Here is a 72089-nt window from a genome sequence, read left to right on the forward strand (position 1 = left end):
TAGGACTTTAAAATTATGTATGTTTTCGCTTTTTAGTTTGTAATGGATGGATGTTCTAAAAAAAGGTGGTGTTTGTAACATGGTGGAATAGTGTGACAACTAAGAAAAAGAGACCCCATGCACGTAGATCAGAGCCTCCCACTTCAAAAACTGCAAAGCAGACTCTACAGCACAGGGCCGTGCCCACCAAGCACGCCCCTGTGTCCAGATGTCTAGTGTAAAATTTCTCTACAGAGAAGGTGGCACGGGCCGTACCCACCAAGCACGCTCCCGTGTCTACCATACTATAAGTTTTCTGTTAAGCTTGTTACTGGCACTTTGGCCACAGGGCCGAGTCCACCGGGCACGCCCCCGTGCCCGCTGGCCAGTAACCAAAAAAATTGTTATTTTTACCCCACTTTTTGCACATTTAATACAAACAAATTCTATTTGGGACACATTGAGGACAATGTGTAATTTATGTGTGGGGGATGTTAAAACCTTGAATCTTGGTCTTAAAAACAAGTCTTACACAAAACTCGCCTTGGAAAACCGTTAATCACCCCAAACTTTTTGTTAATTTTTTTATTTCTTTACTATCTTGGTTTAGTTGGGAAAAATAAGTTCTAAAGATTATGTTTTTACTAATTTACACCTGATACCGTCGTGATAAAAAGAACCAATTAAGAAAATTATAAAAACGGGCATAAGCATTCTTTATAAAATCTTTATATATACCATTTTACAATATACCCTTTTTCCCACAAAAGTGAGTTTGGAGCCTTTACCTAGCATACAAATACATATCTACAATAATTGCTCAATTTTTTGTTTCTTGTGTGGATAGCCCATTTGGTTCTTACAAATCTAGAACTTGCCAAAACAATATGATCCCAATCCTTACCGACATAAATCCAAGTAAGTAAATGATAGAGACATTAGGACTATCACCCATTTTTTATTCTAAACCTTTGGTTTTCTTTTCATCCCTTACCTAAAATATCCCCTTAATTAAACCCCTTTGAGCGTTAACCCTTTCGTTTCTAAATCTACAAAAATATAAACTTTTGCAAAAACAACCACCCACATCCAAATTTTTTTTTATTTACACAATTTATTTTTGTAAAAAGTTCGGTTATAAAAATTGCAAGTATAGCTTAGTTTCAACTTTGGTTAAAAAAACATTGGCTAAAGTTTTTTTTTTTCTAAGCAACAAAGCAAGATTCCTCGAAAAACCGAGACTTTTTACGCTTTTCACCATTTTACCTAAAAACACCTACCCTAGCGAAAACCTACCATTTTAAAAGACCTCTTTATATTTACGGGGATTAAACGTCAAAAAGGAGGAGGTTTGATTGTTTGTCAAGCCTATAGTAGGACTAAGCTCCACACCGGGTCTGAGTGCTTTCACTTAAACATCTTCGGCCGAGTGTTGGGTGACCACTTGCGAGGTGTGTAAATTTGTATATAACTAAATAGAATTTTAGAAAGGCATGTTATGCCCAAAACAAATAATTTTTATTAAAATGTGTTTTTATATAAATCATGACGAATAAGATTGTAAATAAAATAAAAACAAAATTAATTTAAAACTTGGATTTCCGACACTCTAAAGATAAACCCAAAAAACTTCTCTTCTACCAATTTCGTTTGGGTTTGTAAGCCACATTATAGAGATTTGCTTGAGGACAAGAAAAGATTCAAGTGTGTGGGTATTTGATGTGCGCAAAATGCAACATATATATAAATTACATCAAACAAGGCATAAAATCAAGAGTAAATTTCAAAGTTCGTCCTTTATGTATGTCTAATATATCAAAGTATGTCCTTTATCTTTAATAACCTCAGAAAACATCCTTAATGTTTGAAAAATCAATCAGGTTATGTCCTTTACCCTAAACCTTGTTTGTTTTCCCAGTTAAATCAGGTCATGTGAGAAGCACATGAGGGTATATTGGTCTTTACCTTAATACTAGAGAAATAAAATTATAAAAAATTCAAATATTCTTTCTCTTAACTATAAGCTTCATAATCTGCACATTATATCTTCAAAACTTCAAACAAAACCCAGATCTTCAAAACACAAAGAAAAAAATATTCAAAACTTCAAAACCCAGATATTCAAAACTTCAAAACCCGGATATTCAAAACTTCAAAACCCAGATTATCATCAACATTATCATCAATAACCCATGAACAAAAAAACCCCAATTTCTTTCAACTCATCAAAATTAGGGCAACAAAGTGGTTTATTGAGATCTAACAATCCTACCACCACCACAACCTACCTGCCGCCACCACCACCACCACGACCCACCTGCCCAAATCCATAACCGCGTTACCAGGAACCATATTTAACAAAGCAGGAGTTATCATATCCTGTGGGGCCGCTTTACACTTGGACGACGGGAAAGTTGCAACACTTCACTGCTCGTTTCTCGCAAATCTAACAATGACCATTGTCGCTTCAGGAACAAAAGGTAGTTTGCATCTAAATGACTTTGTTATCCCTTTTGAAGAGAAGCAGGGTACGTTCACGACCGCAACCGAATCGGGGTTCACTGAGTTGGTGACTGGGTGGGCCCCTCTACCAAGTCAGCATACTGTCATGACTGATCTTGCACAGGAAGTTCGTATAGTTACTGAGTTTGCGAGGCTGGTCAAAAGTGTTAAGAATGATGGTGCGGCTGTTGAGAAACTGTGGCCAACGTTGAGTAAAAGAGGTGAAGATGACGAGTTGGATACTGCTGTGACTCGAGAGGGTCGCTGGAACCACCGCCGCCGTAGACGACGGCACCGGCTGCGCCGGTTCTCTCTCTCTTTCCTGCCTCCTCTTCTGCTCGATCTCTCTCTCTCTCTTGAATATGCCAGGTTGTGGTGGTGGTAGGATTGTTAGATAGAGAGAAGAAGGGGGTATGTTGATGTGTAGGTGATTGAAAGATGGAGAAGATGATGGTGGAGTTTAGGGTTTTTATTAAGGTAAAGACCAATATACCCTCATGTGCTTCTCACATGACCTGATTTAACTGGGAAAACAAACAAGGTTTAGGGTAAAGGACATAACCTGATTGGTTTTTCAAACATTAAGGATGTTTTCTGAGGTTATTAAAGATAAAGGACATACTTTGATATATTAGACATACATAAAGGACGAACTTTGAAATTTACTCTAAAATCAACCCTTCTTCGTTACTAATGTTGGAAAAAGCATGTTTCTTTTTTTACTTTTAATTAACAGGATCAAAAGATCTTAAACGAATAAAAGGAACAAATTAACAGCAGAAGCCAACACAAATATAAAGAAGAAGGAGTGACACAACTTGCCGAACCCCCATCCACATCCAAAACAACAAAATAACAAAAACAGAAGCTTAGGCACGGGGCCGTGCCCACCAGGCATTGGGCCGTGCTAAGTCAAGATTCCCTGCAGAAAAAAGACAACATCAAAAGACAAACTAACACGGGGCCGTGCCAACTCAACATGGGACGTGGTCAACTCTAAGATTCATAGAATCTATGATAGTACATCAAGTACATTCACCACGGGGCCTTGCTATAACACCACAGGGCGTGTTAGTACAAGACCTGACGTCTGCAGTTAATGATGGGAGAAAGAGAAGACCACAAGGCCGTGACAGGTGGGCACGGGGCCGTGTTTGCCCTCTGTTTTCAGCTATAAATAGGGGTGCTTGGTTCAAGAGAAAGGCATCCCTTGGCAAACCACTTCTCTCACACTTGCCATCAGTCCACCACCACTACAACACCAACACCCACCACCATCATCCATCTTTCATCTTTTAGAGTGTGTAATAGTCTCGGGATCCAAGATCGATTGTAAGAGTTCTTGTCAATCAAAGGCCATCTTTGGATAAACTCTTACATCACTTGGTGAAGACAAATCTTTTATTTATTACTTTTGATTTCCAATCTTTGGCAACTTTTTAATTGGGTATGTATTAATGACTTTTATAACTAGTTTTTTATATTGAAAGTGAACTTTATTTAAACATTTCTTCATGCTTCGTTGATTAACTCATTCGTGTCTTTACGGTCTATATAAAGCACGTTAACTGCCTTGAAGGGGGTTAGAAGGGTGTTTGGGTAAAGTTCTTGCATCATTCAGTGTATAGATCTTCCAAGGTCTTGGTTCAAGCTTATTAGGACTTCCCTTGAGGCAGATAGCATCAAATCGGGGGAAGTAAGGACGGATTGAACCCCTTATAAATAAACTACTATTAAAACTTTATCCGGCCTTGCTGGACTTTATCCCTGCTGACTCGGACCAATATAGCCGAGGGTAACGTCGCTTTCACAAGAGGGGCCTACCATTTTTTCGCATTAATAACTTATTTAATTATCTTTCAATAATCCGACCTTGCAGGACTCTAACCCTGCTGACTCAGACCAATATGGTTGAGGGTAGCGTCGCCGTCACAAGCGGGGCATGCCAATATAACTAAGATAATCTCTTAAAAAGCCCAAAGTGCGGAAATCATCAAAGGATACATAAAAGAGGAGTTGGAACCAAGTGATTCCTTCTTGTCTATTTGTTTTTCCTTTCATTTACGTTTTTCATTTCCAGTTTTATTTTTTAAAACTTTCAAAACTTCTATCAAAATTTGGTTAGATTAGATGTGAACGATAAGCCGATATTAAAAGCTCTTGTGTCCTTGGACGACCTCGGCATCTTACCATCACTATACTACGTCTACGATGGGTGCACTTGCCCTAACGTGTGTAGAGTGGTAGAATTTTATCATGTTCTATAAATTTAAAGCTTGATTCACGAATAAAGAGTGCTTAAAATAATCTAAAATTTATACCCACACTCGCGCACGCCAAGCGACTAGGGTTCTGGCGCAACCCCGATTGTGCCGGAGATAGAAGTCGTTATGGTGGAAGAGTTTGATGTTGAACCTGGCAGAAGCAGATTCCGGTGAAGCTCTGTTGAAAGCAATCTTCATCCGCATGGCTCTTTTTCAGTTAGATCTGCCACACCAAAGACCGCGAACATGACGTTCGAGTGACGATGTCTCGAGTTTAAACGGAATCCCGACCCCGAAAGTTGTTTTGGTAACAAAGGGTGTTCACCGGTGTCATTAAAAGTATTAAGTGCTACAGTTTTGAAGTTACCACGATTGATGATGGGCTCAGGCTCGGCTCGTCAAAAGCTCGGGCCAACTCGTGGCTCATTGAGCCGGCTCGTTTGTTTAAAAAATATACTTTTGTATTTTTTTTACACACAATGATGTACATATAACCAAAAAACAATAAATAGAACATTATTTAAGCTAATAGAATAGTAATTTTGTGGAAACTATAAATGAAACGGACAAAAAAAGAATATGTGTTACTTACCCTAATATATATATTTTTTAAATCAATATTACTAATTAAGACTATAGTTTAACAATCTATCTCTTTCGATAAAAAAAGCCATGTTACTAATTAAACATTTCTTAAATATATTAGAATACACAAACATATATAATTTGGGGTTTAATTTAAACGAGCTAAACAAGCGAGCTAACGAACCAACTATCGAGCGGGCCACGAATCGAACCTACCTTGGCTCGGGCTCGGCTCATTTACAAATCGAGCCGAGCCGAGCCAACTCGTTTAAAACCGAGCTGACTTCGAACCGAGCTTTTTTCGAACTTTTTTCGAGCGAAATTCGAGCGAGCCACGAGCGTTTTGAACAGCCCTAGCGATGAGATGAACATGGAACTCTGTTTGATTGATAGGAAAAGGGTGTAAGAACAATGCAGTATGTAATTTGAGTGAAGAAATAGAAAGTATTTAAAATTAGTGATGGACATTGTATACTAACTTAAAACACAAAGTCGGTGGCAACAGCCACCGACATCACACCTCAAATTACAATTTTGTCCTTTGATATAATTTTCATTTTGGCTCCCTCAGTATTTTCTATTTTGGTTCCCTCATTTTTTTAACTAATTTGTTTTCCTCCTAAAATTTACACAATAACAAATCTATCGTCTAAATTTCTAACTTTTCACTTTACTTCCTTGGTTTTTAATTTTTTTTCTTTTTTTCCCTTTGTGTTTTTAGTTTATATCACATTTACATGTTGCTACAAATTCGAAACGTGTAGTTGGTTCGTCACAACTTAATACATTTCATTTAATCGTACCGTATCTTTATATGTTTCATTCGTGTGCTTAAACACGTTAATGTCACTGTGCCAACGCGCTTAACGAACGATAATGTGCCCTTAAATGTCACGCCACAACGCGCGGACACCTTATTTTCATTCTTTAACTTAAAAAAAATATTTCCTCACGTGCTTATTTTTATGGACATTTCGGTACATATTCAAGTATCGGCATTGAACGTAAACAATACACATTTATGTTTCGACCTAAAGTTTTCCTAAAAATGAGTCGGGTCTAATATAATTCGTTTTCATGCCTATTTTTATGTATGTTTTAGGTTGTTATAGGTTTTGATGTAAACACTTTATTTTCTCACATGCTCATTTTTATATGTACATGTCAATATAAATTCATGTTAATGAACATGGTCAAATATAATACGTTTTCGTGCTTATTTTTATGTACGTTTTTAGTTGGTTTATGATTTGACATACGAGTCACTATACGTATTGAAGCCACTAAGTCTTAATGAAAATATAAGGGTTATGTAGTAATTAGGCGGAACCCCACTAAATGAACCAACCTGGTTTCGATTTTGTTATTTGGTTTAAATGCTTATGTGAATTACATTGATTTATATCGGATACGTCAAAACACACGTTTTTATATGGTTAACACATTACATAACGCTTGCGCTAACTTATTTGATGTTTGCGATGTACCGGCGCCGCAGCGCGTGTGGCCTTATTACTAGTTCCATTAAAACGTCAGTAGAAATTTTATAATTTTTTTTGTGTAAACACCATAAGGATGTTTAGTCTACATGTTTAACAACTGATTTGAGTTAAAGACTGGTTTTTTATAAACGTTTCAATATTGATTTTTTTTAACGGCCAACAAAAATATTATTATTTCAACTAGCAAGAAGCTAGACACCAAATTTACAAGACAAGACACCAAATACACCAAACTACCAACACCAAAAACAGTACTAAACACAATACAATACTACATTACTATATCAAGTTAAAGCTTTGCCAATCGCTCCAAGACCAATGCGGAGACCTCGACCGATTCTTAACCCAGTGATAGGCCATTGTTTTGGATTCCTCCACAACCTTCGAAACACTCGGAACGGCTCGTTTCTCATCTTCCATAAACACCAAATTACTACCTGAGAAATAGCACGGAAGACTCTCTTTCTCGTAGCATTACCTTGCACCATCATATGGGAATCCAGGATATCCTTTAAACTAAAGGCTATCACAGGGGGAGTTTTGCACCATTGGGCCACAACTAACCATACTGATTGAGCGAAATGGCAGGAAACAAACAGGTGCTCACTGGTCTCGTCGAAATCACCGCACAGAAGACACCTTGAGTCACTGATGAAAATATTCCTAGCTGCTAGTGCTACTCTAGTCGGTAACCGATCCAATACAGCTCGCCATGAAACGATCCCAACTTTCTTGGGAAGGAATTTATTCCATACAAACTGATAGTCAGGAACGGATCGTGAATTAGCAGCCGATATTTGTTTAATACTCGCAACCGAGAAAGCGTCCGAGTTATCCAACCTCCATATCCACTTATCCGGGCCAGTAGAGGAAACGAATTCGCACAGCATGAGCGACAATTCCAGCAGTTCATCCTTTTCATTATCAGCCAAGGCCGGCCGCTTCCAGCGCTAAGACAGATTGATTGCTTCAGACCCCATACAACTCGGTCAGATACTTTGCAAAGTTTCTCCTTTTCAAGAGCGAAAAGGAGGGGCAACTCGCTAAATAGAGGCTGACCACCTATCCAAGCGTCTAACCAAAAGGCCGTTGTTGATCCGCAGCCCACTTTACACCATAACAAATCAGGAAGATTAATACCAAGACGATTCAGATAGTGAGTGACATTACCTGATAATGACCAAAGATCTTCTGTGTTGCGTAGGAAAAACATGACCACACTCCCGCGGTGAAGCGTGGAGGGAAAAACTAGTTGATATAGCCTCTTTATTAGACTAAAGGGTGTAGGGGCATGGGTTAGGTCATTAATGCCAAATAAGATCATTAATGGATTGCTACATCACCCCCTTGCCTCATCTACCATGGTTTGTATGGATTAAACCAAGGAAACCATGAGCCTCCTTTACTTTTTCAATATTTTATTTTCCTTTTCACAAAAATAAATTAAAATAAGAAAATAGTGGGTTGGGTCATGAACACACCCTTAGGGTAGTGGTTTTGGATGATGGATTAAAAGTGGGTGACATGACGCTAATGTGGAGGGTCATGGTAACCATGGAGGTCATGACCACACCCTATAGCCTTAGTAACTTTAGTTGGTAACGGTTTATGATTTATATTAAAGCCCCTTTGGGGGCGTTATGCGACAAGTGGCATGTCACGTCATAGAGGGGTTTTATGGGGCGTTATATCACTAGAGCCCGTAGTCATAAAGCCCCTACCTTATCATTACTCAATAAATTAATTTTCAAATTTTTATAATTAATTTCTAACTTTTAAAATTAAAAACCATTTCATTAAATTAAAAACATTACACTAAAATAAAAAAAAGATCACAACAAATTAAAAATCCATTACACTAAAATAAAATAAAAAACTCAAAGGTTATATTTTTTCAATTCGCTTCTTTTGTGCCAACGCCATCTTCAACGCTTTTCCGGTTAGGTGGTCGTGCGGTTTCGAGTAGAATTCAAAGTCATGAGCCCATTGTCTATCCTGCATAATCTCGGACACTTCGTGGTTCTCTTCCATACGTTTAGTCTCTAGTTCGGTATTATGTTGATTAAAATCGACAAACCGGATCCGTATGGGGTGGGTCGAGTGGGAACCAGAGACACGGGACGGGTAGGATTGCTACTTTAGTTTGGGTCCGCACTCGAACGGAGAGGAATAAAACCGCGGTTGAAGGGTTGCATTCTATAAAAATTCTAGATTTAAAAATAAAAGGTAGAGAGAAAAAGGGTTTGAAAGTGTATTGGATTTTATAAAAAATAGGGGAGATGGGGTATATTTATATGAGAGATGGTAACTTAATTGAATTATTATTTTTTTTTTTTTTTACTTTTATGACCGTTTGCAATTGTCAGAATTTTGAATTCCAACTTTGAAACGCCGCGAAGCACATAATGGGAACAACATTTTTAATCCCCATAACGCCCCCTGTTTTGGTCTTGGGCGGCGCTATGGGACGCCATGGTTCAATACCCCGTGATAAAGTGCCTCATTACATATAGACTTATTTGTAACTTTAGTGGTAACGGTTTACGTTTAGTTGTTACTTGTTTATAGTAATTTACTTTGCTTGGCATCTATGTAAGTTGAGAAAGTAATAATCCATTTCATGAAAAAATCCCAATTTTAAAATTTGTTTTAATCTTTATAAAGGTTGAGTTGTTGTGTGTAAATCTTTAATGCACCTGTTTTCTATTTGCTTTTAGGTGACTTGGGAGCCTATGAGAAAGAAAGTAAGTAAAAATATTGGAAGAAGGTGTTTGTCCTCACGGATTCCCTTGCATGGTATATGTGATGAAGAAAAGAGGGATTGAAATGAGACAACGTAAAATGCATTGTTTTTAGTTAATTATGAGGGAGTACTTTTCCTATTGGTTAAATTAACCATTGGTGAATATTCGAACTCATTGTGGAAATTGTTTACATCTGCATGCGCGAATATTTTTTTTTCAAACCAAAATCACCATTACTATCTAAATCAATCAAGGCTGATATAAATCACCATTACTATCTAAATTAATCAAGGATGATATTACAATGACAAATAGAGATAAACTCGAATGACCAGTCCAACCAATCCAAGAATGAAAAAAGCATAATGTCATCACCTGGTGTGTTTTATCTTGGTGTATCCTTTTTCCTAAATATCCAAAGAACAAATATAGAGCATTAGTGGGTGACATTTGAATAGTATAATAAATATAGAGCATCAGTTGGTTTATGTTAGAATACATGGTCTGACATATAATAATTTCCTTGTACCCAAGGCTAACAACAAAACATGACCAATTTGAATAGTATAAAATTCTGGAACTTTTTGTTGTATAAAAATTGAACATGAAAAAGACATCCAATCATGATCTATGTTTACATCTATCTACATGGATATAAGGGCTGAAGACTAGGCTTTCTTTAACTAACAATATTAATTACACAACTGAACCTTAACATGTGTAAACTAAGGGGTTGTTTGTTTACATTTTAATGAGACTTTTAATGATTCAGACCTGTTACTCCTCTTACTGGTTCATCACTTAATGGTTCAGACTGTTTGTTTCACGAGCAGATGTCTGAATGGTTCAGACATTTGCCTCTGAATGGTTAAGACTTATACAGAGTCTGAATAGTTAAGACCTCTAATTTGAATTGGTTAGATATTTACCTTTGAACGGTTAAACATTATACAAGTTCTTAATGGTTCAGGCCTCTTATTTGTTCAACACTTACTGGTTCAGACCTCTTACTGGTTCAGCACTTAACCATTCAGATGTTGCCAAACAGCCCCTAATATTGGTCATTCATTCATAAAGAATACCACCAAGATTCCTACCCGATGGTCAATCAGTTGCTTCCGCTTGTGGCCTTCTTCGAGTGCCTTGACACCTTAATATCTACCCCCCCCCCCCTCCACAGGTAGGGGGCTCAAAGAAGAGTCGAGTCACGCAAGGACATGGGGTTAGCAGAAAGGTTCTCCCTTTAGGACCGACTACAACAAGCTCAAAGACTCTAATAGAAAGAAGGCCCCTTGTGGGGCTTCTTTTTGAAGGGGGGGGGGGTGAAGGCTTTCCAGGCCTTCTCCAAGCATGCTCGATCTTGGCTTCTAGATCCATATCCTAAATCCAGTTGACTTTAACATCGGTACAGATTTGCACACGATTGTAATTAATTTTGGAAGGATTTTGGTAGTTTTAGTTGAAATCATGTGGCACTTGATTTTTGGTTGGTAGTTTTGGTTTATTAATGGTGCCCCTTTCACTCTTAGGCTAAATCGCACATCCCTCCATTCTTCATCACCACGTCATCATCTCTTTCATCATTCAAGACGTTCACCTTCATCCTTCAACGTATGTTATATCCGTCCTCAATCTGTCGACCTCTTTTTATATATATTTTTAACATTGAATAGAGAGAGAGAGAGAGAGAGAGAGATGAGGAAGAAAGAGAGAGACACGTCACATGATAAAGCCGGTACAACCCTCCATCGTCACAAATTTTATTTGACAAAGAGAGTGTCATGAGCCTAACAGACCGGTCCAACCAGCCCAATAGCAGCAGAACACAAACAAATGGCCCAGCCCAGTTAAGAAGTGAAAGAGTAACAAATCAGCCAACGAAATACCGTGACTTCATCATGAGTGCCACCTCAGGTAGTGCATAACAGAATTGGTTACTTGCCTATTTAAGTAATTATTTTATTATTATGAGGCATAAAAAGTTTGTTAGATCTCTGTGATCATTCTATCTCTCTCATCCCCATTCTTGTATTCTCTTCCCACCTGGAATGTCTAATATTTCAATGAAAATTACTATTTCCTGCTCTTATTGTCTTAATTGCAATTGTCAGTAGTTAATTCATTACAATTTGGTGCTTTCTATTGAGCCTCTGATTAGATGGCAGAGGGAACTCATTCTCTTGTGATGGAAGAAATGGTGAAGAATGTTCAAAATGATCAGCAAGCTATGAGGCAAGAGCTAGACGGTGTGGTGACCCCCACCGCATCGTTGCAACACTCCATCAACGAATTGATCAAGCGTTTTGGTGCTGGATCGAATAGTTTGAAGAAACCGTGGGGTGCTAAGCGTTGTATGATCCGGATGAAGAAGGATCTAGCATTTTGGGCCCCCATAAACCAGCTCCGATCTATTTAGCCAGATTCAACGGTGAAAATCTGGAACGATGGCTTGCTCACGCGGGTCGTTATTCTGAGTTCTACGTGATTCTGGTACTCGACCGACTCACTGTTTCTTCATTTTACCTTGATGATGCCGCTGCCAATTGGTACAACTGGTTATGTTGTCATCATCGGATTACAGATTGGGAGGCGTTTGTTGCGGCTCTGTTAAAGCGGTTTTGTTAGATTGAATTTGAAGAAACAGAAGGGTTACTCGCTAAATTGTATCAATCTTCCACTGTCGCTGATTACCGTTCTAGATTCAAGGCTATTTCCAATCGTACTATGCCATTGCCAGAAGAATTCTTAATTAGCTGCTCGATATCCGGTCTCCAGTCCGATATCAAGCAGTCGGTCATTTGCCATGGGTCTGTTACTCTGGATGATGCGATGGAAAGGCCCATTTACATGAAAGACGGGTCCAATTTGAAAAGGGCTTGGGCCGGGTCTCTCTTGGATCTTCTAAACCCTTACTACCTACTCCCAAATCGATGTCGCTGACCACTCAGATGACTCAATTTCCAGCTAAGCCATCTCCTCCTTCTTCCTCCAAAGTGGGTTTTCGTCATCTATCTTCAGCTGAAATAGCTCAAAAGCGTTCCCAAGGCCTGTGTTTTTGTTGTGACGAGAAATATACTTGGGACTATAATTGTAAATCGGCTCCTCAGCTCCTCTTTTTCGATAATGATCCTCCTGATGCGATTGATTCACCGGCTTCTCCATCTTCCGAAGGTAATGATTATGTCTTAGCTGAAAAGTTATAACTCGGTGAGGTTAAAAAGCAGTCTGCGATTTCTTATAATGCGTTATCGGGTGGTTGTTCGTCTACCACGTTACAGTTTACTAGGTTAATTCAGGGAAAAGAGGTTCAGATTTTGTTAGATGGGGGAGCACCCATTGTTTCGGGCAAACCCGAATTGCGAAATTCCTGAATCTGACTATTGAATCAATTGCTCCATTCTCTGTTTGGTTGGTAATGGTGAAAGGTTACCATGTTCGGGGTCGACTAAGAATATCGAAGTGGTTATCCAGGGTCATACTATTGATGCCGATTATTAGGTTATACCGTTGCAAGGTTGGGATATTGTTTTGGGGGTTTCTTGGTTGGCAACCCTCGGGCCAGTTTTCACTGATTCTTCAAAATCCATTTTTGAGTTTACTTTAAATGGCCGACAAGTACAGTGGCAAGGTGATGTTACTCAAGCTCAAGAAATACAATTCCATGGGTTTAGCCATCTTATGCACTCTGATGGCATTAGGCAACTATACCATTAGAGCCTTTTTCCTCAAGATACCACACCACCTACCTACCCTCCCGATTCACAGGATGTTTTAACCAAGTTTACCCCTGTTTTCCACCCACCTAATGGATTACCACACCCTAGATCTCATGACCACCACATTGACTTATTACCATCCAGCAAACGAGTTTTGGTGCGTCCATACCATTACCCTCGTTTTCAGAAACAAGAGATCGAGCGTTTGGTTCGTGACATGCTCCAACAAGGTATTATTCGGCCAAGAACAAGTGCTTTTTCATCGCCAGTTTTATTGGTTCGGAAGAAAGGCGAGACATGGAGATTTTGTGTGGATTATCGCGCGTTGAACGCGATAACGGTGCGGGATCGTTTTCCTATTCCATCGGTGGATGAATTGTTTGATGAGTTACATGGTGCTCACTACTTCTCTAAGCTTGATCTATTTGCCGGTTACCATCAAATTCCAATTGCCAACGGTGATGCTATGAAGACCGCTTTCCGTACACACGATGGTCATTACGAGTTTTTGGTGATGCCCTTTGGGCTTACCAATGCGCCATCCACCTTTCAACGGCTTATGAATGATGTTTCTCGACCGTTTCTCTGCCGCTTTATATTGGTATTTTTTGACGACATTTTAATCTATAGCAAATCGTGGCAAGAACACTTACAACATCTCATTGTTACACTGCAATTATTACTTGATAATCAGCTAGTTGCTAAGCTATCCAAATTTGTTTTGGGGCAATCTCAATTGGCATATTTAGCCCATGTCGTTTCGTCCCAGGGTGTTGTTGTGGACCCAGACAAAATCGGATCCATTCAACATTGGCCAGTCCCTAAAACTGTGAGATAGGTCCGCGGACTTTTGGGACTTACGGGGTACTACCGCAGATTTATTAAGAACTATGCTTCTGTTGTCGGTCCACTAACGGACCTCCTCCAAAAGGACTCCTTTTATTGGAACACCAACCTTCAAGCCTTCACCAAACTTAAAGATCTTTTGAGTTCCACCCCAATTTTGGGTCTACTAGACTTCTCTAAACCATTTACCATAGAAATGGATGCTTCGGGTACCGGTGTCGGGACCGTATTGTCCCAAGAAAAACACCCATTGGCTTACTTTAGCAAGAAGCTTTGCCCTTGAATGCTTCCACTTATCATCGAGAAATGTATGCTATCACCCAAGTCGTTTCGAAATGGAGACAATATCTCTTGCGTCACTGCTTCACTATTGTCACCGATCAATAATCTCTTAAACGTTTACAAGATCAAGTTATTCAGACTCCTGAACAACAGAAGTGGTTGGGTAAGCTTTTGGAATTTGATGTTGACATTGTGTACCGACCCAGTTCACAAAACGGCGCTGCAAATGCTTTATCACATGTTCCTGTTGGCCATCTTTTAGCCATTTCTGCACTGGTTCCCACTTTGTTACAGGAATTACATTCAGCTTGCCATTCGGACCCTGAAATCACTTCCTTTCTACAAAAGTATTCTGCTGACCAAGCTTTATTTCCAGATGATACACTCCAAAATGGGCTACTGTTTTAAAGGACGTTTCTTGGTTCCCAACAACTCGGCTTTACGACACCAACTTCTTTTGGAGTTCCATTCTTCGGCTTTCGGGGGTCATTCAGGTGTTACATGAACTTTTCAACGTTTGGCTGCCACTCTTTATTGGAAGAATATGAAAACCGATGTCAAAGAATTCATCTCCCAATGCCAAATTTTTCAACAGATAAAGCTTTCCTTTTTGTCCCAGGTGGATTACTCCAACCCCTTCCCATTCCACAAGCGGTGTTCGAAGATATTGCGTTGGATTTTATTACTTGCCTATCTAATTCTCTAGGTAAGACGGTCATTTTGGTAGTGGTGAACCGATTCTCTAAATACGGTCATTTTATTGCTCTGCCACCATCATTCACTAGCTTTACGGTTGCTACTTCCTTTATTAATGAAATTAACCGGCTACATGGTATTTCACTTTCAATTGTGACTGACCATGACAACCATTTCATGACTGAATTTTGGAAAGAATTGCATCGCATGAACGGTACTACCCTCACGTTTAGTACCACCTACCACCCCCAAACCGACGGCCAAACCGAGGCTCTTAACCGATGTTTAGAAATGTACCTTCGGTGCTATGTGGCAGATCATCCTCAACGGTGGTTATAGTTCTTACTGGGGGCTGAGTTTTGGTATAATACTTCATTCCGAACTTCGTCTCAAATGACACCGTTTGAGGTTTTGTATGGGAGGAAGCCTCCATCTCTTACTCGTTACTTACGAGGTTCAACCCCTAATGTCACATTGGAAGAACAATTGCTTGAACGCGACAATGTCTTGGCTTTATTGAAAATGAATCTATCAAAGGCTCAATTCCGAATGAAACTGGCAGTTGATAAACACCTTCGAGACGTGCAGTTCGAGATTGATGATTGGGTGTTCGTTAAATTACAATCATATCGGCAAGGCTCAGCCCGGTTAGAACGACATCTTAAGCTGGGTCATCACTATTTTGGGCCCTATAAGGTTCTTTCAAAAATTGGATCGGTTGCGTATAAACTTGATTTACCCACCACTGCTAAGATTCACCCGATATTTCACGTTTCCTTGTTACGTAAATGCCTTGGTAAGCCAATTCATCAGATTACCCCTTTGCATCTTGTTGATTCTATGTCCACTATTATCCTACAACCTCAGGCTATTCGTCAGAAGCGCTCGGTTTTAAAAGGTACTCAACTAGTTTCTCAAAGCTTGGTTTAGTGGTATGGTTTGCCTCCGGAAGATGCCACCTGGGAGGATGATTATCAGCTAGCCTAACAGTATCCTAATTTTTCAGTTGAGGACAAGGTGGGTCTTAATGGGGGCGGTATTGTCATGAGCCCAACAGAACGGTCCAACCAGCCCAACAGCAGTGGAACACAAACAAATGGCCCAACCCAGTTAAGAAGAAGTGAAAGAGTAACAAATCAGCCAACGAAATACCATGACTTCATCATAAGTGCCACCTCAGCTAGTGCATAACTGAATTGGTTACTCACCTATTTAAGTAATTATTTTATTATTATAAGGCAGGAAAGTTTGTTAGATCTATGTGATCATTCTATCTCTCTCACCCTGGCCCATTCTTGTATTCTCTTCCCACCTGGAATTTCTAATCTTTCAATGAAAATTACTATTTCCTTCTCTTATTGTCTCAATTGAAATTGTCACTAGTTAATTCATTACAGAGAGAAGGTGCGGTGATCCCTTTCTACCTGCCCGATGATGTGACAGCCCCATCAACTCTCTCGAGACCATAACACACAATACCATTACACCAAAAAGAAATCTAAGCAATCAAACAGATAATAATTTTCGGTAAGATGTGATGATAGATTTTGGAGAGGAAAACACATGAATACACAATTGTAGTCTTCAGTCGTGCACTTCCGGCTTTTTACTGAAAATATTAAAGAGATTTGAAATCAAGTGCAAAATATATTTTGACTACAAAAACGTAAAACGACAAAATCAAATAAGTAAAAACCCCACAGAATCGGTTGCAGACGACCATCAATCTACTAAAGGGTGCTAGGGACAAATGTCACCTATTCCATATTTCTGAAAACATGGCCCTCTCATTGTACAAAAGAGTAGAGCAACTTGTGGGTGACAAATATGATTTTATATATACACACCATGACACCAACGAAAATTCTTTTTTAATCAAAAGAAGCTATCAATGATTCTTAGATTAAATGGTTTGAAAAGAGGTATTTTATGGCATTTAATGTGGATGTCATAACTTGAACTCTCATGTGGTGAATATTTTCTAGTTAATTGGGTCTGAGATTTTATCACATGAGACTTTTGGGTGATGAGTTTCTTGTGAAATGATGGACGAGTTTGGTCACCATGTTTGTGTTCTTAGAGCGTAGGTGACTTTTCGATAATAGATTTGCCCGGATGACTTGTATTGTATTCCTTGTCCGTTCAAGAAAAAATATATCAAAAGAAGCTCTTTAGTTTTTTACTTTAGAAAATAAAGAAGCTCTAGTATTTTTTTATATCGTAGTATATAGCGAGTGTCAGTACCGTACCAGTACCATAACAACGGATCAAAGTGATACACCCATCGATACCATTATTAGTACTATTACGACTTTTATGGTTTTCGATCGATATAAAACACGTGTTGGTATCTTTTTAAGCATAAAATGACTTTTTTTTAAAGTTTTCTTTGGTTGTTATATCGAGTGTATTGGTGCCGTAATAAACTAAACAGATACCGATATAAACCACATTCCCAACGCATCGCGCGAGGGAATCCTGCCAATATGTAACTAAGTTAAGTTCCATGAGAAAAAATACACACAAAACTTGTATCATCTTAAAAACCAAATAAAATATTTAACGATTTTAATTTAAACAGTATAGCATTAAAATAGTCGCCAGAATTGTTCCAATATTCTGAGCCAAATAAAATTCATTATGTGTTAGATTTAGTTGTACTACTCCCATTATGGGCACGTGAAGGGGTATGGTCCCAAAAAGTCGCGCAAACCTCATAACAGGTTGCACGTGAGACCATACTCCTTAGCATAACAACTTGATAAAAACAACCTCGCGCAGCTTACGTCACATTATGACTTACCCCCGCGCGAGTAAGAGCACATAATAAAGTCAGATAGCAACACTTAGCATAAAAACAATGGTATAAGTGAGCACACTATCCCCGCGCGGGTTAGTTGCCACCAAACAAAATCCTCTCCGTAAGAAGACGCGCTGTTACCTACAGAGGTACACAGGGTACAAGTGGCAGCAAAAAGAACCAATGAGCGTCCAGCAGGCTCTGTTCAATCGTGCGCCACGATCTTCTGACGATAAGTACACAAGGACGCCTACATGGCACCAATCAAGAGACGGGGACAACTGTCCCACGATCTCCACTTGTCTGCTGATGACAGAAGGGACAACAAGGCCGACAACAATGACACGTGGCTCCAATCAAGGTGCGCCAGCACCGACGAGCATCTAGAAGCCACTAAGCAGTCGAGGCCAGCAAGGCAAAGAGCATATTCGTTGTTGTCCGTTTCTGGCCCAAGGCCCATCAGCCCACAACCTCTTACACCTCTTCGGCTATAAATAGAGACCTTCATTCCTCAGGTTATTCATTCTATTCTCTCGGCTCTTACTCTTAGCTACTTAATTACTCTCAAAGCAGTCGCTTATTCTCACGCCGGAGCCCGGTTAAGAGGGAAACCCCCACATTCCCCTCTTAACGAGTAACGGTGTTCTGTTTTGCAGGTTGATTTACCAGTCGGAGCTCAAATACCTCAAAGAAGATTAACCATTATGATAGGAACATAAACCCCTCTAATTAATACCTTAATTAGATCACTGTTTCTTCATTGGCGCCCACCGATTTTTTCTATAACCACCCTCATCTTCTTTATTTGAGCCTTTGACATCTTTTCATCCTTCGACTATGACTGGTCAAGGAATCTTTCCAGAGTTCGGCTTCGGAGCCAACTCCAACACGGCCTTGGGTGAAGGAGTCCAAAACCTCCAAGCCCAAATCGAAGAGATAGGTGAAGTTGAGATCACCAACACGGGGGGTCAGCGCGGGAGCGTTACCCGTATCACACAAATGGCTACCCCAGGTAACAACGGCGAAGGACCGTCCAACCCAGTGCCACCTCAAAATGTATCTGCATTACTTGGCTTACCAGAGGGCGAAACCCCAGCCTCGTGGTATGCCAAGAACATCGCCACTATCAATGCAGCATACCAATCGCTCATCGCGCAGCAGGCAGTGTTGACGGCAGAACCGTCCTTGGTCACTCCTCCCAGTCAGGGGGTGCGCCAAATGCCACCACCAGCCAATCTTCAAGGCAGAACCAACAGGCCTCCCCCTACAAGACGTTTAAGCGTACAAGACACGCGCGATACAAGAGGGGAAACGGATAGTCACTATGAATATCCGTCGAACCTTCAACGAGGCCCTGTTCACAGCCGGCTCACGCCGCGCAACATGAACAATGAATGGGAAGAAACCGACCCATATGATCCTACATGGGAAGGTGATGAAGAGTCGTCAGTCTTCAATCGTTTACCAAAAAACCACGAGTACTATAAGCCAAGACAACACATTGGCTATACAGAAGAGGCTGAAAGAGATTTCCGCCTGGCTTACAGGCCAGCGGAAGCTGCGGAACACTCCAAGTTTATCCCGAAAATCGCACTCGCACCACTCTCACGAGAGAAGCTACCCCCAACCGTTGGGAAATTCAATGGGTTGACTGACCCAGACGACCACGTCAGAACATTCACGAGTGTGGGCTGCATGGGAGGTTGGAACATGCCCATGTGGTGCCACCTGTTCATTCAAACGCTGACCGGAGCGGCTCGCGCCTGGTTTGACAGCCTTCCGCCCGGAAAAATTAAGTCATGGACAGACTTCAAGACACAATTCTTAAGCTATTTTAGCCAACAACGTCGCTATCAGCGTGATACGGCGGAAGTAGAAGATATATGGCGAAGGGATGGTGAAGGTCTGGAAGACTTCATCACGCGTTTCAACAAAGAATGTTTAGAGATTGGCGGAGTCAGTGAGCAACTCATGCGCTGCCACTTCAAGAAGGCTATACGCTGTGATAGCCTCATTAGAACCATCACAGGCAAAGATGGGATGCCAAAAGAGTGGGATAAACTGATGGAAGCAGCAAAGATCGTCGCGCAAACCGAGGAGTCCCTTGCTGGTGGAAAGGGTTATTACTCCGAAGATCGATTCTCAAGAGCAAACGAGAGGCCGCGCGACAACAACAACAAGCGCAACAAGTACAAGAGTCATGACTGGAAGTCTGAGAGACCCAGAGGCCGCGACGACAGGCCACGTTACAGAGAAGATGCGCGAGATACGATTGACCGAATCGGTTACAAGAAAGCAGTCAGAGACGACAACCGTGACAAACACTGGACTCCGCTCACAAAAACTCCAAAGGAGGTATTGATGACGGAGAATGTCGATTTCAAGGCGCCAAGGCCGATGACAAACAAGAAAGGGCAAGACCCTAACTTATACTGCGATTTTCACAAAGACTCGGGGCACTTGACCGATGACTGCTACAGTTTGCGCCAGGAAATCGAAAGAGCGCTCAAAAGCGGCAAGCTAAGCCATTTAGTGAAGAATGTGCGCAAGGACACCCGTCAGCTCCAGCGTCACGATGAAGGCAACCACAAAAAGGTGAGACGGCTAGAGACTCACATGGTCAACGGACCAAGATACACCGCGAGAGAAAAAGGCAAACGGCCCTATGAGCCTTCTTGGCAAGAACAGCAAGTCATATTCCCAGTAGTGCGCGGCGGTCCTCGCGCTACACGACCCGTCGTCATTACTGGTATAATTGGTCACTATGAAACAGAGTACATCTTCGTCGACCCAGGAAGCACAGCCGACATCATCTACGAACAATGTTTCAATCAATTCGATGAAGAAGACAAAGCGAGACTCGAGCCAGTCGATTATCCTTTGTCCGGCTTTTGCAACGAAATGGTCTTCCCTCTCGGCCAAATCAGTTTCCCTGTCACACTCTCTGACGGGAAACATTCAAGAACAACAAATGTGAACTTTATGGTAATGCCAGTGAAATCAAGGCATGATGTGCTTCTTGGAAGGGAAACACAAGGCGAACTAAACATGGTGACTTCAACACCTCATTCTGCCATAGGTTTTCCTACCAAGACAGGCGTCGCAATCATATACGCCAAGAAAGAAGTGATGTCAACTGAAGAGCTGCGCCCAACAAAAGCGGCGAAGGTCTCTACGACCGAGCCAGAAAAATGGGTCCTAAACCGCAAGTACCCAGAGCAGACAGTGACAATTGGCCACGCCATTTCGTCAGACATCAGAAAACATTTAAAGCAACTGCTGTTCCGCAACATGGATATTTTTGCCTGGACCCCGTCAGACATGACCGGCGTCCCGCGCAACATAACTGAGCATTGCTTAAACACGTACCCTTCTGTAGAACCAAAAGCCCAGCGAAGGCGCAGCCTAGGCGCGGATAAGACAAAAGCGATGAATGAGCAAGTATGTGAGTTGCTCAAGGCTGGAATCCTGAGAGAGGTAAGATACCAAAGCTGGGTCGCGAACCCTGTGATGGTAGAAAAATCAAATGGCGGATGGCGCATGTGCGTAGATTACACTGATCTCAACAAGGCGTGCCCAAAGGATTGCTATTCCTTGCCTGAGATCGATAAAAAAATTGATTCTCTCGCGCCATACCGATGGAAGTGCTTTCTGGATTGCTATAAAGGATACCATCAAGTGCAGATGAAGCTAGAAGATGAAGACAAGACAGCCTTCAGGACTGATCTTGGAATATTCTGCTACACCAAAATGCCTTTTGGTTTAAAAAATGCAGGCGCGACTTATCAACGCTTGATGGACAAAACCTTCGCAGGTGACATCGGAAAGCACATTGAGGTTTATATCGATGATCTAGTGGTGAAAAGTCCCGAGGAGGACCAAATGTTAAAAGACATCGAAAAAACGTTCAACTCATTGCGCAGCGTAAATATGAAGCTAAATCCAGCCAAGTGTTCCTTTGGCATGGAAGAAGGAAAGTTTCTGGGCTTCATTGTCACAAACGGCGGTTTCAAGGTGAACCCCGAGAAGGTCCAAGCTATAGAACGAATGCCTTCACCAAGAAACATCAAGGAAATGCAACGACTAGCCGGCCGGCTGGCCGCGCTAAATCGTTTTCTCTCCAATCACGCCGCAAAGTCGTATCCCTTCATTAGCACGTTGCGCAATTGCGTAAAGAAGCAAGAGTTCAAATGGACCCCGGAAGCCGAAACAGCTTTTCAACAAATGAAAGCGTGTCTGATCGAACTCCCTACGCTGACGGCACCGTTTGAAAAAGAGCCCCTTGTGCTGTACTTGTCCTCCTCGGATAAGGCAGTAGGGTCAGTATTGTTGGTAGACAGGAATGGCGTGCAAACCCCGATCTATTACGTCAGCAGGGTACTCACAGACCCGGAAACAAGATATTCCACAATGGAAAAGCTGGTTCTTGCACTACTACACGCCTCCCGAAGATTGCGCCGATACTTCACAGGCCATGTGATAACTGTGCTTACCAACTTCCACATTGGCACTATACTTCAGAAGCCTGAGACATCAGGCAGGTTGGCGAAATGGGCCATTGAACTGGGCGGCCATAACATCTTGTATAGGCCGCGCCCAGCCATTAAGGGGCAGGTCCTCGCCGACTTCATCACGGAAGTGCCGGCTGATAAAATCAAAGAATGCGAGATGATAGAGACGCCCAAGGAAAACACAGCAGAAGAAACTTGGATGCTTTACACTGACGGGGCATCAAATGAAGATGGCGCGGGAGCAGGTTTACGTCTAGTAAGCCCAGAAAAGCACGAGTTTACTTACGCCATTAAGCTCGACTTCAAAAACACCAACAATGAAGCTGAGTACGAAGCTTTTCTGGCAGGCTTACGTCTCGCCATCAAGATGGGAGCAAAAAGCTTGCGCGCACATGTTGACTCACTCCTGATCGCAAGTCAAGTAAACGGCATATACGACGCGAAGGGAGAAGTCATGGCCTTGTATCTGGAACAAGCGAAGGAATTGCTACAGCAATTCAAATCCCACAAAGTTATACACATTAATCGCTCAGAAAACAAGCCTGCCGATGCTTTGAGCAAGCTCGCCTCGACTTCCTTTCAACATCTCGCCAAGGATGTAAGGATAGAGGTACTCAAGAACCCATCGGTTTTATTGCGCCAAGTTAACGTAATCGAAACAGGGCAGACATCATGGATGACCCCCATCATCCAATACCTGCAAGAGGGGGTGCTTCCCGAGAACAAAGCGGAAGCAAGAAAGATCCAAAACAAAGCCCTACAGTACGAAATGAACAGCGGTATCTTATACCGAAAATCCTTCCTGGGACCACTACTGCGCTGTGTGGACCCCCAGGACGCGAATTATTTGATAAGGGAAATCCACGAAGGGATTTGCGGCATCCACTCCGGACCAAGGATGGTTGTCGCGAAGATCATGAGCGCCGGTTACTACTGGCCTGGTATGCATGTTGACGCAATGAAGGAGATCCGCAAGTGTGACTCTTGCCAGAGGCACGCTCCAAAAACGTTGCGGCCTAAAAATGATCTTATCCCCGTGTCCACTGCATGGCCCTTTCAGCAATGGGGAATTGACATGGTGGGACCTTTCCCGGATGCCCCCGGCGCCGTGAAGTTCATCATAGTAGCTGTCGACTACTTCACGAAGTGGGTAGAAGCCAAAGCCCTTGCATCCACCACGGCTATGATTGTGCGCAAGTTCATATGGGAGCACATCATATGCAGATTCGGCCTCCCGCTCAAGATCGTGACAGACAACGGCACCAACTTTGCTTCAGACGATCTTAAGAACTGGATGAAGGAGATGAACATTGAACACACTTTCACCTCCGTTGCGCACCCACAAGGCAACGGACAAGTGGAAAGTGTGAACAAATGCATCGTCGAAGGGATAAAGGCCAGATTAGGAACAAGGCGGCGCGGATGGGTCGATGAGCTCCCAAGCATTTTATGGGCTCATCGGACCATGCCAAAGACGAGTACCGGCGAGACCCCTTTCAGCCTGGTCTATGGCTCAGAGGCGGTAATCCCGGCAGAGATTGGCCTACCCTCGCCACGAATGACAACGGTCAACACGGTTGACAATGAAGCGGAAAGGCGTCTAGACTTAGACTTGTTAGAAGAAAGACGCGAAATCGCAAGAATCAGAGAGGCCAAATACAAAACCCAGCTGGAAAGGTACTACAACACAAGGGTTCGCATTTGTACCTTCAATCCAGGGGAGTACGTCTTTCGCGACAACGAAGCATCAAATGCGGAACGCCCAGGGAAATTGGCACCTAAATGGGAAGGCCCATATCTGATTCATGAGGTCCTGGGCAAAGGGGCCTACAAATTGCGCACCTTAGATGGCCACATCTTACCAAGAACTTGGAATGCGCAACAATTGCGCAAATGCTATATGTAATCTTTTCGGCCTTGCGCCATTTTTCAATTTCGCTACGCCGGCTACGAGCCATTGGCAAATATGTATGAAGGCCTAAGAGCCAACTCCTGACTTGAATGAAAACATACGACATGTTTTATTACATTGTTTTTTCGTTACAAATGCATGTTAAACTTCTGATTAGCGCGAAAACACTCCAGCATTTTGAGATGGTTCAAACCACCTCCAAGGTCCGCCGCAAACAAGGCGCGAGACCGGGTGGCCACCTTATACTTAGAAAACGCTTCCATTTATTCGAGCTAATTTAGCATAAGTTTTTATAACAATGCAGTAATTGCAACAAAAAAAAAAAAAAAAAAAAAAAAAAAAACAACAAAAGGTTCCATTAACATCTTGCGCAACTGCGCAGCATCATACATAAGACTAGCAAAGAAATTACAAAGGCACCAATGCCTATCCACTATCTACTCAACAAACTATCCTATTCTTCGCGACCATCATCACCATCATCTCCGTCGTCTTCACCATCATCATCATTGCCATCATCGCCATCATCACCAGCTGGCTCTTCGTCGGACAACTCGACGGTGACCGGTGGATCGAGGATTGCCTTAAGACGCTGGCACCAGTCGTCTTTCTTTAACGATTCGACAACCAACTCCATGATAGGCAAGGAGAGGTTGTCATAGGAATTTTCAGCATTTGCCAGCGCAGCATCGGCACGATCTGTTACTGAGCAGTGGCTTGTGTCAAATTCTTGCCCGAGCATTTGCTCAACATGATCAGCACACTCCAAGTAACCTCCTCGGTGACCCACCGCACGCGCCGCATCTGTCAGAGCCGCCACAGCGCGATCTAGCTCGTTCGCATTCAAGATGGAGTTGGCAACCTTCAACAAAAGATAAGCATTAAAGAAAAAACTCTTCAAGTCAACTTAAGAAAAAAGCACAAGGCACTTACCATCACTACTCCACGAGTGCGCATCCACTCCGCTTCTGAGACAAGTGTATCGACGATACCTTGAGCCTCAGAGTAGTTGGTTTGAGCCACATTCAGCGCGGCAGTGCTCACAGCACGCGCCTCCTCAGCATCAGCAGCTTTGACCTTCTCAGCCTCAAGGTCAATCTCCAAAGACTCGCATCTGTCGATTTGCTCATTCAAGCGACGCTTGAGTTCCGCTATCTCAACGTCCTTGGCATGGAGATCCTTGTCCTTGTTAGACAATTGCACCTTGGCTTCAGTCAGCTCAACCTAAAAATTGACAAACACCTTGAGAATTGACTTAGAGAGATTTCGTAAACAAAAAGGAAGAACGAGAATCAGTAGAACTAACCTCCATCTGCTGCTTGGCAGTTTTTTCACCCTGCGCCTCCTCCACCTTTGAGGTCAAGTCCGCAACTGTAGCCTCAAGACCAACGATCTTCTGTCGTAGAGCATAAGTACGCTCGTTGTCTTGGGCGCATATACGCTTAAACTCGGCCTTCTCCTTGGCCAGTTGCTCCTCAGCATTGTGGAGTTTTTTCTGCAGCCCCTCGCGGCCCCACTCCTCTGCCTTCTTATCAGCCTCAAACTTGGCTCTTTCTTCGTCGAGCGCAGCCTTCGACTTCTCAAACTCCGCAATTCGCTTCAGAGTACGCTCGCGGTAACCCTCCCAATCGGCACGTTCTCTGACCATCGTCCGCCATTCGCGAACGATCTGATGGTTGGCAGAGCGGGCATTGGCCTCCCCAAGAATATAAGTACGATATAACATCTCATGGGTTTTTGCCCTTTGCCGATTGACCTCACCAGGGGGGAAGGAATTCAAAAACCATTCACGAGAAGCGCTAAACTCAGCAAATGTATCCTTCTGTTTTAAGCTCCAGGGGGCATGATGGAGGGCATCACCGCGCTCTTCTTCAGTATATGTCTTGTAGTAGATATCTCCAACGGTATCTTTCGCCCCTACCACATTGGGGTTATAACCCCCAGCTCCACCAGAGCTCGCGCCACTTGAGGAAAAGCGGCTAGAAGCCTTGGAAGTAGTAACAGGACCGGTGTTAGGTGGCTTGGTGACCTCAGGGCCTGGAGGTTTAAGAGGCTGATCCATAGCCTTTTTCGCCGCCATCTCCTTCTCCAAGGCCTGCTTCTTAGCCACCTCAGCCAGCCTCTCCTGCTCCGCCCTCCGCTTCCTATCCTCCTCCTCCTTCTTCTTCCTATCCTCCTCCTCCTTCTTCTTCCTCTCCTCCTCCTTTTTCTTTCTCTCCTCCTCTATCTTCTTCTCTTCTTCTTTCTTTCTCCTCTCCTCTTCTTTCTTACGCGCCTCCTCCACCTTTCGCTGCGCCTCAGCCGCCTTCGCGGCGTCCTGAGCTGCAGCGTCAGTGGACTTGACGGTTATCTTGGGCCTTTTCGCCCCCGCCTCAACGAATGTAACCGCCTTTTCAGGGGTCTTCTTCTTGATCTCTACAAAACAAGGCAAGTATAAGCAAAGAAGTTCTTTAGAAAAAAAAAGAGAAGATAGAAACATACCAGGAGAAAATTGATACAACGAGCGCAGCCTGCTCGTCTTCCCTATCGCAGGGATCACAACAGATTGAGGCGCGGAAGCCACACCAGTTGTAGCCTCGCTCCTACCCCTCTTTCGCCCAATAAGTTGAGCAGCAGCATCTTCCTCTTCCACTTCTTCGTCCTCTGGGAAAGACGGAGTCGCGCCAGCTTCAGGGTTGCGAGAACCCGCGCTCCCAGAACTCTTTGACCCACCAGCACCAGCTTTCCCCTTAGCTGCATGTGATAAACCTTCATATGAGTCACTGATGATCACATAATCATCCAAGTCACGTTGACGAAGGCGAAGAGTACCTTTGCCAGCAGCAGCTGTTGCGCGACTAGGGCCAGTGCCCTTGCTGGTCACCTCCGGCTCCGCTTTCTTCTTCTTCTTCACCGGTTTCTTCTTCTTCTCCTCTGGGTCAATCCCCAGGTCGCGCAACACACCTGCAAATATTTTAGACCAAGAGCTTAGCTCGCCGTTGGAAGATCCTACGGACTCCTCGCTGGAAAGATAGAAAGTTTCTTTCCCAGCGAGAGTCACAGAGCGCAATGGACGAGGTTTTGGGTATTGCGCACCTTCAGTAGCGGTCGGCGGCGAAGCGAAAGCATCAGCAGCTGGAAACATGAAGTTCCCTTTAATCTGGTCATACCAGCTCTCTTCATCATCGCGCACTGCGCGAACACCCATGGAGCCACCAAAGGTAGTGAAGGCAGCTTGGTAGAGTTGCGCTTCTATAAATAAAAAAGTGTAAGAAGCATTTGCAGCAAATTTACTTAGAAAAAAAACAAACAAAGGACTAACCTTGATCGCCAAGCTTTAGCACAGGAACCTCCCTGCTGCTAGGTGACCACTGGTCACTCATCTTGGCTGCAACTAAAACATTTTCTTCAAACACCCGGTTAGGGGTTGGGGTCAGCTGTTGATACCACAAAGCCGTCTTCGGGATCGGCAGATCTTCCTTGGGTATGGCCTCAGTCCATTCCCTAAAGGTCATAGCGACCGGCACGACTTCTTCCCTGATGAAGAAGAACTTGGGTTTCCAGTCATGGAAACTCTTCGGTGGATTCAACAAGATCTTCTTCGCCGCACCTCGGCTTGCAAACAAAAAGAACCCCATCGTCCTTTGGAGTTGATAGAATGATCGAAATTTGTCGACAGTTGGCTCGATGCCATGAGACTGGCATAAGAACTCGAAGTGTCTCACCCTCACCATCCCAGGTGGACTCATCTGAGATATGTGGAACTGGTAGTAAGAGAGGATGCTACCCAGAAAATTGGTCGCCGGCAGCCGGAAGTTACCCTGAAGAAAGAAATCTTCATAAAGGGTAATATAGCCGGGTGGGGCATCAGCCGCGGTTTGGCCCTGAGCCGGATACCGGGCGTCCCACTCCGGTGGAAACCTAAAACTTCGAACAATCTGTTCGAAGAGACCTAAATCCCACCTGAGGACAGGAACTGGTCCCTCCTCACTAACAGGAGCCTCTCGATGTTCTTCACTCATATTCGTAAGAAAATCTGGAAAAAGGCTCGAAGAAGTTTTGAAGATTTGAAGAAATCTTGAAGAAAATGAAGAACACTTTGAAGATTCAAAGAGTTTTGAGAGGAAATCGGAGAAGAAACGAAGAGAAAGTGAATCTTTCACCTTTCTCTTCGGATATTTATACCCATCGCATTTAATGCGATGGGTAACCGTGCCGCACTAGCCGCAAGGGCAACCAACGAGAGGTTGCCACGTCGAGCGGGAAAACAGGGACGACGGTTATCACGCGCGCGTGGCACCCACTCTCCTGACATGAAGTGCAACCGCCGCAGGCGGCATGATGACACCCGTGCCAGGGGTCAACTCAAACGTCGCCCTCAGCGACTTATCTCACCAACCTGTCAGAGGTTCAAATTTCGAAGTTTCCCGCCATACAACGTGCAAGTAACTTCATGCAGAAGTCACATGAGTCGCGCCAGACATACGTAAACTACTAATACCTCGCGCGATTAAAAGGACAAACAAGATATCACTCGACACCTGCCTAGTACCTGCGCATCGAAAACAACAGTTTTCTACATGCGCCTTACAAGTCAAGACCGAAAGGACAACTTCCCCTTCTCTTATTTTTATCAAGTCCAGAGCTCCAACCACTTGCGTTGCGCATGGTGCAGCACTGGACTGGGGGGACTTGAAGGGGTATGGTCCCAAAAAGTCGCGCAAACCTCATAACAGGTTGCACGTGAGACCATACTCCTTAGCATAACAACTTGATAAAAACAACCTCGCGCAGCTTACGTCACATTATGACTTACCCCCGCGCGAGGAAGAGCACATAATAAAGTCAGATAGCAACACTTAGCATAAAAACAATGGTATAAGTGAGCACACTATCCCCGCGCGGGTTAGTTGCCACCAAACAAAATCCTCTCCGTAAGAAGACGCGCTGTTACCTACAGAGGTACACAGGGTACAAGTGGCAGCAAAAAGAACCAATGAGCGTCCAGCAGGCTCTGTTCAATCGTGCGCCACGATCTTCTGACGATAAGTACACAAGGACGCCTACATGGCACCAATCAAGAGACGGGGACAACTGTCCCACGATCTCCACTTGTCTGCTGATGACAGAAGGGACAACAAGGCCGACAACAATGACACGTGGCTCCAATCAAGGTGCGCCAGCACCGACGAGCATCTAGAAGCCACTAAGCAGTCGAGGCCAGCAAGGCAAAGAGCATATTCGTTGTTGTCCGTTTCTGGCCCAAGGCCCATCAGCCCACAACCTCTTACACCTCTTCGGCTATAAATAGAGACCTTCATTCCTCAGGTTATTCATTCTATTCTCTCGGCTCTTACTCTTAGCTACTTAATTACTCTCAAAGCAGTCGCTTATTCTCACGCCGGAGCCCGGTTAAGAGGGAAACCCCCACATTCCCCTCTTAACGAGTAACGGTGTTCTGTTTTGCAGGTTGATTTACCAGTCGGAGCTCAAATACCTCAAAGAAGATTAACCATTATGATAGGAACATAAACCCCTCTAATTAATACCTTAATTAGATCACTGTTTCTTCAGCACGGGTTTCAATAAATATTGCTAGTTGTCTGGTAATTCTTTTTTTCTATATATTTTAGAGTGCCTTTTTGGTTTTCTCAAAAGTATAAATATTATCTTCAATATATTTATAGATTCATTTAAACGTCGCTTTGATAACTTTAGAAAACTAACTATTTAATTGTTAGCATAATCGTTTTGTTTTAGTAATTACTTTTATATTTATTATAAACATCAAGTCATTATATAACCAATTTCATGTAAATTTTTTTATGAATGGCAAACAATTTCATGTAAATAACTATCACTCATTACATTATATAAAATACATTCAAATGATGTTAACCTAGTTTCTATTTAAATAAGTTTTGTAATGAACCTTAATATTACACACATATGTAAACACACACGTACTTCAAGTATTAGTTACATTCAAATTTGTAATCTATCTTAAAATGATGACAACAGGTTGTATAAATTGTGTTTTATACATTCCGCCCTCTAAAAATATACATACATTCTACTAAAAAACAACTCCTATATCAATATATTTCCACTAAAAACAAATACTTTTTCTCTCTCCTTTTCAATATATATTACATTTTCTCTCTCCTCTACTCACAACCACTTTCAAAATATATTAAAAAATTATACAGGATGAACAGTGTCCCCCCAAATATACAGATGAACAGTAACATTTTCTCTCTCCTCCACTCACAACCACTTAAACCACTTTTTATAATTTAAAAACCCATCTCTCAAGATTTGGTGGATAGAATGTGAATGCTCTAATGTTATGAATAATTGTAGTTTCGTTTAGAACACCACCAATGCAACAAAAACGGATACTTAGGTAACATCCGGAAAGGGAATGCCCCATTGGAGGAGCTGTTCGATTTGGTGTACATTTCTTGCTACACCTGGTATTCCAAACGAAAGGGAATGGAAGGACATGTCACTCTCACACACAAACCATATATTTTTTATATAATTTATATACATAGGTAGTCACCTCCTAAGTAATGAACTAGGCAAGCAAGAGCATCGATCAGTTTTTGGGATTCAGGTGGTGATGCAAGCAATAATTAGGAACTAGGCAGTTACCTCCTAAGTAATGAAACTTGCTTTTAGACATGAAATTGTGTTGGATAAACTTGTATATATATATATATATATATACACACACACATATATATCGCGTTTTGGCTTTTGATTTTACATGTGTAGTAGATATAATGTATAACTTTTTGTGTGGATGTAATATGCAAAATACATAAGGTGTATGTTTTGTGCACATATGAAAAATATAGAGGGACAGAGAAATAAACATTTCTTACGTACGGTTTTACTCTTTTCGCACAATATGAATTAATGTTTTAGAAAACAATAGTGTTCATACAGTTCTTGTATTAGTTCTTAAAATTAGTTTTATGTGTGTAGGAAGACAGTTGTCTCATTTCATGTATAGTTCAAGTGTGTGTGTATATGTATATATATTGGTAAAATGGTATTTTAAAAAAGTTGGAAGTTCGTTTGTTAACTTTTATGGAACCAAAATACAAAGAAACGTAAAGGTATGGACAAAATACATAAACAGTATCAATGACGGATGATACTACTATTTTTTTGGGTCAATCAACGGTGATGATTTATGTAATTTACTGTATCTTTTAGGTTAGTTTTAAGTTAGATTATAAATTTAACATACATGTGTTGTACGTGAGCAGCTTTATTAGTGCTTCAAATGGAAAAAAGTGGCGTTACGTAGGTGCTACGTAAGCAACCATCATTCACCTTTTTCGAATAGCACCCCTTATTGTGGTGAACACGCCCCTTTCTTGTTGCAACCACATTCAACCACCAATGCGCGTCCCTCCTCCATTCCCCACGCTCGCGATTCTAGCCAAGCCCCCGCCCCACGCCTTTGATAGAGCCCCTCCGTGGTGGTGTGCGCACCTAGCGCCCCGATGACGTGGAATGGTTGGCGCCCCCAATACATCCCACAACACATCGCCTAATTAATAGTATATACTTTTTCCTTTTTCCCATATTTATGCAATTACGGATAACCTTGCTAATGTTTATAATTAATATCAAAACGTGATATACATGCAGCTGATCTTATGCCAACGGAGAAACAAATTATGATTAGATTCACAGATGTGATCTGCTAAGTAAAATCATAGAAACGAAATTTGAATATTTACATTCTAATTACCTTAATCGTATAGAGAAATATTTTGGTTAGTTTTAGGGGGAAGATTAGCTTACATTACTAATATATTTTCCCTTTGTGTGTGTACTATCACTTCATATTGCATAATTTATTTCCACTTGTAAACAAATAATTGGAGTATCTAATAATAATATATTTTGCATATGGTTGCTAACTATATATTTGAAAATATCACATTGGCAAGTTGTTAATCAGTGATGATGTATACTGGAAGAAAAGATGAAGTTAAAGAAATATTTTTAAGATCTGAAGATCTTGCTCCAGAAGATGACAGGCTTAATTTTATTTGGATTATAGCGTCGATACATTAGGGCACAACAACTGCAACATACCTGATGACAGCCTACTACTCTAGGTCTTTACTGTTTATGCCTGTATCAGATCTATTAACATTAATTTCAAAAGTTACTAGATTTCTAAATGGAGTATGCTTTTATGTTTTATAAGATCTGGATTGATAAATCAAAAGAGTATGAATTGATCAAGACAAGAAACTTACAACCAAGACTCCAAGAGAATAGATTCACTCATGTGGAACTAGAGTCTTCTCCTCCCTTTGTAGCTTTCTTCTTCTTTTTATAAGGGATTCCTCTAGCTTTTGCTTGACATTCCTTCACTTCTCTAAGGTAAACCCGAATCACACTCGTAGCAAAAGGGTTCGATTCGGGTGACCCTCCATTTTCCTCATAGGCTGCTCGAAGCCGGCCTATGAGGGAGTCAAGGCTTCCCCAAGCCTGTCTAAGTGGACAGGCGCAAGGAGCCGGTGGCTCAGGCTGCCCATAAAAGATACAGCCTTGCAAGTGAACTTTAGTCTTTCCAAATTGATCCAAGTACCTGAGGAACTCAAGCACATGGTTGCTGTTGCACTGAAAGATGTGCACAGGAGGCCTTAGGTTCCTCAGGTATTGTCCGAAGGTATTCCAGTCTCTTCGTTTTTGAGACTCGTAGCGGCTGGGAGAAGGTGGTGGATCCCCTGATGATCCATGTTCAGCAGGCTCCTTTCCTCTATCAACTGACATATATAATTAGATCAACAAAGAGTGTGGAGTTATTTTTGATAAGTTTGGTAATAATGGAATGAATCTAAAGATGAGGAGGTTGGGGGGATGAAAAGGGAGGTGTATTGGTGAAACATATCGATCACATCAATATGACACTTGAGGTTTGATGAGATGGTAATGGGGCCATCTGCTCAAGTGCCATCTCTCACCCTCCAAGTTTGATCAGTAGGTTTACATTTCTATGTAGACAAGATGTATCTTTGATTCACCTTGCACTCCTATTGGTTTAACCACGTATTAATAGTTACTCAAATCAATGTGTGACGTGACTAAACCACGATATTATATGTACCCGAATACATAATTGGTACACAAGAAACATTGCTCTGTATATAGAAAGTATATGTAAAAACCGTTCATGTATAAAATAAATAAAGGGTGTACATATTCAGACACCTTATTCCCTAAATCCACACCCTTCTAGACGCCTCGTATAGACCTATACGAGGCGTATAGGTTTGCTTTTCCCGACAGCTTCTGCACCTCGTACAACGTCACATCAGTCAACTTATACGGGGAGTCTAGCCCTGTACGAAGGGTCAATACGAAGGTACTTAGACGCCTCGTATAGGTCTATACGAGGCGTCTTGGACTGACCGATTTGACTATGATGAGACTATGCCCGACATGACTTAAAGGCATACGGGGAGTAAAGACCTATACGAGGCGTCTTTAACTCACATAAAATACAACCTACAGTGCGTTCTTGGTCCACATCCGAGCATTCAACAAACAAACACTCACATTCTGTTTCTCATTTTATTTGTCTTTACGTTATTATCATCCCGGAGTGTTGAAATGTCATCATATTGGGACGGCAACTATATCTTCGGGCAGTATTCTAGCGAAAAGTGGGGGCACGAAGGCGTTCCGGTAACAGTTATTAGCGTAAATGTTTTAATTGCTTGTTGTTTTAGTTTATTATTTACTAATGATGATACGGTTGTCTATTTTGGAGGAGTCTGGCGTTCCCGATTCTAATGAGCAAGAGGAGGTTGTGTCTAGTATACAAGGAAAACAAAACAGCCCGTTTCTAGATTTGAACAAGCATCCTCCTGTTGATGAAACAGCCCCTGTAGATGACTCATACCATGCTAGTGGATACGGAGGAGACGGTGGATACGGAGGAGACGGTGGATACGGAGGAGACGGTGGATACGGAGGAGACGGTGGATACGGAGGAGACGGTGGATACGGAGGAGACGGTGGATACGGAGGAGACGGTGGATACGGAGGAGACGGTGGATACGGAGGAGACGGTGGATACGGAGGAGACGGTGGATACGGAGGAGACGGTGGATACGGAGGAAACCGTGGATACGGAGGAGACGGTGGATACGGAGGAGACAGTGGATACGGAGGAGACAGTGGATATGGTGGATACGGTGGATACGGTGGATACGGGGGATACGGTGGATACGGAGGAGACGGTGATCATCAGCAATTCATTTCCCCGGGCACTCCTTATGTTAATCAAAACAATTCGGACGTTGGAGGATATGGTGGTTATGGTGGATATGGTAGATATGGTGGTGAAGCACCTCCGATTCTGGACAGTCTGTACTTAAAAAAGACGGTATAAATTACTATTTTATTATTAATATTTTTATTATTATTATTATTATTATTATTATTATTATTATTATTATTATTATTATATTATTATTATTATATTATTATTATTATTATTAATATTGTCGATGTTACAGGTTTTCAACTCCTTAGATGAACTAAAGAAACGGATACAAGAAATAGCAAATGCGGATGGTTTCGTTATTGTCACCCGTCGATCAAAGAAAATCGGGGGAAGAACCGGGAGGGTATGGCTTGAATGTGATCGTGGTGGTGAGCACCAGAGTACAGCAACACTTAGAAAAGCTGGAAGCAAAAAAACCGGTTGCCCGTTTTACCTGCTAGCTGTTCGAAACCACCCGTATGAAACCTGGGAGATAAAAGACGGAACAATTGAACATAACCACGAACTTTGTGAGGACCTGTCGGCCCACGCGTTTGTGCGAAGGTTTACTCCAAGCGAAATGAAACTGATCGAGCAGCTGACAGCTCAAAACATGGAGCCGCGCAAAATATTTCAAACGATAAGGAAGCAGGACCCCGACAGGTTTCATGTTCAGAAAGACGTTCAAAACGTTGTAGCGAAGATTAGAGCCGAACAAAGACAAGGATTGACTCCCATGCAGTCACTAGAAAATGTGCTGATGAACAACGACTTTATTTACGAGACACGGGAAGAACCCGGAACAGAGATCGTAACAGAGATCTTCTTTCTTCATCAGGACTCGAGAGTCATGTGGCGTGCATTCCCCCACGTCATGATGATCGATGCAACGTACAAGACAAACATATACAATATGCCCTTTATTCAGATTGTTGGTATGACGCCTACCAACAAATCGTTTATTATCGCGCATGCCGTTGTTAGTAAAGAACGGGGTGATAACTTTGTGTGGGTGCTTGAGAGGGTTAAGGCAATGTTGGATGAATGTATGGAGCCACGTGTGATTTTAACGGATAGAGACCTAGCCCTTATGGGCGCGTGTGCTAAAGTATTTCCAGACGCCTCCAGGCTTCTTTGCAGGTGGCACATACAACAGAATGTTATGAAGCACTGCAAGGGTGCCTTCACAGACGACGACTGGAAGAAATTTATGTCATTCTGGGGGACATTGATTGAGTCTCCATCCATACCCATCTACGACTACCACTTGCGCAACATGCGAAAGCGACTTGTGGAGTGCAAACGTTCTAGTAAGTTTTTCTAATAACATACGACTCACCTATGCAAATTTTATTAAATTATTTTTACTTTTTAGGAGTCTTCAAATACGTGTACGATAACTGGCTAAAAGACTATAAGGAGATGTTTGTCTTTGCGTGGACTGATAAGAGGCGCAACTTTGGTAATCGTACTACAAACAGAGTTGAGAGCCAACATGCCAACTTAAAGAGATACGTCGAAGATAGGAGCTCGCTGGACCGTATAGTTGGTTGTGTCCGGGATATAGTTGAGACACAGTTCGGTGAAATAAGAAAGACTTTTCGAGAAAGCATCGAAAAAACAATGAAACACCACAAACACCCGATGTTTCAACACCTACTTGGAAAAGTATCCCACAAAGCCCTTGACTTGTTGCATGGAGAGGCAATTAGGAGGCTAGATGTCTTGGAGCGCTTTAATTCATCATGTGGTTGCCAAATGTGGCACAGCTGTGGGTTGCCCTGTGCTTGTAGGATAGAAAAGTACATGCGTGAAGGTAATAATTGTTGAACGTACAACACTTGTGTGATATATTTCCTTTTTTCATTTTACTTAAACAATATTGTTTTTAACCGTGCAGAGCGTCCGATTCAACTCGAAGACATAGACGTCTTCTGGCGGAAACTTAACTTCCAAAGTTGTAAATTGATAGACGACTCACTTGACGTGGTCGAAGAGCTAGATGTTGTTAGACAACAATTATAGTCGCACCCCCCAGCTCAGCAAAAAAGCCTGCTTTCAAAGATTAAAGCGGTGTTGACTCCAACGAAATCTACCAAGAAACCACCGGTTGTCCAACAAAATACTCGTGGCCGACCAACAACAAAGCAGGTACAAGAAAGGTTGGACGAGGCCTCTCGTATAGATGAAGAATTGAGGAGAAGCTCCTTCGGTGATGCAAACACGTGCTTTGAAGGTTCACGACAAAGTAAGTACGATAAACCTCGCCACAGCTCGTACGTTCCGTCTCAGGCCTCACAACAGTCGGTTATAAGGTCCCAAAAACCCAAAGCGACCCTAAGCCGTTCAAAGAGTTCTAAGAAGAAAGAGACACGAGATGATCACGGTTTTCCTTTAATCATTGGGGACGAGTACGTGGGAATCATCGAACGGTTTAAGTCTGACATTCCGCCAGTGTTCCATCCGTACGTCTCGTGCATACGAGATGTGATGCCGGACGGTCATTGTGGGTTTCGGTCTGTGGCTGTGGGCTTAGGGATGGATCAGAGTTCATGGGGGCTTATTAGGAGGGACCTTGTCCAAGAAATGGATCAGAACGAATCGATCTGGTTCCCAATATTTGAAGCATGGGCTGATGGTTATTTTCACACGCATCGTCAGGGCCTAATTTGGGATTCAGTGGCCGGTTGTGGGGAGAATCACTGGATGGACTTCCCCTTTGCAGGACTTCTTATTGCACAAATGTACGGTATCGGGGTGCACCTGTTAACGACAACCATGGGTGCGAGTTCCACTTACTTCCCAATACTAAGTCCTCCGGCTAATCAACAACCATTATTCATAACGCTTACACATGTTAACGAGAACCACTTCATACATGTTAAGCTGGAAGGGGATTATCCTATGCCACCAGCACACGGGCTATGGTTGACCCACCGAAGACCCCATACAGAACAATGGGAAGATATGTACTTGCCACGTCTAGAATGGTATACATCGATAATGAATCCTCGGCCAAGATCAAACCCCAGTCTTAATTACATAGATAGTTACACGGAAGAATGATTTTTGTAATTAATAGTATTTTATTGTAATTAATAGAATTTTATTTTAATTAATAGTATTTTATTGTAATTAATAGTATTTTATTTTAATTAATAGTATTTTATTGTAATTAATAGTATTTTTTTGTAATTAATACTATTTTTTTGTAATTAATAGTGTTTTTTTTGTAATTAATACTATTTTTTTGTAATTAATAGTATTTTTTTGTTATTAATACTATTTTTTTTAATTAATAGTATTTTTTTGTAATTAATAGTGTTTTTCTATAATTTTCTACAAAAAAAACTACTGTACAACTCGTACAGAACTAGACCCCTCGTATATTGTTGTACAAAAGACCATTTAGCCCCTGATATGCCCCCAATCTAGGCTTATTTCAGGGGCTAAAAAGTAATTTCACTTAAACCAGACGCCTCGTATAGGTCTATACTGAGCGTCTATCAGAGCGGGTTTTTGAAAATTCAAATTTTGAATATCTGAATTTCAAAATTTGAATTTTTTGAAAATGGACGCTTCGTATAGACCTGTACGAGGCGTCTATTTGAGCGGTAACAATTCTTTTCTTTTAAATTTGAATTTTGAAAATATTTTGGTTAATTACTATTTTACCCCTGTTTAGACCCCAGTATAGCCATTTAGCAGGGGCTCAAAGGTAATTTCAAGCCTGTACGATTCGTACAGGTCTGTACGAGGAGTACAAATGAGGCGGTTACTTTATCACCTTTTTCTTTTTTTATTATTAAAATGTATTATTAAATGACCATTTTGCCCCTGTGTAGCCCTCCGTATAGCCTTTTTTCAGGGGCAAAATGGTAATTAACCATTCCAGAAATATCTTTTTGGTTTGGTTAATTACCATTTTGCCCCTGAAAAAAGGCTATACGGAGGGCTAAACAGGGGCAAAATGGTCATTTAACAAAAAGAATAGACGCTTCGTATAGATCTATACGAGGCGTCTAGGCTTCGTATAACACAGGGGGGGGCCTAGACGACACAGATCATACACCCAAACAAAAAACACACACATACGCTGCTGCTTGATCTATACGCGTCGGACGTATTTTCAACCGTATTTTTGAAGAATCGAAGCATCACCGGTACGTATTTCATCCCCTAGTTAAGTATTTTTGTCTCGTTTATGCCTTTAGACCGTAGGTTTGCCCTGAATTTGAATTTTGTTGGGTTTTGGGGGTTTTAGTATGATGATGATGATGAACTTGTAGAACAGGACGCCGAGTATAGCCCTATACGAGGGCTATACGAGGGTCTGAATTTTTTTTTTTTTTTATTATTATTGTTATTATTATTTATTGTTATTATTATTATTATTATTATTATTATTATTATTAATTATTATTATTGTTATTATTTATTAATTATTATATTATTATTATTATTATTTATTAATTATTATTATTAAAAACATTATTATTATTATTATTTATTATTTATTAATTATTATTATATTATTATTATATTATTATTATTATTATTAATATTATTATTATTAATATTATTATTGTTATTAAATATTATTATTATTATTATTTATTAATTATTATTATTAAAACATTATTATTATTGTTATTTATTATTTATTAATTATTATTATATTATTATTATATTATTATTATTATTAATATTATTATTGTTATTAAATATTATTATTATTATTATTATTTATTAATTATTATTATTAAAAACATTATTATTATTGTTATTTATTATTTATTAATTATTATTATATTATTATTATATTATAATTATATTATTATTATTATTATTTATTTATTTATTTATTATTGTTTTATTTATTATTGTTTGTATACGTATACAGTATTTATTATGGAGGACGATCTGATACCGGGCGATGACATTCACATAGAGCCGGTTCAGCAGGGTCCACGACGGAGACAGCGACCGCCTGTGGATACGCTGCAGGGGCATCCATATCTTGAGTTTCCCGACGGCACTGACGCCGCCCGTCATTGCCAGAAGCTTAGGAGGATGCACGTTGGATCGCATGCATCGATCGACTGGGATGCGATGGAGGAGATTGCTGAGACGCCGAGAGTGCGTCGGTTTATACCTATCGATTCGCCGTGGCATCGTCTTTTTGATTTGGCGCACACGCCGACCTACAGGGAGCTGCTGGTCGAGTTCCTTTCGTCATTCACATTTCACCCTCCTGGGGAGCCAGTGCCGCTTCCGTACCCAGGTGCTCCCCATCCGCCTGAGGTTTCTTTCAGGCTTGCTGGCGTTATGCGTTCGATGACGCTAGCACAGTTTGCGGTGCATTGTGGTTTATACATGCAGGAGGAGATCGTGTGACAACCGGTAATTAACGGCTTCTAATTACGCGATTAACAAAAGTTTAAAGCGACAATAAATAGTGGTTAAGACGCAAATTAACTTAATTAGGCATTTGGAGTGCCCAGGGACGTCTATCCGACTTTACAGTACGCGTATGAAGATTCGCGTGGAATCTGCAACAACGAACTGATACCGTGCAAAATACTGACAACGCCGACAAATACGGATTTTCTACGAATATTTTATAAATATAATTTTATGAATGTATTGGGTTTCTGTGCGACACAAACGCAAACGTGAACTAAAAACGCGATAGCAGGAAACGCATCGGCAACGAAACGGAAGCGACAGAGGCGCTTGTCACCTTCAGAACTTACATTTTACGCTATATTTAGCTCCGTAATGGAATTTTAGTAGTTACAGTCGAAATCGGATCGAAAAACGAATTAGAAACGACCTCTTGAGCAAATTTCACGATTTTAACGCAACGGACGAACGAACGCGTCAACCGTCAACTTCCGACGCTATTTTACATATCCTCGATCCTAAAATGACATTGTACGACATTACACGACGTTCCGGTGCAAAACGAGCTTTAGAAACGAGATCGGGGGGTTCAAAATGCTAGAAACGGGCTTGTGGGCCTTGTGCCCAAGCCCACAAAACCTTCACTATATAAAGGGTTTTACCCCTAAAATCTTTCATTTTCATCTAAACTTTCTCTCTCTAACCCTCAAATCCTCTCAACTCTCTCTCTCTAGAAACAAGTCCGGCGAGAATTCCGGCCGACTTCCGGCGGAGATCTGGCGACCGGCGACTTTTCCGGTGGAGTTCCGGCGACCGACGATTTTCCGGCGAATTTTCCGGCGGCCGTTTTTCGGCCAAGAGTACACTTTTTCGACTATATCCGACGTTCCGGATCGCGTGGTGAGGTTAGTTTTAACTAATTCTTAGCGGTTTGAGCTGTATGCCAACTCCGGCGAAGTTCCGGTCAAATTCCGGCGAGTCCGTTTTGAACTTTTGACTTTGCAGATGCTTAGATCGGGACTTGAGGAGCATTTCTGCAAATTTTCAAGAAATTTTATTCTCCGGCGAAATTCCGACTTCTGACATGGTTTTGGCGAGGTTCCAGCCGTCCGTTTTCGACGAAAATTATATTTTTGGGCTCCTAATGACCCGTAGAGTCCATACGAAACACTTTCGTCTCGGGTGAAAATTTAAGTTCGGGACGCTCTCGGGCTCGGGTCAACACGGTCAACAGGTCAAACACGGGTCAAGAGGCAGTTTTGGGTCATTTTTAGTGCCTCGGTTCAGTTTCGGGTCCGGTCAACCCTGGTCAACACGGGTCAAACGTGGTCAAAGCTGGTCAAAGGTGGTCAAAGCTGCTCAAATTCAGTCAACTGCTGGTCAACGCAGTCAACTCAGTCAACACGAAGCTCGGTAAAATTTAAACGATGCGAATTTTGTTATATTATTTATATAATTACTAATTTAACGCGAAACCGAGCTCAAACCGACCCGACTAATGAAAACGACAAATATTATATGAGCTCGACCCGACTAGCGAATTGACACTTAGTGACTTGGTTTTAAATATTTAGCGTTTTGATATATTGCACGTAAATTACATAATATGCGTGGAATTGATTGAATTTTTGAAAAATATATCGACACTTAGTTGTCGGGGTCGTCCAAAAACAGAGGAAGCTCTGTCCGATTTTCGTTAAAAACCCGGTTTGCGAAACTTATAGTGTATTAAAGACGACACTTATCGAGATACTAGTTTTCTTATAAAATAAATGTAGAAGTATATTTATTTTAGCGACGTCTTATAATTATAACATATGAAACGAGTTTATAACACTTTGACAAAAATGCATTACTAGTTTACGAAAACCCGATACTTAATTAAAATAAATACAATTCTTTATATTTATTTCAATCGACCAAAACTCGGAAGCTTTTACAACATAACTATAATTAGTTATATTTCATTCAAACGTCGCTAATTCGTGTGATTTTACAAATAAATATAATGTTTATATTTATTTCAACATCGTGTTTCGTATATTTTTGTAAAATAAATATAATTATTTATATTTATTTTAAACATCTTTACTCGAAGTATGATACTTTGCCGTAAGATTCGTAACAAACGATATCATTAACCGACTCGATTCGATAACAACGAGCTATATATATATATATCCTAAACCACTCGAAAACTAAGTCGATTTCGAGACTTAGTTTCTATCCCGATTAAATGGAATCAAATAACCATAGATCAGTTATTCTAAGTCAAGTTAACAACACCTTCGTAGAGTCGTTTTATTAATTACTCGGTAGAGCTCGGACACGTAGTTTAACTACGTAGTTTAATTAGAAACTGATAAGTTATTCCCTGTTAGGAATGCTATAGTTGCACGCTAGCTACTTCACATTCTTGGAACGACACTACAGAATCACGTTAAGCTAGCTTTGCACAGGAATGTCAAGGTGAGTTCATAACCCCCACTTTTTACTGTTTTACATTTTTTATAAATGTTTTCGGGGGTGGAAAGACATGCAAGTTTTGCAAAAATAAACAACTTTTCGATGAACGAAAACTCATATTTATAAACCGTGTTGCGAATGAATTTCAAGGAACTTAAATGGTTTACGAATGAGTTCGATCAAACATACCGGTTTTACAAATTTGATTTGCATATTACGAAACGTGCATGATTTTCTAATGGGTACGGGCGACACAGTCGAGGTGATTCGACACAGTCGAGGTGATTCGACACAGTCGAGGGGATTCGACACAGTCGAGGTTATTCGACACAGTCGAGGTGATTCGACACAGTCGAGGTTATTCGACACAGTCGAGGTGATTCGACACAGTCGACGTGATTCGTCACAGTCGACGTGATTCGACATAGTCGAGGTGATTCGACACTAAAAACCGTCTACACGGGTTGAGTACATCCTATGTCGCCGCATACGTTAATGTCCTCGCGAAACATTAACGATCAACCTGTTCATAGACGCTTTACATACCCATTTACAACACTAAAACTTTCATATATTCATAATATTCATTTGATGGAAACTCACAAATACATGAATTACAAATTTTGTAACGTTTTTCAAGTTATACCTAAGTAAGAGGAAGCGCTGATCCTGCTTACAAAGGTTCGTCTGGGCTCGGCCCATTCTCTCTCGTGCAATGCACCAACACTCTCGTGGGCTAGACCCACAGTTCTCATATATCATGCCAAGAAAATGATTTTACTATATTTTCTCAACAACTTTAAACCGGTTACCAAAAAGATTTATTTTAAATCTTTTCAAAGCAAACTATGAACTCGCTCAACTTTATGTTGACTTTTTCGCATGTTCTTTCTCACGTTGCATTTTTCAAAACTACGGAACGGTTGGAATAGGATAACCCACGGGATTTCGAGTACTTAGCAGGCGTTTAATTTCTAGAAGTCTTAGCTTATTTGCTTCCGCTGTGCAATGAAGATACCGGTCCAGTCACGCCAGCTCTGATATTTCGGGGTGTGACAGATTGGTATCAGAGCTATAGGTTTCAGCGAATTAGGTTTCTGTAGAGATACCTAGGCTTTAACCTCACTATCCTCTGGGGACTTAGATATCAAGAATTGAACGCATACAGAATGCCTAAGACTCGAATATGGGTTCCAACCGTTGCCGAAAACAATGAGTCAACAATTTTGGTTTTAAACAAACACAAGTGTTGTGTTGATACACGGTTCACGAAACAGATTCATACCTTTAGCAAAACTTTGAGAATTTGGGATAACATGCATTCTGGACATTTGTAAAGCTTATGTCGAACTCATTAAAGGTCCTCACTTAGAAACCGTGACTAACAACTCGAGCAAACGCCATTATATTATGTCGTCTATGCTATTTCACTTACCTGAGCAGGTAACCTACGTGGAACAAAACGCTAGTGCACGATGATACCTGAAACTCAAACTATACGTCAACGGATGTCGGAGCACATCACATTCTACGCGGAACGAAACGCTAGTGCGCGAATATACGTGAAACTTAAACTATACGTCAGCGGACGTCAGAGTATATCCCACACGACTCTCGATGCAAGGCCTTTGAAAATATAATTGGGCATGACAACAACGAAGCTAATCCCATCAGCGAGAGAACTACAGGTCGAAATGCGACAAATTGCCACGTGATCCTGCAAACGACACGAATCACGCTGAGGTACGCTTAAACAAGATTTCACAACAATCGATACTTAGTCTGAAGAGACTCACAATGGTTGGCGCTGCAAAGGAATTCACATGTCTCCGCATTTCCCACTACTTCATTAAGGGCGACTATGCTATGTTCGACATTCCATGGTAATGTCATCTAACAACCGGCCATTACATGAAATTCCAGGTAAAGTCCTTAAATCCCTTTTGTTGAAATTCTGACTTTTGCATATAGCGAGTAGACTTTCATATTTCTACTCCCCCTAATGATCCTTGCATCACGAAAATTTTCTTTCATAATAGCGAATACTCATTTGCTTCATTCTTGACGAATTCATATGTTACACATGCGGTTTTTTGTTAAGCATGTGGCTTCACTTGAAATTGTTGCTTTATCAAGTTCAAATATTATTTCGCTATCTTCACTCCCTGCATTGTGATCTAGCTAAACCACATTATTGCATAATGTTGACTCTTTGATATCGAGTCAACGAAACTCGTTGAAACTCCTTTCTTTTCAAGCTACATACATGGTTTTCGTTGTAACCATGGCAAAACTTTCTTGTTGATACATGTAATCATTGTTGGATTACGCTTAACCCAAGTTCAATTGATTGAACTTGTTCGTAATATATATTCGATTCAAGATTCCATATGATGGATTGAGGCCATCATATTCGAAATAATCCTAACAAGCACTTCATTTACTTTGAACTATACCATGCTTGTTTGGTCTTTGACTTCATTGAATCGTTTCTCTGATCACGATCACTTTGTGGTGGCGTCTTTCACAAGTCTGAAGCTTGTGCTAATCTCGTTGCTCACATTATGTGCGGAATTAATTATTTATTTATTTGTTATTGATATTAAACTTGCCCTGTTGGTTTATCATATTAAAGCAATCTTAACACAATCGTGTGTTAAGATAATGGTACACAAATTTATTTCATTTTCCGGTGTACTTCTTAACGGTTCATTCATCATAGATCGAACATTTTGCGATATTTATTGCTCGTTCATCTTCGATCGAAAAACATTATTTATTCATTTCATTTTCAATTGAAAATCCTATGGGATTTGTTTGGAACACCCACATTTGTTTCGTTGAGCCTTCATTTGATTTAAAACACGGTGATACTTGTTCGATCACCGCTATTATTGAATTGTTTTATTCACTTCGGCATCTTGTGGCGTCGGTATAAACTTGTAGCTTGTGCTAATCATGATCAATCGCCTCATGCGAAACTACGTATGTTCTTTGTTTGACTAATCACTCAAATAGTCTTAATGCAACTATGTATTAAGGCGATGATACACCCGGTTCGGTTGTATTTCATTTCGGTGTATCTTGCAACACGTTGACTTTTATTCATTCAATGGTTCGATAATTGATAAATCTTTTTTTTTTCTGATTCTATTTATGTGAGTTTGTTGAATTCGAGTTTCATTTGTACAACAACCAACACAAGTTTTCGTTGGTAGTGAATTCTATTATTTCAAAAATTGATTTGCATATTGTGAACATTCGTTTGGAATTCTACTGGTCGAAATTCCTCTTTTGTTGGACCCCTGTAAACTTGGTCACATTGGTGATTGTATCACTACGCTTCATGAACATGACATCGATTTCTGGAACAAACTCAGTTCAACCATCGGGTTTTTATTAATGCAAAATGTCTTTACACTCACGTAATCCGAATAAGTCTTGATTCGATTACGCGGTCATTCGATTTCGTATTACCCGGACTTACCTAGGAACAACACAACTCTGAGGAGATAACATAAACTAAATTTCGAGGACGAAATTTCTGCAACAGGGGGAGAATGTGACAACCGGTAATTAACGGCTTCTAATTACGCGATTAACAAAAGTTTAAAGCGACAATAAATAGTGGTTAAGACGCAAATTAACTTAATTAGGCATTTGGAGTGCCCAGGGACGTCTATCCGACTTTACAGTACGCGTATGAAGATTCGCGTGGAATCTGCAACAACGAACTGATACCGTGCAAAATACTGACAACGCCGACAAATACGGATTTTCTACGAATATTTTATAAATATAATTTTATGAATGTATTGGGTTTCTGTGCGACACAAACGCAAACGTGAACTAAAAACGCGATAGCAGGAAACGCATCGGCAACGAAACGGAAGCGACAGAGGCGCTTGTCACCTTCAGAACTTACATTTTACGCTATATTTAGCTCCGTAATGGAATTTTAGTAGTTACAGTCGAAATCGGATCGAAAAACGAATTAGAAACGACCTCTTGAGCAAATTTCACGATTTTAACGCAACGGACGAACGAACGCGTCAACCGTCAACTTCCGACGCTATTTTACATATCCTCGATCCTAAAATGACATTGTACGACATTACACGACGTTCCGGTGCAAAACGAGCTTTAGAAACGAGATCGGGGGGTTCAAAATGCTAGAAACGGGCTTGTGGGCCTTGTGCCCAAGCCCACAAAACCTTCACTATATAAAGGGTTTTACCCCTAAAATCTTTCATTTTCATCTAAACTTTCTCTCTCTAACCCTCAAATCCTCTCAACTCTCTCTCTCTAGAAACAAGTCCGGCGAGAATTCCGGCCGACTTCCGGCGGAGATCTGGCGACCGGCGACTTTTCCGGTGGAGTTCCGGCGACCGACGATTTTCCGGCGAATTTTCCGGCGGCCGTTTTTCGGCCAAGAGTACACTTTTTCGACTATATCCGACGTTCCGGATCGCGTGGTGAGGTTAGTTTTAACTAATTCTTAGCGGTTTGAGCTGTATGCCAACTCCGGCGAAGTTCCGGTCAAATTCCGGCGAGTCCGTTTTGAACTTTTGACTTTGCAGATGCTTAGATCGGGACTTGAGGAGCATTTCTGCAAATTTTCAAGAAATTTTATTCTCCGGCGAAATTCCGACTTCTGACATGGTTTTGGCGAGGTTCCAGCCGTCCGTTTTCGACGAAAATTATATTTTTGGGCTCCTAATGACCCGTAGAGTCCATACGAAACACTTTCGTCTCGGGTGAAAATTTAAGTTCGGGACGCTCTCGGGCTCGGGTCAACACGGTCAACAGGTCAAACACGGGTCAAGAGGCAGTTTTGGGTCATTTTTAGTGCCTCGGTTCAGTTTCGGGTCCGGTCAACCCTGGTCAACACGGGTCAAACGTGGTCAAAGCTGGTCAAAGGTGGTCAAAGCTGCTCAAATTCAGTCAACTGCTGGTCAACGCAGTCAACTCAGTCAACACGAAGCTCGGTAAAATTTAAACGATGCGAATTTTGTTATATTATTTATATAATTACTAATTTAACGCGAAACCGAGCTCAAACCGACCCGACTAATGAAAACGACAAATATTATATGAGCTCGACCCGACTAGCGAATTGACACTTAGTGACTTGGTTTTAAATATTTAGCGTTTTGATATATTGCACGTAAATTACATAATATGCGTGGAATTGATTGAATTTTTGAAAAATATATCGACACTTAGTTGTCGGGGTCGTCCAAAAACAGAGGAAGCTCTGTCCGATTTTCGTTAAAAACCCGGTTTGCGAAACTTATAGTGTATTAAAGACGACACTTATCGAGATACTAGTTTTCTTATAAAATAAATGTAGAAGTATATTTATTTTAGCGACGTCTTATAATTATAACATATGAAACGAGTTTATAACACTTTGACAAAAATGCATTACTAGTTTACGAAAACCCGATACTTAATTAAAATAAATACAATTCTTTATATTTATTTCAATCGACCAAAACTCGGAAGCTTTTACAACATAACTATAATTAGTTATATTTCATTCAAACGTCGCTAATTCGTGTGATTTTACAAATAAATATAATGTTTATATTTATTTCAACATCGTGTTTCGTATATTTTTGTAAAATAAATATAATTATTTATATTTATTTTAAACATCTTTACTCGAAGTATGATACTTTGCCGTAAGATTCGTAACAAACGATATCATTAACCGACTCGATTCGATAACAACGAGCTATATATATATATATCCTAAACCACTCGAAAACTAAGTCGATTTCGAGACTTAGTTTCTATCCCGATTAAATGGAATCAAATAACCATAGATCAGTTATTCTAAGTCAAGTTAACAACACCTTCGTAGAGTCGTTTTATTAATTACTCGGTAGAGCTCGGACACGTAGTTTAACTACGTAGTTTAATTAGAAACTGATAAGTTATTCCCTGTTAGGAATGCTATAGTTGCACGCTAGCTACTTCACATTCTTGGAACGACACTACAGAATCACGTTAAGCTAGCTTTGCACAGGAATGTCAAGGTGAGTTCATAACCCCCACTTTTTACTGTTTTACATTTTTTATAAATGTTTTCGGGGGTGGAAAGACATGCAAGTTTTGCAAAAATAAACAACTTTTCGATGAACGAAAACTCATATTTATAAACCGTGTTGCGAATGAATTTCAAGGAACTTAAATGGTTTACGAATGAGTTCGATCAAACATACCGGTTTTACAAATTTGATTTGCATATTACGAAACGTGCATGATTTTCTAATGGGTACGGGCGACACAGTCGAGGTGATTCGACACAGTCGAGGTGATTCGACACAGTCGAGGGGATTCGACACAGTCGAGGTTATTCGACACAGTCGAGGTGATTCGACACAGTCGAGGTTATTCGACACAGTCGAGGTGATTCGACACAGTCGACGTGATTCGTCACAGTCGACGTGATTCGACATAGTCGAGGTGATTCGACACTAAAAACCGTCTACACGGGTTGAGTACATCCTATGTCGCCGCATACGTTAATGTCCTCGCGAAACATTAACGATCAACCTGTTCATAGACGCTTTACATACCCATTTACAACACTAAAACTTTCATATATTCATAATATTCATTTGATGGAAACTCACAAATACATGAATTACAAATTTTGTAACGTTTTTCAAGTTATACCTAAGTAAGAGGAAGCGCTGATCCTGCTTACAAAGGTTCGTCTGGGCTCGGCCCATTCTCTCTCGTGCAATGCACCAACACTCTCGTGGGCTAGACCCACAGTTCTCATATATCATGCCAAGAAAATGATTTTACTATATTTTCTCAACAACTTTAAACCGGTTACCAAAAAGATTTATTTTAAATCTTTTCAAAGCAAACTATGAACTCGCTCAACTTTATGTTGACTTTTTCGCATGTTCTTTCTCACGTTGCATTTTTCAAAACTACGGAACGGTTGGAATAGGATAACCCACGGGATTTCGAGTACTTAGCAGGCGTTTAATTTCTAGAAGTCTTAGCTTATTTGCTTCCGCTGTGCAATGAAGATACCGGTCCAGTCACGCCAGCTCTGATATTTCGGGGTGTGACAGATTGGTATCAGAGCTATAGGTTTCAGCGAATTAGGTTTCTGTAGAGATACCTAGGCTTTAACCTCACTATCCTCTGGGGACTTAGATATCAAGAATTGAACGCATACAGAATGCCTAAGACTCGAATATGGGTTCCAACCGTTGCCGAAAACAATGAGTCAACAATTTTGGTTTTAAACAAACACAAGTGTTGTGTTGATACACGGTTCACGAAACAGATTCATACCTTTAGCAAAACTTTGAGAATTTGGGATAACATGCATTCTGGACATTTGTAAAGCTTATGTCGAACTCATTAAAGGTCCTCACTTAGAAACCGTGACTAACAACTCGAGCAAACGCCATTATATTATGTCGTCTATGCTATTTCACTTACCTGAGCAGGTAACCTACGTGGAACAAAACGCTAGTGCACGATGATACCTGAAACTCAAACTATACGTCAACGGATGTCGGAGCACATCACATTCTACGCGGAACGAAACGCTAGTGCGCGAATATACGTGAAACTTAAACTATACGTCAGCGGACGTCAGAGTATATCCCACACGACTCTCGATGCAAGGCCTTTGAAAATATAATTGGGCATGACAACAACGAAGCTAATCCCATCAGCGAGAGAACTACAGGTCGAAATGCGACAAATTGCCACGTGATCCTGCAAACGACACGAATCACGCTGAGGTACGCTTAAACAAGATTTCACAACAATCGATACTTAGTCTGAAGAGACTCACAATGGTTGGCGCTGCAAAGGAATTCACATGTCTCCGCATTTCCCACTACTTCATTAAGGGCGACTATGCTATGTTCGACATTCCATGGTAATGTCATCTAACAACCGGCCATTACATGAAATTCCAGGTAAAGTCCTTAAATCCCTTTTGTTGAAATTCTGACTTTTGCATATAGCGAGTAGACTTTCATATTTCTACTCCCCCTAATGATCCTTGCATCACGAAAATTTTCTTTCATAATAGCGAATACTCATTTGCTTCATTCTTGACGAATTCATATGTTACACATGCGGTTTTTTGTTAAGCATGTGGCTTCACTTGAAATTGTTGCTTTATCAAGTTCAAATATTATTTCGCTATCTTCACTCCTTGCATTGTGATCTAGCTAAACCACATTATTGCATAATGTTGACTCTTTGATATCGAGTCAACGAAACTCGTTGAAACTCCTTTCTTTTCAAGCTACATACATGGTTTTCGTTGTAACCATGGCAAAACTTTCTTGTTGATACATGTAATCATTGTTGGATTACGCTTAACCCAAGTTCAATTGATTGAACTTGTTCGTAATATATATTCGATTCAAGATTCCATATGATGGATTGAGGCCATCATATTCGAAATAATCCTAACAAGCACTTCATTTACTTTGAACTATACCATGCTTGTTTGGTCTTTGACTTCATTGAATCGTTTCTCTGATCACGATCACTTTGTGGTGGCGTCTTTCACAAGTCTGAAGCTTGTGCTAATCTTAAATGGTTTACGAATGAGTTCGATCAAACATACCGGTTTTACAAATTTGATTTGCATATTACGAAACGTGCATGATTTTCTAATGGGTACGGGCGACACAGTCGAGGTGATTCGACACAGTCGAGGTGATTCGACACAGTCGAGGGGATTCGACACAGTCGAGGTTATTCGACACAGTCGAGGTGATTCGACACAGTCGAGGTTATTCGACACAGTCGAGGTGATTCGACACAGTCGACGTGATTCGTCACAGTCGACGTGATTCGACATAGTCGAGGTGATTCGACACTAAAAACCGTCTACACGGGTTGAGTACATCCTATGTCGCCGCATACGTTAATGTCCTCGCGAAACATTAACGATCAACCTGTTCATAGACGCTTTACATACCCATTTACAACACTAAAACTTTCATATATTCATAATATTCATTTGATGGAAACTCACAAATACATGAATTACAAATTTTGTAACGTTTTTCAAGTTATACCTAAGTAAGAGGAAGCGCTGATCCTGCTTACAAAGGTTCGTCTGGGCTCGGCCCATTCTCTCTCGTGCAATGCACCAACACTCTCGTGGGCTAGACCCACAGTTCTCATATATCATGCCAAGAAAATGATTTTACTATATTTTCTCAACAACTTTAAACCGGTTACCAAAAAGATTTATTTTAAATCTTTTCAAAGCAAACTATGAACTCGCTCAACTTTATGTTGACTTTTTCGCATGTTCTTTCTCACGTTGCATTTTTCAAAACTACGGAACGGTTGGAATAGGATAACCCACGGGATTTCGAGTACTTAGCAGGCGTTTAATTTCTAGAAGTCTTAGCTTATTTGCTTCCGCTGTGCAATGAAGATACCGGTCCAGTCACGCCAGCTCTGATATTTCGGGGTGTGACAGATCGAGACTGAGATTTACACAGCGGGGCTAGTGGTGGTTGAAAAACCCACTCTTGTAGGGTTTTGGCAGGTGATTGCGGGGGCGGATCATTGGGAGCACGAAAAGTCGAAGGGGAGGGTGTCGTTTGTTAGGGACCCACTATACAGGTATGTACGTTTATTATTGCAATTATTGTGATTATATGCACTGTTTATTAATCTCTGTTTTTGTATTTCGCTAACACTATCTGCAGGTATCTGCACCATTTGCTCGCCACTTCTATTTCAGCGCGCGGCTACAGCCGTGAGTGGTGTACGACCACAGATCTTTTTTTCCTTTACTGTTTGTTGTATAGGAGGCCGTGCGCGCTAGCACACGGTCTAGCCCAGTACTTCGCCTCCGGCCATCACCGGCAGGAGCGCGGATTTTTGTATGGCGGGGCGTACGTGACCGTCATTGCCCGTTCATTGGGCCTCGTACCACACCAGGACCCACATCTACGGACGCCGGCCATCATGCCGACGCGGATGGGTATGCAGTCGCTATGGGGGATGAGGGTTATCAGGAGGTTCCCCATTGGCCCGCGGTTTAAAAACCGCGAAGGGGGCGTATGGACAGAGCAGGCCTTACCAGAGCATTTCGAGCCCGTTCATCCTCCTGCAGATCCTGCTGATGTAGTGCCCGTGGAGGACCCTCCGGAGGATCTAGACGGTGCAGCGGAGCCACAGCCACCGCCACCTGCCGGGGCACCTCAGTTTCCACGTCACGTTATTCGAGGTCGTGCCCCAGGAGCTGCGCTACATCCGGATGTACGAGCCAGGCTTGACAGGCTCGACGATTTGGTAGGTTGGCTGGTACGGGCGGAGCAGGATAGACGAGAGAGAGAGGGATTACCCCCGATACCGCTTCCACCGGTTCGAGCGCCACATCAGGAGCACCAGCCGCAGCAGCAGCATCAGGATTCAGATTCGGATTTGGATGCATAGACCTGTTGTTGTTTTTATTGTTATTATGGATGTACAAACTTATCTTATATATTTTTGTTATGGATGTAAACAGTTATCTTATATATGTCATATTTATGTTTGTTTTCAGTTATTCGGTTACTTAATGATTGTTGTCTTAAATTTAGGTAATACGGAAACAATATAACCCCCTGAATATAATACGGATACAATATTTGAAAGAAATAAAATTTTAATCGAAAGAATAATATTTAAAAAAGTAAAATGTTAAAAACAATATAATATTTAATCAGTATAATATATTTAAAGAGTCGATTTTTAAAATAGTTGATTTAATCGATATAAAACAAAAACTTTTTTAAACTTTTTATAGTGTAAAAAAACAAAAAAAAAAAAAAAACAAAACTTTTTTAGAAACCAAAAAAGAACGATTTTTAAAGGCAAATAGTTAATTTTTAAAAAACAAAAACTTTTTATAGTGTAAAAAAGAAAAAAAACTTTTTTTAAAACCAAAAAAAATTTCAACAAAAAAACACATCTTCAAAAACTATCCAAAAAACCATACCAAAACCCACCAAAACACCCCTCATTTCAGCCAAAAAAAAAAACCAAACATGGACGCCTCGTATAGCCCTATACCCTGCGTATAGGGTTCCTTAAACAACGTGCCTGACACCCTCTGAGACCCCATCGAATTCAGTGCATGTACGCCTCGTATAGAGCTATACGAGGCGTCTAGATTTAAAAAAGTGTGAAAATAGGCGCAGGAGGTGTCCGGATAGTCCCAGCCTAAATAAAACACTTATATAAAAGAATTACACTACAATAATAAAAGAAAAGCAGTAAATTACATAACTGTTACAACTGAAATATAACAAGAACAAGATACTAAACAAAAAAGTTCTTGATTCAGGATCATGTTAGATATAGGCCCCTTAAAACAAACTTCGAGTCTACCAAGAGAACTTGTTTGGTTTCAGAATACAACATCTACAGGGGCGGATGTATGTGTGAACAAGGGGTAGTCTCCGCTACCGCTTGGTCGGAAAATTTTTGACGTTTTTAGTGTAAATTTTAGAAAAAATTGACGTTTTTTCGATTTCGTTACCGCCTATTTATAAAACGTTACCGCTTGGTCGGAATCCTAGATCCGCCACTGAACATCTAAACAGTTGTACTGCCGAAGTAGAGCTCGAAAACCTGAAGATATACCTAATATGAGATATTAGAAAACGATAGAGTTAGAATTGTATTTTATAGTGTTAGTGTCTCAATGTGTGTTTTGATACTAAGGATCGCTTATTATTTAACATGTTTTTAAGAATCAAGCGAAAAATAAATGTCATTGAATATACAAATATAAATATCATTTTTTAACAACAAATTTGGATCACTGACGAACCACTGGAGTATCATTGTGTCATTAGCGGAACCACACGATCGATCATATCCATCTCCACTAGGCAATAATGCATATACACTAATTCAGGAGGAAACCCAATAAATATGACAAAAAAAAACCCTTGTGAGAATCGAACTCATGACCTAATGGTCATAAGCCTTATCCCACCACTAAGATGCCAACTTTTTAGAAAATTATAGATATTACTTGGTGAAAACTGTCATTCCCATCTATTTTTTTCAAGAATATAAAGCGTTTGTCACTGTTGTGCAAGTAAATGAAACATGCATTTTTATGTGTAACTCAATTTATTTTATTCGTATAAAGCGTCTAGGTTTGATGATTTGGTCTCTTCCCTATTAGATAGCACGGGTGAGGCAGGGGCTCCTAGGGAAGAATGTAGAAGGGAGGAAGACAAAAAAAGGGACCCTAATATTAAGCAATGTATTCGGAAAGTCAGGGATGGACATTTCACGGCTACGGTTAAGGTCCTATGCTCTAGTGGAGCCCCTTTAGGTGATTCGACCTTAAAAGTTCTTATTGATAAACACTCAGTGGTGTCGCCCCCGTCCTTGCCTTCCAACCCTTTGGCCCAACCCACTCTTGTTGTTGATGGAGAATGTGTGTTCAAATGTATCCGATCCTTTCCTAAAGGGACGTCTTGTGGTAGGGACGAGATGCGGGCCCAACACCTGTTAGATGCTATTGGTGGCAAGGGCTCGGTAACTTCCTTGGGTTTGCTTACGAGCATTACTGAAGTTGTCAACTTATGGCTTGGGGGATCCTGCCCTAAGGTGGTTGTTGAGTTTGTTGCCTCGGCCCCCTTACCCCCTTATTGAAGCCACATAAAGGAATTCGGCCTATTGTTGTGGGGGTATTTGGCGAATGTTGGTTTCCAATGTGGCGATGAAGAAGGTCGGGAAAGACATGGCCCAGTACTTGGGGGACTTTCAATTTGTGGTGGGGACGCCAAATGGGGCAAAGGCGGTGCTTCACATTGCGAACAGGTTTCTCAACTCCTTTCATGCAAATGGTTTCTTGGCCTTGCTTACTGTGGACTTCTCCAATGCTTTTAACACGGTCGACCGCACAGCCTTCCTCCAAGAGGTTCATCAGTGTTGCCCGTCAATCTATCGGTGGGTCCAATTCCTTTACACTCAACCTACTAGGTTGTATGTTGGTAATGAGTGTATTGGGGCTACTACCGGAGTGCAACAAGGAGATCTATTGGGGCCCCTTCTCTTTGCCCTTGCCGTACACCCCCTTATTCTCCGAGTCCAGGACCGATGTAACCTTCTGTTTCATGCTTGATACTTGGATGATGGGATGATTATCGGCAAGACGTCTGAGGTTTCTAAGGCCTTAGATATCATCAACGAGGAAGGGCCATCTCTGGGGCTTTATCTCAACATTAAGAAAATAGAGGTTTTTTGGCCAACTTACGACGAGCGGAAAGTTCAGGACGGGCTATTACCGAGAGGGATTGGTAGACCAGAGAGGGGGGTTAAGCTCTTTGGTGGAGCTGTTATCCGTGATCCTAGCTTTATTGGGGAGTTGGAAGGACGGCAGGCCTCAGGGGCGATTGACCTCATGAAACTCTTGCCCAGCCTTAGGGATCCCCAATGTGAACTCCTATTACTAAGGTCGTGCATGGGGGTTGCTAAGTTACTTTTTGGGCTACGGACTTGTCAACCCCATTTGATGGTGGATGCGGTATCTCGGTTCGATGATGGCCTCCGGGAGGCTATAGAAGACATAGTCGTGTGTGGCGGCCCCGTCTTTGGTGACGTCCAGTGGCATCTAGCATCTCTGCCAATGCGTCTAGTGGCATCTAGAGATCAGTCTTGGGAACTACAAGATCATATCCTTCGAATCAGTGGGGTCGTCGGGCTTGACCCGGACTATCAACAGGCGCTCGAACGCTTAAATGGCTCTCTCCCAGACTTTGATATTCGTGGTTTCTCTAATAAGGACACCGTCCCCTCAAAGCCACATAAAACTTTGGCGAATTCTCTGTTTAGCAAAATCGCCCAAAGCCTGGGAGAAGTTTTTTATTTGTCATCCCGCTAGAAGGTGGTATTTGAGTGCCTGAAGGGTCCCCATGCTCAAAATTTTTTTACCGTTGTCCCGATTGAGGGGTTGGGACAATGCATGTCTGCAATAGAATACAAAGCCATTCTCAAATACCGGTTGATAATCCTTATGTACTCAGAAGATGAAACCTGCATGATATGACATAAAGCTTGTATGGATAAACATGGGGAGCACGCAGTTCATTGTAAAGAGCTCCCTAGGTTCAAATATCAGCAAGATTGGGTGCGAGATGTTTTGTGGGACATCCTGAGCTGGGATTTCTGCTAAGAAAGAGGCCCTGTGAATTTCCTCACGGACCCTATGGAAGGGAGATCTACTCTGCGACCAGCAGATCTACTCTTTTGGTTAGGCTGGGGGGAAACATGCTTGTGTGGACCTCACGGGGGTTTTCTCTTTGGTTAGTTTAAGCGAAAACGGGTTTGTAGCTGGACAAGGAGCAAGAAAAGGATAATGAAAGAAAGTGGATAAGCACGCTAAAGCTTGCGTAGAGGACCAGCATGTCTATCTCCCTTTTGCCTTTGATACATTTGGCTCCCTATCGCCAGAATCTATCCACTTCTTGACTAGGGTCCAACGGGTCATCAACAGTAATTGTTCAGCCCCAGGGGGTAGGGGTTTATCTTTAGAAGGTTAGTGTTTGCAATTTGGAAAGAGGTGGCGGCGTAACTTGTTGCCCGTCTTACCTTCTGTTTTGATGTAACTTGTCAAGTTTTTTTAGTGAAATGCAAAGTTTTATTTATGGATAAAAAACAGAGGTCACAGTCATCAAAATCGTAATATTATTGTTGTAATCTATACTATATAATAAAAGAAACCTCTTTAGAACACTTGTCATCATATTAAGCCATCTCTTATAGATAATTATTATTTTAATTTAATTTTTTTCTAATTAATTATAGATAATCCTTTTACTAAATATTATTTAATTTAATATCTTATATTATAGATAACCCTCCTACTAAATATGTTTTTATTTGGAAATGACATGAATTATAAAACAAAGATATACTAATGTTTTTATTTATGCTTCTTATTATATCATCTTTATCATTTATATCTCATGCAAGTAATATACGTTTCCTATAACAAAATGGAAAAATAAAACAAGATATTAAATAAAGGGTTAAATTTATTGAGACTTCGTTAACAAATTTTGCAACAACAAAATAACCTATTTTTATCACGAAAACCAAAGTTTGTATTAATATATTAAATATTTTTATTTTTACTATACAAAAATACATTTACTCGACCCATGTAATACATGAGGTTTTTTAAAATATAACTTTTTTATTATTTGATATATAAAATTAGATTTATTCAATTCGTACAATACACGGGGTTTTTTTAAGGATATATATTTTTTGTTATTTAGTACAGAAAATTACATTTATTCAAACCGTGTAATGCGCATGATTTTAAAGGTGTAATTTTTTTATTATTTGGTATATGAAATTATATTTATTCAACCCGTGTAATAAATGAGGTTTTTTAAAGATGTATTGTTTTATTATTTGATAAACAGTATTACATTTATTCAACTCGTGTAATATACGTGGTTTTAAAGATATAACTTTTTTATTTGATATATAAAATTACATTTATTCAACCCGTACAATATGGTTCTTATAGATATAACTTATTATTATTTAATAGATAAAAATTTATTTATTCAACTCGTACAATAAATGAGGTTTTTAAAAATATATTATTTTATTATTTAGTATATAAAATTTATTTATTCAACCCCGTGTAATAAACGGGGTTATAACCTAGTGTGTGTGTGTATATATATATATATATATATATATATATATATATATATAGGGGATGGTTCAAATGAAAACCACTTTTATTGTGAAAACTCGAAAACTAACTAAAAAAAGCCTAAAAAACACACAAAATTTTTTTTTTTTCAATTTTTTTTATAAAAATCGCTAGTTTTTATATATAAAAAAACTTTTTTTCAAAAAAAAAAAAATTTTGTGTAGTGCACATGTGTAATAATACACATGTGTCGTACACATACATATGTGCAGTATTACACATGTGCAGTACACAAAAATTTTTTTTTTTTTTGAATTTTTTTTTATATTAAAAAACCTGCAAAATTTTGATTGCAAAAAAAAGTTAAAAAAAAATTTTTTTGTATGTTTTTTTGGCTTTTTTTAATTAGTTTTCGAGTTTTCACAATAACTAGTGGTTTTCATTTGAAACTTCCCCTATATATATATATATATATATATATATATATATATATATATATATTACACAAGTTTGGTCAAATTTATTAATCCCATCTAACTTAAAGATCGAGATTTACCCACTGAACTTTTAAATTATGTTTTTTTATATATTTAACTAATAGTTTGTTAAACATTTTATAATGAAAGTAGAAAATATTTTTTCATAATATATAGTCGGCAAAGATCTGATCAAGATCTAAGAAAAAGTACAAAATTTAATATAATACTTATTTTATCCTCCCTACCCAATTATGAAAGAGATGTGCAAACTTTGCAATCAACCCTTAAATACTTTAATATTTAATATATGTTGAATAGTAAAAGCCGTAATAAGGCATTGTGTATTATTGAATAAGTTTTTAAACCATGTTGAATAATAAAAACTTCAAAAAAAGTTGTGTATTATTGAATAAGTTTTTATAGTAATATGATGTGTTACCTACGTATTCTAATAACCTAAAGTCTCAAACCCTTAAAATTATGCACTAAGCGATATTTGTGGAATTAATAAATTTGCTAAACAACCCGAGGTATATTACGCACATAATATACATATCTAATTCATTACATAATGCAATTTTAGCTTGCCGACATAAACAGACAAAAGTCACCACCTTTAAGGCCACACAATCTTATATATGCTTTTTTTTCTTTACCATCCTTTTCAATCAACCTTGAGTTAGAGCCTTTATGAAATAACCAAGGAAATGTAGGGCATGAGATGAAATTATCACTGTTGCAGGGATTATATGTAACTAGGTTATTCACTCAATCTAGAGGATTTAAATAGGAAATAAAACTAGAAAAGAGTGTTTGTAAATTTATGTTTGAGTTCTGGTGTAAATGATTGTGGGTATCATTTAGATACTAATAAGATTAAAGATGGTTAGTACAAATTTATAAAAACTTAAAAGTTATGTGACATAAGCAACCCAGATGATAAATCAGTGTATATTAAAACTGCAAGAGACAAGCTAGTTTAGATCGGTTTAACCAAAATCCACATTGCCCGGCTAACCTGCGTTACAACGAACCAGCCGGTTTGGTTAAAACCCGATTCAACCAGATACCGGCTTGAAACTGCTTGGACCAGACCTAAAGAAGTAAAACCATGTGTCAGTCTTTAGATATATAGGGACAACTTTAAGCTGTGATGCTGCAGCCATGTGGGACTGGAAGTTCTTTATTTATAATTGTAACGGTGTAGAAGTTCATAGTTTTAAGATATTAGTGATTGTGGGCAGAACACTAATTTAAGAACATAGCTTTAAAATGGGAACCAGTTTAAGGACAAAGAAAATTAACAATTCATGGTCCTTGGTTTCTTACTCCACAACTCACACAAAGCATATAGAATTTGGATATACTAACTCATCCAAAACTTTATTGTTTATAGATATAGTTGTAACTTAAGTTAGTTAAATAATTTCATGAAAATTCTAAGAGCATGTGTAATGGGGCTTTATATCACGGGGAGAAGGGCTATAGCGCCTAATAGCGCCGCCCCACACCGCTACGGGGGCGCTATGGGGTGATTTTTCTTGCGGGCGCTATGGACATCGCGGCGTGATTTTTCTTGAGAGGGAGGAGTTATGTAAAGCCCACTCACACACACACACACACACATATATATATATATATACATATATATATATAGTGGAGAGTTCAAATGAGAAAATTTCTTTTGTAAGAAGAGAAAAGAAGAAATTTCAACCAATAAGAATGCTTTATTTTACTTTATTTAATATAAGTATTTAATGTTACTAAAAGGGTACATTGGTAAATCTACATAGTTCATTAATTTATAGTCTTTCTCTTTAATAGCTAACTAAATTAAATTTTTTGTAACTTATCTTCAAAATATATATTTTTTCAAAAAAAACAAAAATAATAATTTAAAGTGTATGATAAATTACGAGTTGGGCAGGATAAATTACAAGTTGTGTAGGATAAATTTCAACGTGTAGGATGAATTTCGAAATATGTAAGATAACTTTTGATGTGTGTAGACAAAAAAAGTTAGTGTGGAGGATACTAGTCTTTTATGACTAATTAATTAGTAAAAAATGATAATAAATGAGATAAGTGAAAAAACTATTTAATGTTTTACAAAATTACTCTGTGTTCTTTTTCTTGTCAATTAAATTTTCTTCTTAAATGAACTTTCCCCTACATATATAAAGCCCCATACATATATATCTCCACTACATACTCAAGTTATATAAGCTCCTCTCTTACGTGTTTCGGCATTTGTCGCATAACGCCTCACAAAAGGCTTTATGACTACACATGACCTAATTCATCTACTATATGTCATGAAAACTCACACAAATAAACAAATGAGGTATATGCGGTTGCAAACAACGCCTACAAACCTAAAATGATATATATCTAGTAGAAATAAGTTGGGAAAATGTCATGGAATGGTAACCAAATTTTAAAAGTGTTCTAATTAGGTCACTTATATTGTTTTTGTCCCAATTAGATAACTTAACATTCAAATCGAGGCATGTCCTTTTTTCCATGTGTCAAGAAAAAAATGAAGCATAATATGCTGGGCTCGGATTATTTTAATAAATGAAATTATATTTATTAAAAATAAAAACACTTTAATTACATTAAAAATTAAAAAAAAAAACAAGTTACAATCCACTTCATCACTCTACATTAGAAAAAAATGAAAGGGAACAAAGAAACAAAAATCCACATCACCACGGTTACATATGAAATGGATGAAAAAACACTTAACGTTAATGAAAAATTGAGTGACCTGATTGTAACACTTTTGAAACTTTAGTGACCTAACTAGAACACTTTTAAAACTTGGTTACTATTCTACAAACTTATTTTGCGCATTGCAGCCGAAAGTTTGTATAACAAAAAAATAAAATAAAACAATGTATAACCGTCACCTAAGCTAATTTAACATTTTAAAATCTAGTTTAAACATTAAATTTTAATTAAGAAATGAGTTTAATAACTAATGAAAGTATGTGCATAAAATAAAAAGTTTATTAAACCCGACACTCAAAAAAAATATATAATCAAAAGATAGAAGTGTGTAAAACAATGAGCAACGCAAATATAAAACTAATTACAATATTAAGTTTGATAAGTAAGAGAAAAATTAAAATAAATGACTAAAAAAGAAATTAAATTCAACATTTTAAGATTATTTAGTTAAATAATAAAAAAAAATTGTTGCACAATAAAAGAAATAAAAAAATAAAATAATAAACTTAAAATTAATATATTAGATTTTCTAGTTACATAATAAAAGAAACTTAAAAAAGCAGGGAAAAACATACGAACAACCCTTAGAACTCTAGGACATATAATTGAATTCAGTAAGTAAATATTTTTATCTAATTTGAGTTCAGTTTCGAATTTTCAAAACTTGACCAGTTAATCCAAGTATTAGAAATTCGATTAACACGTTCCCCGTATTAGGGCGGGGTGTAACAAATATTATATTAACCAGGTTATAATCCCGTGTATTACACGGGTTGAATAAATAAATTTTATATACTAAATAATAAAACAATATATCTTTAAAAACTCATTTATTGTACGGGTTGAATAAATATAATTTTATATATTAAATAATAAAAAGTTTATCTATAAGAACCATAGTACACGTTGAATAAATGTAATTTTATATACCAAATAAAAAAGTTATATCTTTAAAACCACATGTATTACACGGGTTGAATAAATGTAATTTTATATACCAAACAATAAAAAATACATCTTTAAAAATATGTGCATTACACGGTTTGAATAAATATAATTTTCTGTACTAAATAATAGAAAATATATATCGCTAAAAAACCTCGTGTGTTGTACGAATTGAATAAATCTAATTTTATATATCAAATAATAAAAAGTTATATCTTAAAAACCTCATGTGTTACATGGGTCGAGTAAATGTAATTGTGTATAGTGAAAATAAAAATATTTAATATATTAATACAAATTTTGGTTTTCGTGATAAAATAGATTATTCTGTTGTTGTAAAATTTGTTAACGAAGTCTCAATAAATTTAATCCTTTGTTTAAAACTCTGTAAATGTATAAATGATAAATATTATTAGTTAATTTTAATTTAAGTTTCGTAAAATTTATTTGATACCAAACTAAACAAAACGTTCAAATATAATTAATTCAAATAAATAATATTATAAATGAGAAGGAGATTAAACTAAATAATAATTATCCATAAGATATTAAACTAATAATATTTAGTAGAAGGGTTATCTATAATATAAGATATTAAATTAAATAATATTTAGTAGGAGGGTTATCTATAATTAATTAGAAGGGATTAAATTAAAATAATAATTATCTATAAGAGATGGTCTAATATGATGACAAGTGTCCTTAAAGTGGTTTCTTTTATTATATAATAAGATAAGACGTTTAGGCTTAAGTATGTAGAAAACTTAACTAAATAAATAAAATTTGTGAGAAAATGGATAGACATTGCGCTAGGACTTTCATATCAATTATGTTTTTTTCTATTCGTTATTCCTGAAAGAGTAAATTACAAAAATCGTCCTTTATGTATGTCACTTATTGCAAACTGTGTCCTTTGTCTTCAATAATTACATAAAACGTACTCGATGTTTATAAACCTTTGCAAGTTATGTCCTTTAGCCCTAACTCAGTTAATTATTGTGGTTAAATCTGACTAAATGGACGCCACATAAGGGTATTTTTGTGGTTAGTGACCAAATGGACCCCACATGAGAGTAAAATGACCAAAATACCCTCATGTGGGGTCCATTTGGTCAGATTTAACCACAAAAAATTAACTGAGTTAGGGCTAAAGGACATAACTTGCAAGGGTTTGCAAACATCGAGTACATTTTCTATAATTATTGAAGATAAAGGATACAGTTTGCAATAAGTGACATACATATAGGACGATTTTTATAATTTACTCTTCCTGAAATTTGGATGGTTCTTCTAGAGGTCCCTACTAATCATAAGGGTGGAAGGGGCACCGTCGATGACCCCTTCGGTGAACCTTCTTTGCCGATCGGGGAGACACCCCTTGGGTGTATTCGGTGGTCGGTGAAAGCTTATTACGGTGAGTAGTCACCAGGAAGAGGAGAGAGAAGGGAGAAAGTGGGATTCTTAGTTTTCTATAACCTAAGCTTCTTGAACATTGTAGTTGTGATATCATTGTCTTTTGTAAAACCAATAAGATCATAATTTGAGTACTTGGAAAATATGTTAACCTACTAACAAATTTCATTGGTGAATTACAGAATCACACTCTATGCTAATATCCACAATTTCTTTGGAATAGCAACAAGTTAAGAGTTGATACTATTGATGAGACAACCCTTGAAAGTGGATAAATTCATGTAGGAGCCCAATCGAGGTGGGGTATCATAACAAGATTCGTCACTAGTCAACCCCATCATTAGTGTTTGATTTTTGTCATCGTAAAGTTCGTTCGCAAATAGTCATACATGTAATCATATGTTCTAACAACCCAAATTTTCTAACTTAAATGGTGAAATAGATCTATTATGAAAAGCCCATTATGAAATAAGTGTGTTAGGCCTTTTGGGATATAAACATATTTTTATGAATCTACCTAAAGGGAAGGAAACCCTAGATACACCCACAACATTCTCTCATTCTCACCTTCATCATCTTCTAGGTTAAAGAGCGAAACGAAAAAAAGAGAACGTGATTGTTCTAGCCAAAAATCATCATTTAAGCCGCGATTCTTGAATGGAAAGATCGTGGGTTTGTGTTTGGTCATCATCTGAACCATTTGCGACGGTTGTCAACGTGTTCAACATCAAAAAGAGGCACAACCGGAGTTGTTTATCCGAGATCTGAGTGCAAACACAGTTCCAAGGTAAAAATTCGCATAAAGTTTGAGATTTCACTAACCGTGATGCATAGAAACATGGTGAACGTCAATTTTAAAGCATTTAAGAATCTTGATGTATTTTCAAATCCAGAATGATGTGTGGAATCAACACATGTTTTTATGGAGAAATTACTCGTGTTTGTTATTGTTTTGTTGCAAATCTGATAGAAATTTATTATTAACTGATATTTTTGTGATTTGTAGGTTTTTAACTAGAAACTAAGGATTTTAGAGGTGTTGGGGATCAAGAGCGAAAGAAAGAAGAAAAAGAAAAGAATTGACTTGAGTATACGATTGTAGGTCCAACTAGCGGAGGATCTAGTCGCCTAATCCTTGTATACGAATTGACCCGGTTGTGCGGAATCCAACCGGGAAAGCAAACCGAGATTGAGACACAAAATAAAGCAAAGAGACGATACAACGTTTAAAGCTTCAGATCTATTATGAACCACAGAGTTTTGTTTACAAAGATTACAAACGATAATGCTCTCAAAAACTAACTCTGTTCTCTCGTGTGTCTCTCAGTTCTGTGTGTTCTGTCTGTTGTGTCCTCTCTCACTGTCTTCAGTCCACTGCTTATATAAGACCAGGTCGACGAAACCCTGATGGAGCCGATGAAACTTGAAGCATTTGACGAAACATCAGAAGCAGCCGACGAAACATTAATGTATGACGAAACTTTCATTGCGAAACCCATGTCTGACGAAACTTGTGTTTCATCAATGAAGTTTCGTCAACAGCATTAACTGGAGAGTTTCGTCATGCATAAAACAGTTAATCTTCGTCATATGTGTTCCACAATCTTCGTCATAACAGCATGATTTTAAACAAATAGAATTCTAATTTGTCTTGTATGAAATGCATGGACTATGAATTCACGTGGACTTCATGTGCATTCATTTGATAATTCATTCACATGACATCATCATGGTGATGTCATGGTGATGTGTCGGCGGGAAACGGTTCGCGGCTACTCGTGCTTCGCGTGTCGATCTCTGGGGCGCACGACGGAGGAATGTCGCGACGTCGGTCTTGAGCCGAACCTAAACAAGTCGAACAGAGCTTAGTCGAACCGAACTGAGTTGCGTCCACATAAAGTGTATCAACAAACTCCCCCTTGGACGCTACTCGTGAGGTTCGTCTTCCATGTCTTCCATGTCGGAGGATCTTCAAAGTCTTCACGCTTCGTAAGTAGAAAGTGTATCAAGAAACTCCCCTTTTCATTTAGGAAGTGTGTTAACAAACTCCCCCTTAAAATAAACTCTCCCTTGAGTTATGCTTGTGAATCTTTTGAATTTCAATTCTTTAGATCCTTGTGGTGTTGATGAGAGGTCAGCGGCAACTCGATCATCTTCATCCTTTGAGTGCCTCCACATCGTGTCTTCATTCCGAAGCTTGTCTTGTAGATCCCAAAACGTATCCGGATGTCTTTTATCACGTTCGCATCTGCACATATAAGAAAGCTAAACGTGCAATGAGAACAACCGCTTGGAATATAGTTAACATAAACAAACGACACACATGTGACCAGTTTTCAATCAACTATCGTCCGACAGTTTGAAAGTTTAACGTATTTGTTCAATTTTAGTTTTTTTAACTTTCAAAGCTTGCAAATTTCGGCCGTTTATGAAGAATCAGTTGTTTTGGTTTCCGTTCAGGTTTCAGGTAACGAAGACTCGAGCTCCAACATCGGGTAATCAAAAGAAATTAGAAATAAAATCCTTTTGGCTTTTTATAACGTTTATATTAAAACACACCTAAAATCTTTTTGGTATTTTTAATATTTCAAATGTAAAGACAGAAAGCAGTAAATAAATATATACAGAGATGCAGAAATGAAATACGATAAATAAATATTTACAGACATTCTTTTTGCGAGTTTCGAGGGTAAGAGAATCATATCAGTGTACGGTCATGCCAAAATGCTCTTGTTGTTCAATTAGTTAACATTTAGATAAGCATCCTATAACAATTATCGGTATTGTTATCCACATAAGCTCAACTTATCAGATGTAATCATGGCGAGGGGATAAGTTAAGGTATGATTTATACTTACCGACCAGTGTTCATCAACACACGACACATTCCCGTATCAAGGTATGCACGAGGGTTCATCTTACTGGTGAGTATACCATTTATCATCTGTTTTGACGTATATGAAAATGTGAGATACTCACTTATTTTGGTTGAAAACAAGCCCTGTGTTATAGAATCACTTATTGATGACGAACTTGATCTTCATATGCATGAGGGCACAGGAGCAAGTCCGTGAACAGGTCAGTACTATCGTACAGCAAAGAGACGAACTTGACTCCCGGATAAATGTGATATATTATCACTTATTTTTGTTTGGACATGTGATTGTTGATCACTTATTGAGGTCGTATGCAGTGTGTACACGTATATATGGTATCATGGGAGATCTAGACTTCGTCTCCGTTATTTTTCAGTAAAAGAAACAACCATGATACCCAGATGATAAACAGCATAAAGACCACGTATCTCAGAAGAAATTTCGGTACCAAGACCATATGCCAATGAGTGGTTCCCACATGGTCTTCAGTCGATTTAAGTTTATATCACCCTGCACACTTTAAAATGATTGTGAGCCTACCGATACATCTTATATAGAGCTGCTTATCGTTTTTCATTTTTGGTTTAAAGAGGTTTGGACAGACCACTGATATACTATCATTTTCTCTTTTGCTCGCTAGGAAACTCATTTTTGTTTTTCTATTGTTTTTGTGTTTTTTTTTTAAATTTTTCAATGTTTCTGTATTTTTCGTTTTTACTCCCCCTAAAATGCAAAAACTACAAGAAATTAAGAAAACACAAGCAAAGATTTACAAAACTGATTTTCCGATGTTGGTTTTACTCTGGTTTGACCTTAATGCCATTTACCATTAGTAAATAGTCAAATCGTGATTTGTCAAAAGCTTTGGTAAAAAGGTCGGCACGTTGGTCATCGGTGTGGACCTTAACAACATCGATTAGTCTTTTATCAAAACAATCACGTATGAAGTGATATTTGATCTCGATGTGTTTGGTCTTTGAGTGCTGCACAGGATTTCTAGTGATCTGTAAGGAAACAGAATTATCAACGAAAATAGGAGTAGATAGGAATTGAAAACCGTAGTCACGCATTTGATGTTGGATCCACAGGACTTGGGAGCAACAACTTGAGGCAGCAATGTATTCAGCTTCACAGGTTGATGTTGTGACAACCGGTGATTTACGGCTCCTAATTACGTGATTAACAAGTGATTAACGCGATAATAAATAGTGTTTACAGCATAGATTAACTTAATTGGGCCTTTGGAGTGCCTAGGAATGTTCAACCGACTCTACAGTACACGTATGAAGATTCGCGTGGAATCTGCGAAACATCAAAAGACAACGGACTGAAACCGAACAGAATACTGACAACGCCGTCAAGTATTAAAATTTTACGATATATTTTAGCTTCGTAATTAAATTTTAGTAACTACAGTTGAAACCGGATCGAAAAACGAAGTTCAGACGACAACGACGCAATTTTACGCGGATATTACTATAACCGACAACAAACGCGCAAACATCGACTATCGACCCTAAAATTTTGCGTTTAATACTAAAATTTTATTCGATGACGTAAATTTACGCAATCGTTACCGTAAACGACAAACGAGAGCACGAACGTCTACCGGCACTATTTTAAATATATTTTAAATATTTCTTTTTTTAATAAAAAAAAGAGTGAATTGCAAGTTTTGTCCTTTATCTTTAGGTCATTTTGCAAGTTTTGTCCTTTATGTTTAAATTTGACGAGTTTTGTCCTTTATGTTTAAAAATCAAGCACGTTTTACCCTTTGGGCCTTAAAAATCAAGCACGTTTTGTCCTTTATGTTTAAAAATCAAGCACGTTTTGTCCTTTATGTTTAAAAAATCAAGCACGTTTTGTCCTTAAAAATCAAGCACGTTTTGCCCCAAAGGGTAAAACGTGCTTGATTTTCAAACATAAAGGACAAAACTCGTCAAATTTAAACATAAAGGACAAAACTTGCAAAATGGCCTAAAGATAAAGGACAAAACTTGCAATTCACTCTAAAAAAAATTTGTATATTTACGACATTACGGTGAATTCGGGTTTGAAAACGGGTTCGTAGGATTAGCGACCCACTTAAACACGAGATTGGGCTTGTGGGCCTCGGGCTCAAGCCCAAAGCCCACATAAACCAACACTTTACCTAGCTATTTAAGAGTGTAGAACCCTAACTTATTTCATTTTAACATCAGCTTCTACCTTATGTCTTCACTATTTTCCTCTGGTCTCTACAAATGCTAGCCAAGACTACAAACAAACAAGCATTTCATCTCACACATATAGCTCCTGCATCTCTCTTTCGAATCCACCTGTGAACACAGCATGTTTGGCTTAGCTTATTTTCAACTTCTTTAAAAGGACTTTTGGAAACAAAAAGTCAGGAAATCCTGACTTTTGCCCAAAACAAAGGACTTTTGCCTAAAATAAGGAAAGCCAAACACCAAAAAAAAGGACTTTTGTCCTAAAAAAGGACTTTTGCCCTCAAAATAAGGAAAGCCAAACACGCACAAGATATTTCACCTACACACCCACACCTTTGTGCATACACCTCACCTCCCTTCTTCCTCGTTGGACTGACCGGCGACCACCACCACCATCTGGTGGTGGTGCGGCGATGACACGTAGGGCGGAGAGAGAGAGAGGAGAGAGAGAGGCGATGAAAGAGAGGGACAGGAGGAGAGAACCGCCGCTGACGGTGGCGGCGATGGAGTCTGGCGGCGGCGACGGAGTCAGGCGGCGGTGGTCGGAGACTCAGACTGGTAGTTTGTGTCTCGGACCAGTGGTATGTGTCTCGGACCGGTGGTTCGTGTCTCGGTCCGGCGGTAGGTGTCTCGATCCGGTGGTTCTTGCCAATATCCAACGAGTTATCGATGATGATTGTCGATTGATGATGATGATGTTCGAGCTTTTCAAGATTCGGTTGGAATCAGGTTTTGGTTCGGATTGGTTGACCCGGGTCAAGCTTCAGTCGGTACGGGTTCCGGGTTTAAGCGGGTCAGCTTAGTCAGTCGGGTTTCTTTCGAGTTCTGGGCAACCGGGTTCAGATTTGGTGCAGCAGGTTCGAGTTATGGTTTGTTTCGGGTCTCGGCTCAGATCGAGTTCGGTTCTGTCAGATTAGTCAACTTCAGAAACGGTTCGGGTTGATTTGGTCAACTCAGCGAGTCGACTTGGTCAATCCTAGTCAACATAGTGAGCTGACTCGGTCAACTTAGTTGACCCGGTCAACTCAGTCAACCTTTACAGCGCTTCTACACGAGAACCTCGGTAATAGATTAAAGAAGTGATTTTGTTACGTTAGATTTATAGTTTTAATCATACGCGAAAAACGAACTCGAACCGAACAAAACGACGAATTATGGGTTGAAAATTTACTTGGATTAATTATATCTTGTTTAGAAAAGTTGATTATACGTAGGGATGGCAAAAATACCCGAGCCTGACGGGTATACCCGAAACCCGACACAAATGGGACGGGTATACCCGATACCCGACGGGTATTGGGCTGGGTATGGGTTTAGTTTTAAAAATTTTCGCGGGTATGGGTCGGGTATGGGATTAGGTGATACCCGACCCGATTACCCGAAACCACATACCCGTTTACCCGAACTATATACCCGATCAAATACCCGAAGTTTTTAATTTATATTTTTTATTTTCCATTAACCCTTATATATTAGTGATTTATTTTAATATGTTCATATTGTGAAAAATAAATTTTCTTTTAGCATATGTATTTGATGATAGTATTTATATTTTGTATGTTGTGAAGTATATACATATAAGTGTATAAATATTATAAATTTATTATTAATTTATGCTAAAACTTATATCTATGTAATGTATATTTTAATTTATAATAGTTGTTGGATAAATAAAATTATATAATAATTATAATAGTAAAAAATGTATTTGGAAATCCCAATGTATATTTTTTTAACAAACTAATGGGTATACCCGATACCCGCGGGTATACCCGGTACCCGACGGGTAATTACCCGACATATACCCGACGGGTATTGGGTCGGGTATGGGACACGATTTTACAACCGGGTATGGGTATGGGTATGGGATTGCCAATACCCGACCCGAACCCGACCCATTGCCATCCCTAATTATACGAGAATATTGTTGAGTAATTTGATTGAATTTTGAAAAATAACGACAACTTGTGTTGTCGGGGGCGTCCAAAAAACAGAGGAAACTCTGTCCGTTTTTCGATAAAATCCGTAAAATAAAGCGTTTTTATGAAACATAACATCGGATTCAAATAATTTAAAAAAAAAACAAATACGAATATCAACGACACGTTACAACATTACATGACTTAAAAAGCATGGTTATAACATTTCGACTAAACCATTTTACAATATAACTAAATTTGATAATTTTGTAAAATAAATATATTTAGATATATTTATTCCAAATAACAACAATTCAGATATTTCTTATAAAAGGAATATAACTAATCATGTTTAGTCTAAACGTTGAAATCTCGAGGGTTCAGTTACAAAAATAAATATAGTTTATATATATATATATATATATATATATATATATATATATATATATATTTGTTTCAAGCGTCACACAACTCGGGATTCTTTTATAAAAATAAATATGGTTTGTATTTATTTCAAATATCGTACAATACGAATTCGTTTTATAAAAATAAATATAGTTTATATATTTATTTTCAAAATCGTACAAAACGAATCCTTTTATAAATAAATATAGCTATATATTTATTCCCGACACAAACATGTCGAATTCTTTCTAAAATAAATATAGTCATATTTATTTTCAAACACGACAACTCGACGATTCTTTTATAAAATAAATATAACTTTTCATATTTATTATATATGCCTAAACGGCATATACGAATATTTTGACAAAGATCATACGAAACGCGACATATAATACGAGTTTGTTATATATTATTTTTGTGTAAATATTCTTTTATACACGTACGACTTCTCGGAACGACTAACACTATTCTATCGAGATATTTGTATTTTTGTATAAATATTTATATATTTGAATTCCTCGAAAATTAAGTACTTTCAAGACTTAGTAAACTATTATCGACATTAGACGAAACTTAACGAATACAACTTCTTCGTTTCATTTAAGTCAATAACTTACCGTCGAATCGTTCGATTAACGATTCGGTAGAGCTCAATGACACGTAGTTTAGTTACTGCGTTTATTTAGAAACTTATAAGATATTCCGTGTTAGGAATATTGTAGAATGCACGCTAACAAGTCAAACCTTGGAAACGACATCACGAAGTCGTAATTAGCTAGCTTTGCACAGGAATATTCAAGTGAGTTCATAACCCCACCTTTTACGGTTTTACATTTTTATAAATGTTTTCGGGGTGGAAAGACATGCACGTTTTGCAGAAACACACAAAGTTTTCGACTAACAAAGA

The 72089-nt window shown here is 39.4% G+C and overlaps 3 protein-coding genes and 1 long non-coding RNA gene across 14 annotated transcripts; 2 read left to right on the forward strand and 2 right to left on the reverse strand.

Annotated features, from left to right (window-relative positions):
- Positions 1-9809: 9809 nt before the first annotated feature.
- LOC110912319 (protein LIGHT-DEPENDENT SHORT HYPOCOTYLS 10) lies at positions 9810-33301 on the reverse strand. 3 transcript variants are annotated; one of them, XR_002577834.2, is made up of 3 exons: positions 32607-33301; positions 32440-32479; positions 9810-9983 (listed from the first exon to the last, which is right to left on the reverse strand). XR_002577834.2 is itself a non-coding variant. In XM_022157009.2 (2 exons), exon 1 carries the CDS (start codon positions 33124-33126, stop codon positions 32635-32637), a length of 492 nt encoding a protein of 163 aa, XP_022012701.1. In that variant the 5' UTR covers positions 33127-33299; the 3' UTR covers positions 9810-9983; positions 32607-32634. The 3 variants fall into 3 exon arrangements, 2 of the variants coding, with proteins under 2 accessions (XP_022012701.1, XP_035835268.1); XM_022157009.2 differs by lacking the exon at positions 32440-32479 and having other exon boundaries at positions 32607-33299; XM_035979375.1 differs by lacking the exon at positions 9810-9983 and having other exon boundaries at positions 32439-32479.
- LOC110914114 (enolase-phosphatase E1-like) lies at positions 24746-28340 on the reverse strand. Its single transcript, XM_035979863.1, has 6 exons — positions 27641-28340; positions 27415-27570; positions 26821-27072; positions 25646-26754; positions 25273-25563; positions 24746-25201 (listed from the first exon to the last, which is right to left on the reverse strand). Exons 1-6 carry the CDS (start codon positions 28338-28340, stop codon positions 24794-24796), a joined length of 2916 nt encoding a protein of 971 aa, XP_035835756.1. The 3' UTR covers positions 24746-24793.
- A 2219-nt stretch (positions 33302-35520) lies between the features above and the next one.
- On the forward strand, positions 35521-53538 carry LOC110912316. 8 transcript variants are annotated; one of them, XR_004871492.1, is made up of 5 exons: positions 43518-46976; positions 47077-47484; positions 48464-48540; positions 51948-52138; positions 52225-53065. XR_004871492.1 is itself a non-coding variant. In XM_035979376.1 (4 exons), the coding sequence occupies exons 1-4, from the start codon at positions 35538-35540 to the stop codon at positions 52955-52957; spliced, it is 1761 nt and encodes a 586-aa protein (XP_035835269.1). In that variant the 5' UTR covers positions 35521-35537; the 3' UTR covers positions 52958-53069. The 8 variants fall into 8 exon arrangements, 1 of the variants encoding a protein (XP_035835269.1); XR_004871495.1 differs by having other exon boundaries at positions 43518-46971; XR_004871490.1 differs by having other exon boundaries at positions 43519-46976; positions 48453-48540; positions 52225-53066.
- On the forward strand, positions 40050-42481 carry LOC110912317. 2 transcript variants are annotated; one of them, XR_004871497.1, is made up of 3 exons: positions 40050-40935; positions 41036-41443; positions 42423-42481. It is a non-coding gene; the product is annotated as an uncharacterized LOC110912317 (long non-coding RNA). The 2 variants fall into 2 exon arrangements; XR_004871496.1 differs by having other exon boundaries at positions 40051-40935; positions 42412-42472.
- Positions 53539-72089: the final 18551 nt, after the last annotated feature.

The sequence above is a fragment of the Helianthus annuus genome, chromosome 11, assembly GCF_002127325.2.
Source record: "Helianthus annuus cultivar XRQ/B chromosome 11, HanXRQr2.0-SUNRISE, whole genome shotgun sequence".
NCBI lineage: Eukaryota > Viridiplantae > Streptophyta > Magnoliopsida > Asterales > Asteraceae > Helianthus > Helianthus annuus.

Bases quoted from the DNA above. Each gene is read 5' to 3' on its own strand.
- LOC110914114 (XM_035979863.1), bottom strand. From the start codon at position 28,340: ATGAGTGAAGAACATCGAGAGGCTCCTGTTAGTGAGGAGGGACCAGTT. The intron at 27,571-27,640 runs GTTAGTCCTTTG...TTTTATTTATAG, and splicing joins GCTAAAGCTTGGCGATCAAG to AAGCGCAACTCTACCAAGCT. The intron at 25,202-25,272 runs GTAAGTGCCTTG...CTTTTGTTGAAG, and splicing joins GCACTCGTGGAGTAGTGATG to GTTGCCAACTCCATCTTGAA.
- LOC110912319 (XM_022157009.2), bottom strand. From the start codon at position 33,126: ATGTCAGTTGATAGAGGAAAGGAGCCTGCTGAACATGGATCATCAGGG.
- LOC110912316 (XM_035979376.1), top strand. From the start codon at position 35,538: ATGCCCTTTATTCAGATTGTTGGTATGACGCCTACCAACAAATCGTTT. The intron at 35,935-39,527 runs GTAAGTTTTTCT...ATACGTATACAG, and splicing joins TGTGGAGTGCAAACGTTCTA to TATTTATTATGGAGGACGAT. The intron at 52,139-52,224 runs GTATGTACGTTT...CACTATCTGCAG, and splicing joins GTTAGGGACCCACTATACAG to GTATCTGCACCATTTGCTCG.